The 60,746-nt window shown below is 39.4% G+C and overlaps 2 protein-coding genes across 4 annotated transcripts; both read right to left on the reverse strand.

The window, feature by feature from the left end:
* Positions 1–2,784: 2,784 nt before the first annotated feature.
* LOC118791224 (tumor necrosis factor ligand superfamily member 13B-like) lies at positions 2,785–5,665 on the reverse strand. The gene is made up of 5 exons (XM_036548520.1): positions 5,435–5,665; positions 4,915–5,005; positions 4,434–4,546; positions 4,140–4,290; positions 2,785–2,900 (listed from the first exon to the last, which is right to left on the reverse strand). The coding sequence occupies exons 1-5, from the start codon at positions 5,663–5,665 to the stop codon at positions 2,785–2,787; spliced, it is 702 nt and encodes a 233-aa protein (XP_036404413.1).
* A 1,081-nt stretch (positions 5,666–6,746) lies between these two features.
* On the reverse strand, positions 6,747–59,695 carry LOC118791388 (ectodysplasin-A-like). Of its 3 annotated transcripts, none has more exons than XM_036548736.1 (8): positions 59,254–59,695; positions 24,688–24,784; positions 11,940–11,972; positions 11,548–11,733; positions 11,154–11,188; positions 9,897–9,948; positions 8,401–8,522; positions 6,747–8,159 (listed from the first exon to the last, which is right to left on the reverse strand). In XM_036548736.1, the coding sequence occupies exons 1-8, from the start codon at positions 59,554–59,556 to the stop codon at positions 7,899–7,901; spliced, it is 1,089 nt and encodes a 362-aa protein (XP_036404629.1). In that variant the 5' UTR covers positions 59,557–59,695; the 3' UTR covers positions 6,747–7,898. The 3 variants fall into 3 exon arrangements, with proteins under 3 accessions (XP_036404629.1, XP_036404628.1, XP_036404627.1); XM_036548735.1 differs by having other exon boundaries at positions 8,407–8,531; XM_036548734.1 differs by having other exon boundaries at positions 8,401–8,531.
* Between the last annotated feature and the right edge of the window lie 1,051 nt (positions 59,696–60,746).

Consider the following 60,746-nt stretch of genomic DNA (forward strand, 5'->3'; position numbering starts at 1 on the left):
CCTTTTGTGAGCTCTTCATAGCTAAAAGGGCTCTATACCAAGAATACCAAGAAATGAATTCAGTATTGAATAATAAAGCAACTGCTCCATCCCAGAGTTTGGAAGTTTTGGTTGCCATGCCAAAACAAGCACAAAACCATAAAAACCCCTAAGTCTGGATTTGTAATAATTCACGTGCTTATTTTAGCTTTATTTCACTAAAATTGTGACAGTTATTTAGCACTGTTTACCGTTAACACTGCCTTCTGTGCTTAAACTATATACAATACCCACTGAATATCAGCAATGTAATATGTCATTCTTATAAGTATGCATGTATGTAACCCTTAAAGCCACCATTTCAGTGAAAGAGTGTTTAAAGCAGGCAAAAAAGGAAATTCAGACAAGAACACTACAGCCCTTTACCTTTGCTTGGACGAGGCTGGATACATTACATGTACTTTGTGTTGGATGCATTTGTTAGGTTAACGTTAGCCAACCATGTAACTTCTTACCTGCATAGCTAACCAGTAAGATACTGTTACAAAATACCTAAGGCACACATTTTATATGTAGTATGAGCAAAAGGATCACACCAGCTAGCCACTGCCATAATAGTGTATATATTGGTGTATAACAACTGTTGTTAGCTTTATAGTTTAGTGCTGGTGTTGGTAGCTGAAAACTACTATATATGTATATACATTTATTGGGAAAAATCCTCCCTTCAGAACAAACCAGACTTGACAGAAAATTTTGTTTGTGTCTGTGTTGAAACAGCTAAGAAAATATGAGTTCAATTGAGTTCAACTTTGAGGTCTGGATTACTCTTTCCTCAATGGTAGGTGAACCTACAAAAAACTTGACATATCGTACATCGTATTGAGTAATATGTCATACCACCTATTTATAGTTTATGTCCTCAACAGGGACATGTTTTTCTCTGAATCAACAACCTTTCTGACCACATCCTTAAACGCAAAAACAACAACTTCCACAAAGACTGTTCCTGGATATGAAACTGACACACTTCTGTTCTTGAAAGGCCTTAAATAACCAACATCTCATACCTATTTGTTGAAACACATCCAGTCTCTCATCAGCTTTCCAACATTAATATCAACATATTCGTTTGCTTTATTACATATGGCTTACCTCTTTGCAAGTTAGCTACATTTGAAAGTCATGAGCCTATTATAATATTGAATGAAAATACTTCAGGACCCTCTTGGCTAGCATTGGGAAGTAAAGCTGGATATATATCCAACCATTCCAACCTTGATGTATTAGATTCTACCTGCAAGAAAAAGCAGCTGCTTTCCTGATTTCCAAATGCATATAATTATGTTAACAGTACGATTAACCTACAAGGGATAATATGAGAACTAGGGCTACAATAATGCTTTACATGAAATGTCTGCCAATACCAAATGGAGAAACACTTGTTCAGATAGGGAACTTACTGGGTTACTAGGAGCTGGTAAGCAGAGATGGGTTCAGTTGCTTTTCAATACTGGCAGTTCAAGAAATCAACTGAAATTCAGTTCATTATTTGAAATATCTCCACAGAAAATGATGGGTGGTTTTCAATTAATTTCAGTTTATTCCCTGAATCAAAATGGAATTGCCTCCAACTCTGCTAGTAAGAGTTATCACTGTCAACTGAGTGACTCTGCTGCGAGTCATCTAATGCAAAGTATTGGATGTCTCCAAATGATTACATATGGCTGTCTATTTAAACTTGCTTATCTGGTCATGAAATGCATTTTTATGCATGAAATGCATAAAATACCCATAGTGACTGACTGGCAGCAAGGTGAGTTTCCTTATGGATGCAGGACATTCTGAAGCATGGATTCAAGTACAAGACAAAATGCTACAATGTTATTTTCATGTTTCATTAAAAAAATAATAAAAATAAAATACAGAATATGCGTTTTTCAAACTCTCAACTTCTGATGGAACAAAAACAGTGCCCTAAAAATACACTCCACATTTTTAATGTTTAGGAGATGCTGTCACAATAGGGCCACGGGTCTACATTTGGAGCAGAATTTCCAAACAATCCCATGGTCTCCAGTAAATATTTGTTTTTCTCCTCCACCGCAGCTGTCTGTTGATAGAAGTGAGGATATTTTCATACACAAAGTCTGCATGACACAAACTATATTTCATAGACATACACAAACATGTTCATCTTTTAAATCATCTTTACTTATACGTTGGATTCGAAAAACACGTCATGTCTTTTCTCAAAATGCTTTTTTCAAAAATCCCTCAATTTCCCTATAACTCTAAATTTTAAACCATTCTCAAACATAATTTACATAAAATGTTACAGATGAAGACACTAGCTGGAAAAATAGCCATTACTCACTCTGAAACACACAGCATTGACTGGGCTTGGATGGGGCCCATGGTACTGCACTGTGTAATAGCCTACCTTACTTTTGTTGCATGGTCAGACTCAAGCTAGGAATAAAATTCCCAGAAACATGCAGGCCTTTATTTTTATCATTTCGAATGATCTTGCTATCAAAATAGAGTAGAGGGTAAGAAGCTGTGTAGTACCCTCGAGCACTCAACCTGGATTGCTTCACCAAATATCCACCTTTACGAACAGATAGTATACGAGTTAAGGCCTTAGATGAATAAATAATAATTTACAGACATATTGTATTTACACAGACATCAAGAAATGCCTAAAGAAACTTTGCACTGGAGATCAACGGAACCCTTATTAGGTGTGACTCGCAGGACAGGACGCAGGACGATGAGATACGCATCCTCCTCTTCTTGCTGTGCTCAATGGAGCTGTATAATTCCAAAGAAGGTGGAGTCTGCGTCCATGGCGACCTGAGCCTGGGGGCGGTCTGGGATCACCAGCTCCAGCTCATCGTCCTGTTCTAGCTTCACGATGCCTTGCAGATGACAGAAACAGGTTTGAGTACACTGCAAGCACACACACATACAACAAAGGGGATAGGAGCAAATGTGATATACCATATAACAAAGTCTGTAAATATGCCATCTCTGTGAATAACAAAGTCTTAATACACAATTTACTCTTGTCATTGTCTAATGGCTATGCATTAGACAATGACAATGACAAGGCAAATACTTTCTGTATACCAAATTTGTCAGTGTGGTCAGGTGGCTATATAAACGATCTTCTTATCATGATCTGTACATACCACCTCTGTCTGCTAAGAGGAAACCATTTCACAGCTTTCCTGCCTGGGTGAAGAGAAGATTTATAGCTCTTTGCTTAACACTGAAAAATCTGTCTGTTGTTGAAACTGGTTTGCAATTTGCTTAAAAGACACGATGTTAAGGGCTGTTCCAATCTGAAGCTACTGTGATTATGTTGCCCCAAATCAGACAATATAAGCCCATGACTAAGATGAAACCAGTGGTTATTTTGTGTAAGGGAGCACAGAAACAACATTGGAGAAACCACCTCAAACATCCCATAAACAATAAATTACCAGCTTCCCAACCATGGATTGGCAGTGCTGCTCTTTATTGACTTTCTGCACTGCTACATAGTGCCACAGAAAATCCAAAGGATGATGAGATTATCCATTCCCAGAAATGACAGAAAAGGAAGAAAAAAAATAATACATAAAAATAAAAAGCCTGTAGATGTGAATTTAAGCACTGATGAAGAGGGGTTTCCAAGACTAAAAATAACAATACAGTTACATTCCCATTTGGGCTCATTTTAATGTAAAGCATTCTCAAATGTTGCAAATACAATTCATTTCTGCTCTCAAGTAGCCTACAGCCCAGGTTTGATATCTACTGTGTCATCTGCCAACAAAAAATGAGAGCCCAAAGGAGCAGAATGAATTGGCTTTGACCGGATGATAGGGACAAACTACCTCATGCTATGCGAGACACATACTGTAGCCATTCACTGCAATGGGTGAGGCAAGCATTGCCCAATTAACAAAGATTTCAATCTATGTTCCAAAATTAAGATTCCTGGATCTGTTTGTTGAAATTGTGCAACACATTAAGATCCCTTACTGAGGGCTTAGGAGTAAATGCTGAAATTTACCTGTTTTAACAGTTTATCTGGTGTGATACTCAGACTTTGTGAAACCTTAGAGGTTACAGGGTCAGAGGTCATGGGGACTGAGTAGGGAAGGGCTCACCTGCAGTGTAGCAGGAGTTCACACAGTTGTTCTGGGGCATTTCCTGCAGGCAGCGCAGCAAATCAGTGAATCTCTGCTCTGTCCCAGACACGTTGGACTTGCGTCTCCGGATCAAGTGGCCCATAATTACCCCAGAGTTGTGGAATAAAACCTGGTGTGCATTTTAATAAAAAAAAGGCTGGTAACAAGACAGCAGTGAGGTACCTGGTCATACATACTCGTGAAGTGTATTGAGCTAGTTTCATGTACAAAGATTTTTAATTATAATGCAAGTGCAAACAGCAGTTCTGGTACCTGCCCGAATACCACATAATAGCTGTCTTCTTGTATAATTATTTTGTTGTCATTTGATGATACGGCTGCCCCGTGCTGAATGGCAACAGTCCAAGGAATAGTTGTCACATTGCCTGTTTGCAAAGTCAAGGAAATACATACGCGTCAGAATGAAAGTGAACAAGTCATGCATGGTTAAGTTTACATATTTATCTTGGTCATATTTTGCAGCAGGAAGGAATGAAGTACAATGAGAAACAACAACAGAGCAGACATTGTTTAGGGATCCCCTTATTTGTGCCTTCCACCATCTAGTGGTAAAACTGTGGTACTGTATTCACCTCAGAGAGCCTACTGATTAGCCAGTAAAATTTAACTACGCCAGTGTTAGTATGTCTGCTTAATTGCAGCCAAACATCTATTTATTTCAATTGTTGTTCCGCACCAACACTGCCTGGCATGGCTTCTCAGTAAAATATTAGTCAAAGTAGCATACACTTACCTCTCAAGACTGGATTTTCATTGGCTGTGGCAGCCAACTGCAGAAATGACTGCTGCACTGTTAACAGAAGGATGTGGCAGCAAATATCAGCCTTATGTGTTTTAAGTATTGTAAATATTTTTTGGCAAGCACACCATGGTAGGCTATGCAGTCATGTGATCATGTAAGAAATGTCACTGTGAGCGTAGATACAAGTGTCACATGTTCACTGACTCCGACTTTGAGGTCAGTGACCCATAATCTCCTAAGAACCTGAGAAACTGGCACTTACCCATGTGGCGACTTTGCTCTCGCTTCGTTCTCGAGAAGGAAGTCTTCAGAGGATTTTTATGACCTTTCTCGGTTTTCACATGATTCAGCGTAGAGGAAGAACTTGACCTTAATTTCTAAATGAAAACATTGACATACAAAAATGACTTTCCAGTGCACACCACCACCCTTACATAAGGGAGCAAAATGAAATAAAAGTATGACTGTAGAGAACAGAAGCTACAGTTAGTAAGATACCTTACTGACATACCTCCCATATCTCAGAAACGTGTCCGTTTTTGTAATCCGTTGACGTTGATTGGCTCAAGTGAAGCAAAATTTCCCCTTTCAGTTTTTCCAGATCATCTCGTAACACACTGATTTCATACATCAGTATGAGGCTAAGGCAAAAAGCCACAAATGTCACTAAACTTGAAAAACTATAAGAGCTAATAATTTGGCTCCTGGAGAAGGAATTCTTTGTAGAAATCCACCCAGACATGCTCAATCAAATTAGAGTTAGACATACAGATGCCATTTACAGGACTGACTTGCCATTACATGGTTTACAGGAAACCACAGTATGCATGTTCAATTTTATAAATAGAAATGAAAATGAGGAAGTTATCTTAGGGTGACTTCACAACAGCCTCTGTAGCATTTGCACATATGACTGAACTTTTGATGTGTTAAGGGTACAGCTAAGCTTGCAATGCCATCCCAAGTAGGAAATGATTTGGCATGTTCAAAAAGGAGAGATTTCTCCCAGTTTAAACTCACATTAATGAATGGTCAGATCACTTACAGAACAATTTTAAGGTCTCGGTTTAACTGCACAAAAGTCAGTCAAACTGCAGCCACAACATTTTTTTTTTTACTTTTTCCTATAAAAGAACTGAAGCAAAGATGTTTCTAATTCTGTTTCAAATTCACAGACCCTTACAATTTGGCTGGTTATGTGTGACGCAGCAACACCAGGAAGGGACACAGTTGCCATCTACTGACTAAATATAGAACAGCTTTTCGACTGATGCATTTCCTGGGAACAATTTCATTTTCAACAAAATCTTTAAAAACAAACATGTAACTCTATTCAACACTCGTTTTATTTTAGTAATATCTTGTCACAAGTGTGCATACAGAATCAAATATTCCCTGCTTTTTTCTTCAGACTGCACTGGCTATTGGCCAAATCTCTGAAAAGCAAATGGAGGATGTCATGCATTAGGCCTCATCTGTCAAATAAATTTAATCTGTCCTTCATTTTATGTAATGAACCGAAAACATCTATTATTCATTTCTTACACACAACTCAGTTCAGCAGATAGAGAAACTAATGAAAAAACAAATACATTTAACCCTTAAATTGGCAAACAAAAGGTACATGGCTGAAAAAGGCTTTAATTGCATGAATAGAGAAATAGTCAATTTACAAAAAAACGTACATTCTATGTTATATACATATGTACAACCACAATACAGTATACAAATGTACAGTATATTCCACAAAGGATAATAAAAGAAATTTCTATCGTGATTTACTACACAATTCAAATGAACTCAAAGGAGTTAGAAAACTTTGTAAAAGTAAAAAAATAAACTATGCTTATTATTCTTACATCATTGTATTCCTTTATTGTTCCTTTCAAACTGAAATTTGGAATTTGTTCTGCATGTGAACCCAGGGGAAACCTCATTATTACAAACTATATCACAAGGCTCACCATTTATGAGACTGACAAACATACTTGTGAATACTGCTGGGCAATCTGGAAGCCATTTTTAAAAATCACTTCAACAAGTGATATACATGTATTGACTATACCATACATATTGTCATAAACATCAGATACAAATTATATACGTGTTTTTGAAAAATAAAATGCGTATCATTCACAACAGGCAGCAAAAAATGACATTTCTTCAGTGATGAACAAATATACATCTAAAATGCCTACAACCAAAGGAACACTATAATCTGTCAAAAATGGGCTAACATCGAGTGTTACACAAGCCTTATGAATTCAAACACTATCCATTCTCCTTCAGTACTGGATTGACTCGATTAGTATTGATTCATGCATCCATGACATCGTAGAGCCAGTTAAAGGAACAGGATCAAATCAAGAAATGTCTGACATCGATATCCTCTCAACCATACTTAGATGATGGGTCAAGCTACTGCTTGCAGTCTTGGTCAGTTTGCAGTGGGTCTAAAACTGAGATTCTGTATGGAACAGATACCAGGTGAGATTTGTGGTACTGTTACCTTATAAACGAGACATTAAATTCAATAGACCCTTTTCTCCCAAACACTCTTTTCATTTAGTCTGTTACAATCTAGCTTTAAAACATGAGAGTCAGCCTTTTCTTCATAATAAAACATTCCACAGAAGTGCCCCCAACAGTTCAAAACTTCTGGTTGGTGGCTCTGGTCACACCATACACAAACAAAATTGCAGTACAGGACAGTTTCATAAATCTTGCATCTGCAATAAAACATCTTGATTCTGGGATGGAAACGACTTGAAAACCATGCCTAAATTCTACAGTATGGACCAATAATCCCCACCCACATAAGGAAGAAGAAACCCTAGGACCACATACTGTCATGAAGTAAATGGAGGATATTCAGGAGGCAGGGCGATAGTGCGAATGGGTCACAGGAGAGGCTAAGAGGGGAAGGAAGTAGCGCGAGCGTGACTCAGGAGTGGGGGCAACAGCGTGGATGGGATTTAGGAGTGGCCAGGAAGCGGGGCGTCGCCTAGCCGTATACTCCCCAGGAAGGTGGTGTGGTTGGTCATGCTGATGGAGGTGTCCTCATACACCATCTTGATGGAGATCCTCTGGTGGGCGCGGAGCAGGCACACGGCGCCGGTGTAGCAGGTATTGAACTTGCGCTGGCCTGTCTCAATGCTGCGCGTGCAGCGTAGAAAGGGCGTTTTGTCCACCATCACCTCGTAGCTGGCGATGTCAGTGAAGTTGAGGTAGTAAACCTGGCGACACAGGACAGACAGACAAAAAGACAGGGCAGAAAAAGACACATTATATTGTATTCTCATGTAGAAATGAGTAGGGGGATATGTAAGCATTAAAATATCTACATAAACATTCAGTGAGAATGCATTACTACTGGCAAAGCCGGCCTAGGCTGCTGCTCTCAAACACAGCCCGTCAGGGTTTGTGGTGACGGGCATACGACTGAGGAAGAGGAGTTAGGCCCAAGACCGTACTCACTTCTACCTGACTATAGATGAAGTAGGTGCCGTCCACCAGCACCTCCAGCTCCCCCGAGCGCGAGTGCATCTTGAACACCTTGTGGTGTACGGAAATCATTTTCCAGTTTTTGAGGACGCCTTCTGAAAGATCTCAGCGAGAGAAAAGAGCAGTTTCTCAACATGGGTCAAGGCAAGTTTGGCTGAGCTTGGTCGCAGCAGTTAAAGGTTTGATTTTTACATTCTTTTTTCCTAATAAACATCTGTGTGCACTTGCTTCTAAGCAATGGCATTAACAACATGTCAACACAGAATAAAAGCAAAATACCATTTCTCCTTATTATCACAAATAAAACATGCTGTATGCAACACACAGGGGAAACAAGTAATACCTTCCCTTCTCAAATTTAAAGTGCACTGCAGCTAAAATAAAGCTAGAGAATTAACACTTTACTAAACAATATTTTGTATTCCCTTTGTTGTAAACTTTGTTGAACATCAGACTAAGATTGATTCATAAGATTATGTTGTGAAACATGAGGATGACCGACACATTAAAATTACAACACTTTAATGTCAAACACACAATATCGCTGTTATTGATGAGGCAAAAAATGGTTTACTGATAAAATACAACTGCAACCATCTAATTATTTGGCTGCCTAACATGTAATGGCTAGCTTTCTGAATGAAATGCAGTTATGTTCTATGAGCTACACAACTCCATTTTGCGAAGCCGATAAAAATGCAATTCCATCACATGGCATTACTTGACACATACATACATGACAAACACAATATTTCCTTAACACATCTGCTTATCTAGATTGAATTTTACATGTTATCCATTTCCACAGTTTTCATCTATAGCAATTGCTATCAAGAGAGGCCACATTCTGAACTTGTTTGGCCATTCTGAGCAAGGGAGGCCACAAGTAAGTCCTCTTCAACCTTGGTTACTTTGACGATGGTAAACGTTTAAAACAACAGTGGATATTATACCTCTGCATGAATTTAAACTTTTTTATGGTAATGTTTAGCATTGTTTACGGTAGTGAAAGAACCCTCCTCTTCTGTTGTGTGCTATCAAGGATGACATGGTGCCTGACCAATCAGATCATGATCAAAGGATTATGAATAGTATGTAATATCAAATTAAAATAAAATTACACTAGAATTTCAATACAACAAAGGGATTATATATATTTTGCATGCCAAGGATACATGCACACATGCAAAATGATGGCTTACAGTCTGAGGTCTAGTGGGCAAGATTTAAAAAAAAAAAAAAAAAAAAAAAAAAAACTTTGTTTCTATTATAACATTAACTAAACTGTTTTCCTTTTAAGTGTAGTTCTTTGTTCCATTTCTATACCTCTGAACCTGTAGGACCACACACAATATGCATTTGAAAATGCTTAGCGTCATATTAATACTGTTAATCCTGGTTCACATAACCCTATTTCCATTTATTTGGGCACACAGATGGTAAAAACATTTCTATAATTCAAGACCTACCTTCCTTGACTTGTATAGTTGTTTCTTGGCCTTGCAAATGAGCCATGGCAGGCTGCAAAAAACAGAACAATCAAAAAGAAGTGAACAATGGCATTCGATGCATATGATTACAATGCTTGTCAATGAATACACAAAGATGGAAAACTCCAAAAGCACTCACACCCTCTAACTTTGAGGTACAATTAAAAAAATACAGTCTACACGTGTCACACAGAATCAAAGCCAATCAAACTTTAATGCCTCAAAGGCAGACTACCACTGCAAGATTCACTCCACAAACACCTTATGTCCTATTCTAAATGACAAGGAGGCAACAACATAGCATCTGAATGCCAGCTCAATTCACATTTAGGGTTTTGCCACTAAGATCCCTTTTACTCTGCCCTGGGAACATGGGTTTGTCCTGGAATTTCCTAGGTTTGCCTTTGGTATAACTGGGTCTTTCCATGTTATTGTACCCTGGAACACTATCTGACTCAGGAGCTGGGTCCGATATGGAAACCATGCAGATATTGCAGACTCCTTTTTCTCAGTCTCTCACAATTCCATTCAAATGAGTAAGCCAACACTTCCTAAACTAGGGGAGGCAAGATTGCGGGGAACTGGAATCAGATTAGCATCATCATATTATCCAACATAGAGAATAAAATTAAAAAAAAATGTCTGAACAGTGTCTGTTGAAAAACATTCAGACTACTGCATTTTCTACATGTCACTGTTGTACTGTATGTCATTTCAGTGCTGTATCTTGAAGGCAACTGTCATAATACCTCAACATTCCATAAACCCTGAGAGCGTGAAATTTTAATCTATCAAGATAGCTAGCTCTCAGTCTAGCAAAGCAAGTTAGCGTGGATAACTTTGTCAACAAGGAGAACACGATGTTTAAAAGGGAGGAGGAAGGTCTGCATATGTAATCTTCAAATGTAAGATCCCTGAATAAGGGGGGGAACTGCATATGTAAAGTCGTCCCTAACAAAACTTGGAAAACGTTATCTTGAATGTTTTGTTATCTTGACATTTCACTTATTTGCTGGCAAAGTATACAATTTGAGAGAGGCACAGAGCTAAAGTGAACAGCAGCATCTTTCCTGATCTACTCTCTGGCAAATCTGGGATTGGGGTGGTCCTGTGTAAATGAGGGGAACCCAGGAAATTACTTGGTTCACAGCTTGGTATAAAAGGGCTATAGTCAGGGGGAAAAAAGCATTCAAATCCTGGGCTAAAGCAAGTGAAAGTGAAATCATTGTAACTTACCTGGAGTTCTCTCAGTTTGGCTTTATCAAGGACACCTAAAAAAGTGAAAAATAGATGTCAGTATTCTGGTTACATGCAGTACTGCTGAAGCAGTAACACAAGTGATAGGAGAGTGAGGCCTAATGAATCCTGTGGAGCTCCCACATGGCTAGTGTGAACCAATCAATAGAGTTTGGTCTCAAAAGCAAAACTGTAAGACTGATGCAAATCAGTGGGCCATGCTGAAAATGTCTGCAACACGGAAAATGGACATTTATCATGTGTCTGTCTAAAACATATGAGAAAACACATATAACTGTACTGTTACTGGTTTAAGTTCTTAACTTCTGTCACCAAAATCTGGTTTCTTTTCCAGCATACTACCAGCACAGAAGCTGAAGTAATGGAGGGTTACCTGCTGGTCCTTGGGGTCCAGGGGGGCCCTGAGGCCCTGGAGGACCAGGGGGCCCAGGCGGCCCTGTGGGCCCCATCGCATTGCTGCCTGGTATACCAGGTATTCCAGGTATACCAGGGGGGCCTTGTGGCCCTGGGGGCCCTGGAGGTCCTGGAGGGCCAGGTGAACCAGGATGTCCTTTTCTGGCTGAGAACCACAGATGAAAGTAGAAACAGTACTTGAAACATTACCACTGTGCCATCTGAATAACATATTAAAAGATAAATCATACTGTAATTAGCAATTATTTAATGGACTGATTGTTCAGATAGAGGTTTTACTGACATCAACCCATTCCCTCAGGAAGTTTTAGATATCTAGACTGTTATTAAGCACAGGAATCTGAATGTTACCTTTCTTCTTCTCTTTCCTTTTTCCATTTGACTCTAGGGAGGGAAAAAAAAAGACTTAACGACACAGACTTCTGACACATTGATCCTTCTGTTAAATGTGAACGGAGCTCCGACAGCAAGCTTCTATTGTTAAACCCTCATTGGGATGCCACTGATGGCCACTGGAACCCATGTATTTCCATTTAATTTTCATTGTTCTGTTCTTCACCTTTAGCAAATTTGTAATGCAACACAAAGTTAATCAGCAAGAAAAGAAATATTCCAGATTAGATGATACATAGATCTGAACTTGACATTAATCTGGAGTCAAACACAGAGCCTTCAACATACAATACTGTGCAAAAATGGGGAAAATGTATCTGCTTGTATTTTTACAGAACTTCCACTAGAGGTGCAAGAAACCTACAACTTATTTCGATTTCACTGATTTCCTGATAGAAAATCAGATAAGACTTTCAATCAGTCATCAATTTTGCGAATGTAAGAGTCACTCTGAGTGATGGCATTGGAACACTCTCTATGAAACCCTATGGTGCAGAGCAAAGTCCCAGTACTGGCCAGTCTCTGGCCAATTCATAGGCTTTTCATCAAGCTGCTTGTTTGTTCAATAAATGCCTCCATTTTTGCTTTTTTAATTAGCTGTTTTGTTATTCTGATTTCTCTGAAGGCCTTCTCACGCAATATCTTGCCATTCTTTCAAAACAGCGCAGATCAAAAATAGAGGGACTACATTACAATCTAAGAGTCGAGGTTCACGTTTGTATTGATTCCAGATGACTAATTCCCATTTGGCTTGATGTGTTCTTTGAAGTGAAATTCTGACCACACTGTTTGGCTTACCTTTGGCTGGAACAGTAAACTGTTCTAGAATAAGAACAATGACAAAAAATAAGGTTGTACTCAGTGAACTAAAAGATTGTGCCTTGCACAGAGTATGTGATTTATAATGTACATGAGAAAATAATTCCTCACTGGCCTACTGCTGGAACACAATGATAATTTACCCACTTTTGGAAAATCCCATCTGGTTTTCTATTGTCTTCATTGTCTCTCAATGCATACATTATGTTACATTTTATGAGTTTGTTGCTGTTTTGGTTTATTTGGAAAGGGGATATCTGGAGGATTTTTGTAAAATTATAGTGACCATTTAACTTCATTATAACCAATCACAACCAATTTAAGAATATAAGAAAAATATTTAAAATTAAAAAATGTTAATTGTTCATTTACGTTCAATTTGATAAATCTCTTTCGCCACCACAATTAATGTTTTGAGAATTCATATACCAGATTCTAAACTGTGCCTATAAAGACACAGCACAATACACAGTAGAGGACCTCTTTGCCCTGAATATTATATAATTATTAGTGCTACAGTAGCCCCATGTAAATAGTGAATAAATTTCATATATGGCTGACATGATATGGGTTACATGTTATAAACATTTTGCATTTAAGCAATGCTATAAACAATCACTGCTACTATGACAATATGGGCTGTATAAAGTGTGTTGAGGAATAACAGCCTGGAGGTCAGTAACGCCATTTCTTGTCCCAGCATGCAGCTGTAATCTCTTGATTGGCATGGCACACCGTGACAATCGCTCTACACATTCTGTACATGTCTTCAGACACGTTGAAACAGCTAATGAAAACATATTTTTTTGTTTTTCTCAGAAAACAACATTGATCAATGGTGTTTTTTTAAGTATGGGTATTTTTATCGTTTCAACAATATTTACATTTCAGATGGAATATTCAAATCTTCCAGCCTCTTCCTGTGCCAAATCAGATTGCAGCAACTGGTGATCTGTTTTTCCTCTTTAAAAACATAATCCCATTTTCTTTCTGGGTCTCTAAACACCATTGCCAAACTTTGCTTCCCTCCCATATAATACCTTTTTAATTCCGTGACAAAGCATATCACATATAACTAACAGTAGAGTAAGTGTATATTTGTGAACCCCCACAATGTTCAATTTGTACACAATAATGTATAGCTGTAATCCCTAATATAGTTGAGAGCATATAAACAAGGCTTCAACAAGAACACAAGTAATCTGTCATTTAAAGAACAGAGTGACAAGGTCCTTTATTTTTTTTTACAGTAGCAGTGTGTCCCATGACAGCACACTGTATGCTTGGGTGCCCTCATTAAATCTATTATTTCCTTTTGTCCATTTACATGTGAGTAAGAGCACAGGCTGGAGTCAACAACAATGTTACTGTACCCAGTGCTCAGTTTCCTTTCCCCAATGAATATTTGTCTTATCATACTAATTTGTCTTGTCAAACTAATCCTTTATCATTTCAGCAATCAAAATGCAAAACAATCAAAGTAAACACAATCCCATTTAACTCAAGATTTGCATATAAACTAAGTCAACATGGCTTTCCAGTAACCTTAAACAGCTCTGCATCCTGTACCTAAAAAAGTTTAAATACCATAAAAGTCAGTACTGTGAGTCATTTAAAAATGATCCGTGCTTTATTTGACTCAGAAATGGTGTTCTTTACAATCAACTAACGAGTCGATCGTGCCACAGGTATTCTATTGACTAAACAGATCTCTGCCGTTACTGCAGATGGAAGTGTTCTGACTGACTCTTCATGAATGTTCATGAAGTTAAGGGGTGTGGCCAAAAGCAGAACATCACACCACTCTGGACAGCAGGGGAACTGCCTGTTCCCAACTCAAACCCCCTAGACATGTACGCACGGCAGGCAGAAAGAATGCAGAGCTGACAGTCTTCTGGCTAAAGGTATCTGATCACGCTGATCATGTCCTCGCAATGATAAACACTTCAATTTCACAAGACATTTCTATAATTCGACGGTCTCATTCAGAGCACTGGACATTCTTTTACTTCCACTAATGAAAATGGTGTCATACCTTAATTACTGAGAAGGTGCTAGCTGTGTGTGTTCACACTGATAGCAAGGGTCTCCATGCCCCATGGTCATTGTATATGAACTTAAAGACAGTCCCTACCACAATTTATAAATCAGTTTGTTCTTGTTATGGAGTATCTGTGACACATGCACGTGATCTCTGGAAATTTAGAGGGTGAAAAAGGGGTGATAAATACCACACTATGTTAAAACGGCTTGACACCCCTTGACCAGCTGATTTCTCAACAAATCGCACTTCTATCTGCAAATAGAATGAATTAAAAAAAAAAAAACGAAAAACAAATGTGGAAGAACTGGTTAATGAATGGAACAAATTAGCATCAAAGACAACTTTAAAATTGAAAACACATTTTCACAACGCGTACTACAAAAACACATCTGTTGTAAAAAAGCTTGCAAGGCAAATTGCATATTTATGAAGGCAAAGTGCAACTGACATGAAAGAGAAATTACATTCTGGCAAATTCTTCAGTAACAAGTTCTTTGTCTGATAGTGTGGGGGTCTCTTTTTCAAAGTCATGAAGCAGAACTATGCTAGCGATTTCCATAAAACTTTGACAAGAGGTGATGAGACACAAAAATATTTATTTATTCTGACCAATCTCCCAAGAGTGTACAGAGGTGAAAGCAAGCATCTGTAATTTACTGAAAAAGAGTCTGCTTCATCGATTGATAAAATGAACACTGTTTAAGTTATGTCTAAATTAACTGATGAAAAATCCCTTTGTTTTATGACAACAGCAAATTTGACATTAACGTGACATTCCTTAAAATACTGTAAAAGAATGAACAGCTACAGCAAACTGTCCGATGAGGAATTGGGGTAGCATACCTCAAACATTAATTCAGTACTTTAATCAGTGCCTAATGCTCTAATTTAAAGACCACGTATGAGCGGTCTGTCTCAGTTTCACTGCCTCTAAGCCCATCTTGGCTCAATTACAATCAGCACTGCTTTGGTGAAAATATTCCCAGCAGGTGTCCATGTTGCTGGAATGGCATATTTATTTCTGCAAGTGTTCTCATTCCCAGAATTCATTTGTTTGATGAGAAGCTCACGTAACTTTGGAGCATTACACATGGCAGGCGGTATTTGAAAAAGGAACCCCTTCAGCAATCAATCCAGCTCCTCTGGTTGTGCTTTGTAAGAGGACTTTGAACATGAGTTTACCGCAACTCATCGTAACAGAACACTTTGATGTTTCCATCTTTCCTTTATTTTCTAGAGGCCATCCTCCCATTTACAGTGTATATACAGCTTGCACAGAGGAGGCAGCAAGACTGAGCATTACTACTCATATTTGCTGTGCCAGTGTACCAGCTTTCACAACTCTCCTGCACTTGATCAAAAACACAATTCAATACGTTATGGGCCACTGACACCAATGAGCCAATGACATGGTAATAAACAGGCAACAACTTACCGTCCATAACCTAGTAACTCATGTTTTATTTCCCTGCATTCATTTAACATGGGTACACCATGCACAGGTGCCCATGCAGTTCTACCACAGTGTGTGGAAGATATGAGGAAAAACAGCAACAGTCTAGCTGCTAGTCCAATGTAAAGCCACAATTATTGTAGCATTAGAACTAATATGTTTAAAACCACTGGAAAAGTGTTTACAACTAATACAGCTGGAGAGTGAGTTTGCCACACAGTTTAAAAGTGCATTGTATTATTGAAGGCTTAATAGAAGTGACTCTGGGGACAATTACAAGCAATGAGTGTTTTTTTTTTTTTTGCTTCCTCTGTGGTTTTGTTCCACTGATCTAAAATTTTGCCATTGTGTAGCAGCACTGCAGAGTGTTTAAAGAGCTGATTTTGAAACCAGATGGTTGTAGGTTCAACAACCCACGTGCAGCAGTGCTGTCACAAATTGGCTCAAAACTGTTTCTGCAAATTCCCAGCATAATGAATGGATGCCATCGAAAAAATATATTATGGCCTATGTAAATCATCTTGTATACAGGTCTCATCAAAGAAAAACACTTCTATCACAGAAGACAATGGAACCTGCAAGAATTTACCTGATGCTTCAAATTGGTACAACAGTGTGCAAAGGAACAGACAGAGCGAGGAATCCTCTCGCCAATTCATTCACAACTAGAGGCAGTAGAGGGGCAGCAGTGTAGCATAGTGTTAAAGGAGCAGGGCTGGTAACCAAAAAGTTGCTTGTTTGATTCCCCGCTGCTGTACCCTTGGGAGAGATGCTTAACTCACAATTCACTCAGTAAATATACGTACAGCTGTAAATATATAAATGGATAGTATGTGAAACTGTAACTTATGTACATCACTCAAGACAGAGAATCTGCTAAATGGCAATAATGTAATGGAATGTAATGAGAGGCTGTTACAGAACAGCCTCAAACAAGTCCTGTGACAGAGCATGGCTTGGACAGAATTAAACAGGTTTAAACCAGGTTGTGGGCTTTTCTCAAGGAACTACAGCATGAGACCGACTCTTGAACCCTGTCTTCCTTATCCCTGATCACTTACATGGATGATGCCATAAAAAATAAAATGAATATAAAAAAGGAAAGATAACCTATAATCTCTTCATATCAAAGAGATCTTCACCAGGCTGGGGAAAGGCAAGAACTCAGTTTTCTGTAGTTTTATTTTTTTTCCATATCCAACATGACTGAGCTTATGTTTCAACCACGTGTGAAAGTTGAAGGGTGTAATCCATCCCTGTGACTCTACAGAAAAAGCTCCTCTTGGTTTAAAATAGCCACATTTATTAAAGAAAAAAAGGCAGAACATCCAGCACGATGCAGGTGGGAAGGCCTGTAAGAGGCATTCCACAGCTCTGAGATCTCTGCGCTTTCTGGACCCATTTCAAATGGGACCAGCTCTTAATTTAGAGCCAACAAAAATGACATGAAAGGGGGGTAAAAAGAAAGAAAATAAAACATGAAACGCAGCATCTATTTTAAGCTTTCATTAGCTACTAAGATATGTGCAGCCCAAGGAATGAAAAAATAAAGCAACTTGGTCCAGTCATTTCCTAATTTGGTAAGATTTTTTACAGGGGAACCACGCGGTCAATATGAATGATGTTGGCGGCTGTTCAAAGGACATGATACGGATATTCAGCTTAAATAATAATAAAAAAAATACTAAGAATAACAACCCGCTTCTTCAAGCCAACAGGTCAATCAAACTTCTCTGGCCCTGACTGTTCTCCAATATGAGAAAAATGACCATGCCCAACAAGCTTTTTTTTTTTCTTTCTTATGTGGCAGTTCTGGACCTTGTGAGAAGGTCAAGGAAACAGCCAACTTTTAGACAAATTAGACAAATTCTATTTACAGGATCAGCCAAACCTCAAAGGCAGAGAGGTAGAGGTCTGCTTTTATGGTACCGAGTAACAGACAGACCTAAAAGCTATTCATGATTACAAAGCCACAACAGAAACAATTAAGTGAATCAGCTAAAGTGTGCCCCTCCACCTCCGCCTTTCCCTCTAAAAAGAGCAATAAAGTCCTATATTCAATCTAACCACAAAGTGCTTTGTCCTTAGCTGTAATGAATTTGAACAAATGGTACTCTTTTCATCTCGCACATCATAAATTCAGAGATTCCAAAATCTACCTTAACTTGCTTAACTTGTTTCAGTTCATTACTCAAAGCTGAAAACTGCATTATGGGTAGATAAAATCTGGGGCACAAATTTGGCTAGATAATAATGTCAAATTTAGGATTTTGACTATGGTGGATAAGCAAGCTTTGAAGTTTCGATCCATACGTCAATATTGGTGACAGATGGTAACTCAGAGGTCTGAAGGCATGTTATGAATTCAGTGATGCGAATATTTTAGGGCCCTGCACACAGCCTGTTACAAGAGTGCCTGAGGGAGCAGTTTGTGTTACAGCACGCCCCAGACTCCTCCCTGTAAAAATACTTACAACACTGACCTCTTAATCCCTCTCTTTGTCTGACAAGATGGTGAAAATTACAACCATTTTGTACCTTTCAATAAAGATTAGAGCCCAGACCTCCTTCAATAAGTTTTGTTACAAGAGGGAATTAGCTCCAGTCCAAGGAGTTCTCCTGGGCCTTTTAAAACTGGGGTGCTTTAAAGATCAAAATAGATTAGGTGTCCCTATGCCAGTTTGCCACAGGTGCCTTCTTTGTGGGTGTGCACTTGGCAAAACTCAAGGAGCAAAACTGGCTAATATGCTAACAGTCTACCACACTGAATCCCTCTTTCAAATCAGTATAACAAGAACCATTTCACACACTAGTATTGGGCACCCACTATGCATGAGGACTGTTGTTCCAACTGAGCCAAAGTAATTAGCTTTGATTGAGCTGTTAAGTGAATACTGATCTGAATTTTGACACAGTGGGGGTACAGGCTATTCATCTTAGTCCGGCTCCTATAACTGCATTTTAGCATTCCTGTCCTTGCACCAGTATCTGTAAGGCTACAGGCTCTTGCCTACTGGTGAACTTTGTGATTGCTTAAAAATTTGGCTCATTTTATGTTGTCGCCTTCTACATTAACCTATAAATGGCTCGAAATAAGCACACCTGCATAACGACCAAATATAAATGTAATGTAAACTGATTCAGGAAAATTTCAGAAACAGTTTCAAGACATCAAAAGTTCATTTTAATTATTCAAGTTATATAAGATAACCACTTTTCTGCTATAATAACACAAGTACCACCTGACTTTAGGGCAAAGCCGGCCAACACGTAATGCCCAATATGTGTAAACTGATGCCTATGCATGAGTAACAGTGTCTTACTATGGACACTGTGGTTACGTGTGAGTGGTTCTTCATTTGTAAGTGAACTGCTTTCCTTTTTTCAGACAAATCTGATGTTTATTGAAATTGGGTAATGACTGTCAAGCTTTATAAAATATCAGGAACAAAATTCAATATAATCAGTTTTAAATTGATTTGAAACAGAAATCTAAAATATGTTTTATAACAATAAACCGCTGCATAAGATTAGCATCTGAATTCTGAAAACTGCTGTATCTTTTTTTTTTGTCTTCAGTCCACACCAGTTTCTTCATAATGTTTCATGTTTCTGCGCATGGCTGTCACAGTTATTACATGTGTGATGCCAAAGGATAAAATAACGCTCTCATCTAATCCACTACTACGTGCTGATACACTGGAACCGATCCTATGTCTGTGTAGAGGCATGAATGCTAACTGAAGACACCACTGTAAAGCCCTCTGCATTCTGAATTATGCTCTTAAGCTCACAACTTCGTTAAGGCTTTATGCATATTTATTTGCGGTGATGTTCCAGTTTTCATAATCCTGTGTGTTGATGCAGAGAAACTTTTAATCTCTCTGTTGTAGTTGCCTGAAGCCCATTCATGTGGTGGTGGCTTACTTTCTCCCTTTCTTTTTTCCGCCAAAGACAAGGCTGGCATTTCGATCTGGCAAGCACAAGCCCTGGTGCATTTTCCTTGAGCCAGGACTTCTTTAACATATTCAGACACCGCACCTCTTTCACAATCTTTTGTGTTTGTGATCTGTGACAGGATTGTTTTCCCCTTGCCATCCATCAGAAATGCAGAGAAATGAAATGTGCAGCTGGTTATCACGAGGAAAGAATTCTGGTTCCAGCATTACAGCTGGAGAATTCAGTTCTGAGGAATCAGATTAATTCTCCAAAGAAGACATAAATGCAATAAGACAGTCACATCAACACTCTCCAGTGTCAATGCGGTGTGCTGTGTAAGTTGTGTCCCCTTGCGTCTTAATACTGCCATCTGGTATATTTAAACAAATGAAATGACATAGATCTATTGAATATTATACATGGTGGACGACACTGGTGTACACAGAATGGTTTATGTCTGAAAACTTGCAGGTTTCTGCCATTGTGTCATTAAGACTCGCTCACAAATACACCACTGGGGTTAGCCTACTAAAATTTTACGAGTAGCTTTGGTGTGAACCATCTATCTCTACCTGTCTGCAGTGACAGGAGTCCCTTTGCCTGCAGTTGAGGAAATGCAAAATGTCTCTCCTGTGGAGGGTACATTTATGCAGTTTTAAGCAGAAAGGAACCAATGTGGACTGAACATAATACGCGTTAATGGTTTTTTGTCAAGTCTTTTTTACCAATTATTTATTGAGCTATTTATCTATATAACAACTTGTTTTCAGAATTGCATGTCTACTGGTCGGATACTGTAAATGTGTGTTTAGGTTAACTAAGGTAATTGGCCCAAATTATGCTGGTAAGCATCTGTATAAATGGATACTATACATCCAAACACATAAACCACGAAAATACCCTGGATAAGGCATCTATCAGTAGATATCAAACTGATGCACGTAGAAATTAAGGGAAGAAAAGGTACTTTGAGATATAAGCATTGTCAAACTCTAAATTAAAACATAGGTGAAGCAAAAATTAGAATGAACTGTATTTATATAGCATCGTTCATCCCTTTAAAGAATGTCAGAGAGCTTTAGAGTGAAGGGGGTGACTCACCTCATCCATCAGTACAGTGTACCACCCACCTGGGTGATGAACGGCACACAGAATGCTCATCACTCATTCTTGGAGTGGCAAGGATTTACTTTTCCAGACAAACGGAGGTGATGATTACATGGTCATATTGACACTGGGGGAACAACCCACCTCTTTGTGATAAGTGATGACAGCAAGCAGTCAGAATCTCACTGTACGCCTCCTTTCGAGGAATGGTCAGTAATAGTCGCCATTTGTCGTTGTCGGTTTGAAAGTAAATTTCTGAATGTAATGAGAACACCTCCCAGAAATAGATTTTGTTTGTGAATGTGAAATTATTATTTCAGCAATTATATTACATTACATTATTGGCATTTAGCAGACAGTCTTATCAAGAACGACATACATAGGTTACAACTTTTTACATGTTATCCATTTATACAGCTGGATATTTACTGAGGCAATTCTGGGTTAAGTACCTTGCCCGAGATCTACCGTGTCCTGGTCCTTACCACTATCCTACACTCCCATGTGGTATACTGCAAGCAATGCTTAAAACAGAAAATTTATCCGTTAAATTTTAGGGATGTAACGATACCAAAAACTCATGGTACGATAATACCACAAAAAAAGTCCACAATACGATATTTATCATGATAGTAATAAATGAAGAAAAATGATGACTTGAAAAAAAATGTCCTTTATTAAATAATAAATCAGCATTTTTTAATCATAGCATTATGCATTTTAAGCATTTTAATCAGCTTATGTTTGATGTATTTCCTGTATTGTAGCTGACCGTCAACTGGCAGCATTTGCAAATTGTTTTGAGTTTGTCAGTTTCCTTTTCACCCTTGTCATTTCTTGAAATGGGAAAACTGAAATGCTGCCACACATCAGCTCTAAAAGTCGACGATGGAGCATCCGCAATCTCAATTTCAAACTTTTCATTTCGCCGTTTGTGGCCACGTTCACTTACTAACTTCATCCGCCATTTTCTCATTGGGTCTTCTCTGGATAGTAGAATGCCGCTATACTAGCGAAATAACCATGTACTATCCTGGTAGATTATGTCACAGTTCCATGATAGCATAGACACATTTTTTATAGCGATATTGCAAAATGAGATATATCGTTACATCCATATTAAATGTGGTTGTTTGCTTGGTCGTTGTCCCTGTGGCAAAATGGACGCATATTGTTTGTATTGACCTCATGAAAATACAAATCACACAGATAGGATTAAAGTGTAATTCACTGAGGCATATCTTTTGTGGATGCCAGTAGCATGTAGAAACAGATGTTTCATAGCAGAAATCCTCCAAGGCCCCCCACTTTCCAGCTCTGTCTCACTCCAAGCCTGCTCCGTATTTATTCGTAATCAAATGTGCAGCGAGAGACCTGGTCACTCTCCAACCTCACGCCAATCACTTATCCACCAGCTCCGCTTTTTTAAATTGAATTAAAAGCGAGGGAGTGATGGCTGAACAGTGGAAGCTAGTAGGAGTCAACTGCGGGGCTGCTGCAGTACTTAAACTCTTTAAGACTACTGGCAAGAGCAAACCAGCCGCCTAATTGTGACACCATAGCAAATCCAGCCATGTCCCGTAACAGCAAGGACAGGAGGCTGCGGTCAGAAGTCCACATACTTGAATCCCACCTGTGGTACTGCCATTGTACCCTTGAACAAGGCAATTCATTTAAAGTGCTACACTAAACAGCTACCTTTACACAAATAACACACACAACTGCAAGCCATCTAATCCACCCTGGATAAGAGTAGTTTCTAAGCAAAAACTTAATATAATGTATGTCAGGTCCTTCCAGGACAAGGTACCGTCATTACACTTCCAAACACAGGGTGATTCCATTATAGTGTGCGCATGCATGCAAGGGCCGCTCAGGTTTCAAAACGAATACCACATCAAAAAGGAAAGTTTGTTGATTCGCATCTAACCAAGAGAATGGGTGACGACAGCAAAAAAGAGAAAAAAAAAGAGAAAAATGTAATTACCCTGATTTGTTCTTGTCTGATTTATGTACAAGATGATTCACTGGCAAAGGACTTCTTTTTTCTATATTAAAGGTTGTTTGGTATGCTTTCATGCTTTGTATCTAAACATTTGTTCATCATTCCCATCTTATACGGGTGAGGGAGAAGGCAAGGGGACCACGAGGGTTTACAGGTAGGGTGTGTGTCTGTCTGGCTGCCTGCACAAGTATGCGCATGTGCATGACCTCATGGCATCTTACTAACTCCAAGCAAGTGACAGACTGATATCACCAACTCCATGTTACTTGGAAGACTTGGACACTGTGGAAATCAACTCCACCAACTAAAAACAAGAAGGAGAAAAAAAAATCCACTTTCTTTGCAAGGCTTTTCACTCTCCAGACACTGCCCTCATTTTATTTATTCTTCACAAATTGTGCAGTATTAGTACTTCATTAGTTTAAAGCAGGAAAGAACTTTCACAGATCATCTACACTAATGACTTCATAAATCACTAAATGAGGAAAAAAAAACTAACCAAAAAACCAACCAAAAAAAAAAATAAATAAACAAACACCTACAGGCCATTGGCTTGAACTGCCATACTTGCCAATATCATGTACTATCACGTACACAGAGCCTCTCATGTATTACTAATTACATGTATAAGACGAAAAGATCACAAACCTCTACAGTTCTCTAAGCTTTGGCTGAACCACAAATGACAGCAGTTACAGATCCACAGACCATAGGAGAAACACGACCAAACTAAGCAGACCAGCAGGGGTAACACTGTACACGAGAAGGGGAGGGCCCTTGTCTCTAGAGACAGAAGGTTCCCTGATCAGCTTGAAAAAAGTTAAGAAGGATGCCAGGCTGCCCTTGAGGGGCATGAGTCATCACCTTCCCGAAAGCAGACAACATAGAACAACTCCCTCTCTCCCCCCCACACTGTTACCATGAGCCAGAGCAGACTTTCCTCTTGATCCCAGAGCCATAGAACACCAAGTGGCTCACGCACCCAATTTGACTGGGCACCTGTTTAAAGTGTACATAAATGATGATCACACATGGATGTATTAAACTGTGTCCCACTAACAGAGTGAAACTGAATGTGGTAGTCCAATGTGCTTCATTGGCCTGGGAAGCCTGAGGAATGGAAATGGACCCTGCATGCCTTTCATTCCACAAGCTGTGACTCAGATCTCAGTATTCTAAAAGACTTTATGTGCTTTTACTGTGTGGGACCTTCCAATGTACGTGACTTTGCCAAATTTATTTTGTTATTCAGTCTTTTTTATTAAAAAACCGGTTTGAACAGATTAGAGTTTAATGTCTCATGTTTGGGGAAAATGTCAAAAATCAAAAGGAGACATACCTGATTCAGGCCTTTTGCCCTGACTTCTTTTAGCTCGATGAATAACCCTGTGGTCTTCTTCAGTGGGGCTGTCTTCGTTCATCAGAAGTAGTCTCTCCTATTGAGGGACACATGTACAGATGTTATTTTAAAATCCAAAGGAACAGACATATTAAGATAGATATTGCAAAAGGAAGAGGGACAGATTTAATGACAGACCAACAAATACAGACTTAATTATTCCACAAAGAGATTCTAGTTAAATAAATCTGTTAGTTAAAAAGTTACTTTAATAGACACTAAAAATTCCTTTTCAAAAGTATTGCTATCCTTCTGTTACCAGTGAAGGATACTAGAAACAGAAGACCACAGATATACAAAAATATAAGTACAAACAAATTTGAATTTGAGTTAGACATAATAAGACCAACCCCAGTCTAAATGTAGACAACAATGAAATGTAAGATGCCAAGAATAAAACTGTCGTATCAAAGCCCCCAGAATGAAACCAAGTGACTCATTTCCATTATGAGGTGTAGTTTCCAACATTTGGCTGACTTATGAAAGCAACACCTGTGTCAGAGAGCCCTGTGACCTCTCCCTTTCTGTTCTTCTGAACGTTGATTAAACAAAGACAATTTGTACCCAATATCCCAGCCAGATAAAAAAAAAGCTGTGAGGACCAAGAGCCAACAGACACATACTGAGGGACAAGTTCCTCTTTTGTCTGCGTCACCGCTGCTGAAACAGATCCTGTAACCCAAGTCCATTTTGTCTCCTTTTTCCTGTTTGAGACGCTCACCTGGGTGCTATGGCTTTGAATTTCGGAAAAAAAGTGGGACATTTATTGTTGCTGAAGCAGGAGACCTAGTTTCAGCCTACTTCAAATAGAGCATGAGACAGCGATCATCCAGCTTCTAGGTTCTCATGTAGCCTGTCGAGGTCCTGACCTCTCCTCCAGCAAAAGAAGGTTATATAAACAGCGCAGTTCCATAGAGAACTCCTGGACAGTAGGAATTACACTCATGAGCCTTTTCTTGTTTGGGTTTCCTGGCAGCCTGAACTCCCTTCCCTTCAAAGAACCTGCTGAAACGAGCTGAACCGTTTTTTTACGGTTCATGGACACTATAATTTTAATAGTTCATTGAGAAGAAGCATCCAGAGGGATACACATCTATTCCCATTCAAGGTTCAGTTTTATTGTTAGCTTTAGCCTTGTCTCTGTGTAGCATAAAATTAGCAGTGTTTCATGTTGAGAATCTGGGGTTTGAAAACTGACCTTGGTCAGAAAAAAAGTTCTGGTTCTTTGAAATAACATGACTTACAGCACAACCTCTTATGCACAATGCAACAGAAAACTTGGGGCATCAAATACAGATCATTTGCAGTTCTATTTGTTCTGTAGCAATGGCCCAATGCCCATCAGGCCTTGCTAAGCCTCACAGTTTGCCTTGTTTAGCAGCTTTACATCCAGCTTTACTATTATTCTGATTTGGCTTAATTAAATATGACTAATTGTACATAATCTGTCCACAATGCCAGATGTCATTCACCCTCATCCAGGACAAATTACATATCAGACATCTTCACATTTTATAAAGCCGAATAGTCTTACTCATACAAGTGTAAACACCTCACCCCAAACACCTAAACCTTCTTCCCTGTCCAGAGTCTCAACCTCTCAATCATATGAAAAGATAAAGCCTACAGCAAAACGCCTCACATGTTTAATCACCCCAAGGTAGAATCACTGCATCTTTGTGGCTGTGAATATGGACATATCCACAAGCACCTCCTGTGAAAAATCATATAATCTGATATACAGTGCAGTAGGGAAGATATTGTGTTTCATGTTATCTTATCCTACATGTCTTAACATTTTAAATGCACTGTAAGTACAAGGAATTGATCTCATTCATTGACTTTTCATCCCTTACGGTTGTGTCCAGGGTACAGACTTCCTCTCTGTATTCTCCAGCATTAAATAGTCCTGACGTGCAGTAATACTGCACGATTGCTTGTGATGACTGGAAAATTGGAATGGAAAAAAAAATAAAGCTGATGTACTTCCAGCCATTAGTAATGCAAAATACCACCCCTTCACTCCTGCCAAGTAATTCACTGCAATGGTAACCCTATTGATTTACAGCAGACCTGCATTCCTCGTGGATGATATTACACTCCAGCATCGGTCTGATTATACAGTCCCAAGGTGAGTCTGATCCACAGGTATGAATGTGTCAGCATTTACACTGCTGTGCCCAGCTGCCCCCGCCTTCTGTCTCTCCCTACCTGTCTGTCACTCGCTCCCTCTCACTCACTCCATCTGTCTCTCTCTCTCTCTCTTTCTCTCTCTCTCTCTCTCTCACACTCACTTTTCATCTCTGTTCTTTGCACTCCCTCACTCCCTGTCTGTCAGTATGCACCCGTTTCTCTATCTTTCTTGATCAAGTGTAATCAAAAAGTAATAATTTTCCTGGTATGACAAATTAAAACAGTTGAAAAAGTGTTTACAGAACACAAAATTAACAGAACGGTATGAAACAGAAAATACATTCCCCAAGCACACGAACACAAATATTTAAAGTTGTTTCATTATGATTCAAATACAGCATTCCCCTATTTTCTCAGCTAAGTTCTCTATATTTGTGAGAGTAACAAGTGGTTACGCACCATCCCTCAGACTGTAGTTAACATTCTGATGCTAGTGTAGCAGTTTGGCAGCTGCATCCCACCAATAGGAAGCATATTTTATTTTCATTTATGACAAGGACTATGATACTTGAGAACAATTTTAAATTTTGGGGAAACATTCTTCCTTTGTTGGTTGACATGTTTTGTCAATTTTTGCAATTTACTGGCATGGTGCTGTCTGCAGTCATTCCCACAGGAAGCCAAAGTTTTCTTTGTCTTTCTGTAAAGACAAAGGTGAAGCCATTCACTCACTACAGAGTTCCAAACTGTCTCTGGCTGCAATGTCAGCACAAGAACTGTGCGTCGGGAGCTTCATGAAATGGGTTTCCATGGCAGAGCAGCTGCACACAAGCCCAGCATCACTATGCGCAATGCCAAGTGACAGCTGGAGTGGTGTTCTTTTCCCAAATCCCACCTTTCACTATCAATGCACAAACTCCACATCTGAGTGAAGACCAAATATTTTACTGTAACATGACTCACCTATTTCATGTAAGTATTTGAAAGCATGTTTATTAGCAAAGAATGTAGAAAATTGCTGGATTACATTCTAACACACGATCCAAATCATTATCTTCCCTGAAAGTGTGAGTGAATTCAACTCTCTTTGAAGGGAGCCATTATTTACAGAGAGAGATAAGTGGAGTTATAATGGAACAAACAAGCAGAATAAGGGAACAAACAAGGGGGATTTGTTTATTTGAACAGTCAAGAGCGAAAATTATGGACACAAAATTATTCAAAAAGCACGTCACCGGTCAACACCTGCGGGATATTATGAAATGGGCAGGACAACAGAGGAAGGCAGGACCTTCAGCTTACTGTTTACAGGAGGCTTTTGAAGTCCTGGCAGGCCCACAGAGGCAAAGAAGGACGAAAGTCCAGCTGACAGGAGAGCCGTTCCAAATGCACAAGTATGCCCATCACCTGCTCAGAGGGGCTGGCTAGTCAGGCTGTTTTAAGGCATTCCATTTGCATTAAAATAAACCATTAATGTAACAGAGCAAGAGATGTTTGCATGCTCAGCTGAATAAAAGCATTACTCCTCTGTAAAACTAAACCTGTTTGAGTATTTTGTGCTCCAGGGCTTGGACAATGAAAGTGCTCTTCAGTAATGTATCACAGCTGGCTAAAAGGCTGCCTTTACACAGCAAATCTATGTTTTACTGTGGAACTGTGGGATACATGTGCATAGTTTTGTGTGTGTGTGTGTGTGTGTGTGTGCACGCGCATCTCATGGTGTTACATCAGAAAAACAGCAGTGCTATAATATGGCATTAAATTGACTAGGTCCATGATCACCCACTTAAATGTCTTGCCTATCCCATGCTCCACATCAAAACTCCCACTTAAAGAAAAAGAACAGTAACATGTCAATCAGTGCACATTATCTAAACACCCATCAAAAGTAAACAGTAATATGCACAACTTGATATTAGAGTCTACTTTGCCAGCAGCTAAAAAAGAAAAAAAATCTTGTTGAACAAGATCACTGGATTAAGAATAAAGTGATTCCTGCTCAGATCTTGAAGATATTGGCTTTCATGTTAAGTGCACTATGAATTCAGTTTAGAGGAACATATACCCTGTAAGAAAATATCTGCTTCCAATGGTGATACCTATACTGACTCACTTTATTTATTTATATAAACTTTCTATGTCAAGAGCTGGTAATGATTTTCAATTTTTTTCAGCCTGTAATGTACAGCTCTACATGTATATGTTAAAGTGATGATCTATAACCGGAGCAAATGTAATCTTTTCTTGTGAGTTGTCTGTGTTCCAAAAAGGAGGCACAGAATAAGGGCTATACCAGAAGACAAGTGCTTACGTGAAGTGGAAATCTTAATACAGAGACACTACATTTTATCAAAAGCACAGCATGCACCATTGACATTTTCTGAAAGATGGAAATTAATGTCAACTTCACTCCAGTATTCAGAATAGCACTGGTCCAAATATGAAGTCCTATGAGCTGCTGCAGCTCTGAGAAGAGGATAAAAATACACTCCTTTTTATATATATTTTTTTAATTTACCACTTTAAATGAAATGAATAAACATCTACATGGTGGCTCATCAAACCACCACACTGCCATCCTATCCTGAAAGCCCTTTTCTGTTCAACCTAATGAAAGTGATTCTACTGCCACTTAATTCTATGTAGGACATTTACTGTAGCCATCACTGTAGATGTAATTTCCTGAACTTTACATTGTGTTACATATAATTCATGTTAGAAAGTAAAGAATGCTTTGCAGTTCATCAAATGAACAGACGCAAGCTTAAACACAACTACTGTACAGCTTCAAGCTTACAACCATGGCCCATAGTTCAACCAGTCCCACCATTATTTTTATTCATCCTGTTTCCATTCAACAACAAGGTGAAGGAAAAGGCAAATTAAGCCTGATCAAAGCAAGACATATACCAGTCTAAACCTAACCACACGAATAAACCCAAGCTTTCATATAAATCCAAATGCTATGTGACAATGTGTAGTTGCATAGTGATTATACTGAATTTGTTCATGGTATTGTGTAAATACATTATATTAAATACACTATTTACCTATAAGTGTAAACATGGTAATATGGTGTTACAGTGAAGGAACCAGTCAGTAACTAGGGTTGCAGGTGCAGTTAGTCAGAGCACTGCAGTTATTCCCTTAATCAAGGTGCTACTGAATGTAAATGTCTTTCTGTACAAATGGAAAATTTGTAAACATATGACACATGCAAGTTGCCCTAGAGTCTCTGCCAAACAAATAATAACTATTCCACTAATATTACAAATAATCATAAATCTTCATTTGCCTTTATTTTGCAGTCACGAAATGAAGACAAGTAAAATCCTCTCATCTTAAAATTTCTTATGCGCTAACGATCCTTGTGTTTACACTTTCATTGTGATCACAATCCCTACAGTTCTCGTCAAGCTTCTGCTAAAATAATCTTTCATCCCTACTACGTTCAGGTAACAACATCCTGCATTACTAAGGTGGAAATCCTTTTGAGAAAAACAGCTTTTGTATTTTTGTCAGCTATTGTCCGAAGCTTTCTAAAGCTACAGATGTGCTATAAAAAGCTTTAAATCCCAAACAGCTGCAAAATGAAGACATTTCCAATACCAAAACATTACAACTGCTGACACGGGAGTTGAGACAAGAACTAAATCTATAATCTTCACAATGGCATTTGAAACATTATGACATAATACACCGAGTGTCAGGCAAGGCTTTGTCTCCATCCTTGCATTCAACACCTGGAAACGTCTTCGGAATATTACAAACATGCAGTAACAAAAAAGTTCACTGCTTTGGTTTTCACAGATCTGGTGAGAGCATTTTGCGAGAAAGCCATTTGGCTGGGTGCTTTGCCTTACTTAAGGTGAATATCTGTCATGGATTGCACTACATCAGTGAAATATGACTGCTGAATACTGCCATGCGATAGGAGACAATGCGTGTCTGAAGGCCATCCAGCTCTCGTAAACTTATATCAATGACAATTTTTTTTTTCCCACAGCACAAGGTGATGTCAGAAATGTGTGTTTCAACCACAAGGAAAGGACACAGGGACAGATGTTGAAAGGGCAGAATATATGCCAAGTGAAAAAACAGTGAGATTTCACAAACCCAAAATGGTTGGAGCTACCATATGCCACCGGTGACTCACTAATTTGAGATTTCAAGTAATTGATGCATTTCTGTGGAGGGCAAGGTCCTCCATTTGATTCATGCAAGTTAGCAATTGTGGGAGAGCACATTCTAGCACCACCCACTGCATGGTGCATGAAGCCTCAATCTCCCATGACAGACAGCATCTGGGCCTTCCCTTGGTAGTCCCCTGGGGAGAGAGGGAGTACTTCCCCTCTCTCTCGTTTTACAGTGAACAGCAAAAATTACCGGGAGGAGCTGCTTCTGACCTGCCAAACAAAAACCTAATCAGACGGGCGCTGAAGGGCCCGGTGAGACGCCTTGTCTAGACTGTGCAATATGATTCTGGGTGAGGGCCGGAGCACTTGTGTGCGAGTGTATGCAACAGCTTCCAAAGCGTTTTAAATTGCACCTCTGAGAACAGGACATTATTTCACCCACCAGGATGTTCTCGGAATGAACTCAGGTGTGGGCTTTTCACGCTCCGGCACTGGGGCAGGCCTTTGAGAGGATGTTGGAATTGCCCCTGGACGTCCGTCGAGAATGAAAGCCATACCTGTGAAACGCAGCCTGGCCCAGACAGAAATCTCCAGAGTCGAAGAGACAATGAAGGTCAATTTAGCCGACTTCCTCCATCTGGCTCTCCTTACGCGCGAGCGGCCTGCTCTTGTGAGGTTATTTACACACGAGACAGGCCTCCGCAGGGCACTGATGTGAAACAGACAGCGAATCTTAGCGATTACTGCAAATGGCTCCAAAACATCGACGTGTGCGCGAGTTGTCACTGAAGAGTACCTCAGCGTCTCTGCATTCCCGATTCTAGCACTCGGCTCTGCCTGGCTTTCAGAGACACATTTCCTTCAGTCAATCATTGCTGTCAATCAGTGCCTGAGTCTGTCTGCGTGCGCCTCTCAGCCAAGCGTGCTGTCGAATCACTGGAGGCCGGCCTACAACCAGGGGGCGAGGAACAGACTTGAGCAATTCGGCAGTATTACACAGGAAGACCACCCAGCGTCTTCACCTTAACAAGCTTCACTCTGTGAGACACGGAGAGTGAAAAATATCTTCCCTCACTTTATAAACAGCATGTGCCTCTATGGAGGATCAGAGTGAGTGATTGCATGAAATGCAAACAATAAAAGGGTAGAAAAACCGCCTCATGTTTCCTACATCTGGGAGAAGTCCATTCAAATGACAGTCCTCATTCTTACTTTACCTTCAGTCCTGCACAAACATAAATATAGCATTTCCAGCACTTCAGATTGGAAAAGGTGGGGAAAAAAGCAAAGCCATGAGATGCATATCATTGCCAGGGGCTACTGTTTCAGTTGTGTGTGCTTGTGTGCTTTGTGCCGTGTACATGACAATGCGAACAATCCTTCAGCTTTTTAATGTTGGTTTATCAAAATTGCCTGATGAAAAGATTACTTACTTGATGCAAAAAACTCAACACAACATCTATAATCCGTGGCAAACAAGGCCCAAACAGAGATTGGACAGAGTGTAAAAGCTACTGGTTCTGCAGGGCTGAGGAGAATGCTCTCCTTCTTATCCTCTTACGGCTCTGTTGTTTCAAATGAAGCAAGGGAAGTGCAGGCATAATAGGGGCTGTAAAGAATTATATATAGAAAAAAAAGTCTCTTTATTATCATTTGTTTGTAATTATTTAGTTAATACAGTTTTTAATATTTAAAATAACCAATATGGATGTTAATGTTTTCAATACTCATTCAACATTAGATATTGTACTACTACTAAGGCTTATTTTTTCATCTACTGCCAAACCAAAATCCTTCTATTATAGGTTTCAATCAAAAAATTCCAGACGTCTGACAAAAAGGCTATCCAAGGATTTTAGCTCTCTGATGTTAGTCAAAGGAGGCAGGTTACCATCCATTAACAAACACATGTGTATTCTCATACCAAGCACGCCAACATCAGCTTTTCTTTCAATGAATCATAACTTTAATGATTCCCTCTGGTTTTTAACCAACCATTCTGAAACTGCTCTACAATACAATCCACAACCCAATACAGGTATGCATGATTTACGTAAACAGGGATACAGTATTGATATAGATGTAGTGATGATCATGTAGACGTTTACCCAAATGTACACAATGGAAATATCTTCTGCATTCACTTTCAACCTATCTTCTGTGGGAACTTCCTAAGGGCTCCTGCTATATGTTGTCATGCGCCCAACAGGAGTCATTTAGGCAAAGCAATGCTTAAGTCTTTGAAGCTAAATTGTGAGTAATACTGGGAAGACCTCAGACATTATGGTCAATATGGGATTCCCGCTCAAATAAGATTTATATTTCAATGATATTTTAAGGAAAACTAAAATTTTCAAAGATTATTATGATTGATGAAGTAGTACGGTTCAGAATATGCTACTGTGAAGACGGAATTGCGTGGGAAACTTTCAAAATATTTTATGTCTGTGCAAACACACATTTGTATAATCTCTGCAGCAAATACAAGTTAACAAAGGCTTCTGGCAGGGGTTTAAAGTACCAACCAAAGAGCTAGCCATCTTATCAATATCAGTACAGTGACATTGCTAGACTTGATAGCAGATGACACCAGCTTCATGAGTTCGTAAGAAAGATAGACAAATTTGATAAATTTTGATAACTGTACAATAAAACCGCTAATTAACTTTTTAACATTTGGGTAATCTTCCATGACAGTGGGATCTTTGATATTACAGTAATTCAAGACATTCAACACATTTTCATGCACTGTTTAGTGGTATACCAAAAGGTATATGAGTACTGGAGAGTCCAAATCAAATCATAACTGTGTGGTTTCATAATATTTTCAACTTTCCAGGAATCATGATTCATTCAGAATAATTCAAAAGCTTCATTTTTGTTTAACAATCAGTATAGGAGTATAGGATATTTTACAGTTCACTGCAGTAAAATATTCGCACAATATCCATATCAAACAGCCTCAGCTGTATTCCTGAAATAATCTTGTCTTTTTGTCACAGCTAACATTGCAACTTGATTTTTGCATTGTGAGACGATTAAGCCTGAGAATACGGTCTCTCCCTGTTTGCTTCAGATAGGAATCTTGATGTGTAAAATGTGTTGCAATCTGCACAGCTACCCAATCTCCCTCTCTGAAAGCTGAAACCGAACTGGGAGCAGTTGTGCAAGCCTTTTGGCAAAAGAAAAAATTAAACAACGCTGCAGTATTTTTCACATCAAACTTCTGGCTCCAGCTCCTTGGAGACGCGCTATAATCACATACACGAATCTGAGGTTTCCACAGCTTTGATGAACAGACATTGATACCAAGACAAAGCAATTCCATACAGTCAACATCACATCTGTTTGGCTTGAGGACAGGTGTTTTCAAACACAGTCATGTGATCCAGGAGTCAGCTTCAAATCTGGCAAAGAGTCTCAATGACTTTTTTGCGAACTGCAAAAATATCCCAGTGGGTTCTTACTTAGCATAAACTCTTGTCTTCAATTCAATGATGCCTGACTACAAAAGGGTCCCACTGCTCCAACATATTATAAAAAAAGTCCATGATGGGGACTCAGAAATAAATAATATTTCAGAAATAAACTCTCATGCTTTGCCACTTTCAAGACTGTACTGGGAGGGAGTGGAGCAATAAAAATAAAAATTGAACCTACAAAGCATTGAGGATTTATAAACGTTTACACTGATTTGACAGCCCAGTGGAGTTCCAGCCATCTCTGACAGTTGACCACAGGTCAAAACATTGTGGATTGATGACACAATGGCAGTGCAGAGGAGAGGTGATTTTCCAGTATTTCAATGTTCATGTGTCCTGAACATGACGAACATCAATGTCAGTTTGACTAAAGGGAAACAAATACGGGAAGAAACCTAACGCCACATACCAGGGATAGCTGTTATTGCACTAAAAGTAGCTATGCGATATATCGCAACGGCTATATCGCACAACCCTACATGCAGGTAACCTCAATTAACAATTGACTTCCACAACACCACTTTGTGATCAGAATTGTACCTCCAAGAGATATAAGTGATATATGGTATATACCTGGGTAAGACTTGAAAAAGTGGCAGCAATGAGCAAACTGTCTTTATCTACTACAGACATGTTACAGACTCTGACACCTACTCCCAAGGCTTTTCATACAACTTCTATGCTAACAACACTTAACTTTTCCTGACTTTTCCACACAGGTCCTTGTGTGCATTTCAGCTTGCCTGAAGGTCATTTCCAAGTCGATGGTGGACCGCCACCTAAAGCTTAACATGGCTAAGACTGAGAGGCTTTACAGCCCCTCCAGATCCCCCCTGTTTCAAGACCTCTCCCTCAGCCTCGACGCTACAAGCTGCTTCACTGATAGCATTCCTACTGTCAGAAGCCTTGGGTTAATGCTTGACAACCAATGGATCTTCTCTTCTGAGGTTGCAGTGGTGAGTCAGGCATGCAGACTCTTTTTGTACAACATCCAAATGATCCACCACTACCTCACTGTGTAATCTACACAGATCCTAGTTCAGGCCCTGGTCCCCACATGCCTGGACTACTTGTATTCCTGTCTGTGCCATCAAACCCCTGTAGATAATCCAGAATGCACTTGCACAATTTGTCTACACCCTCCTTAAATGTAGTCAACTCACACTCTGCCTGACCTCACTTCACTGGCTTCCTGTCACCACACGTATCAAGTACAACACCTTGGTGCTGGCATAAAGGACGGTGAATGGGACAACTCCCTCCATTAGTCTTCAAACTGTATGTACCAGCTAGATCACTACGCTCTGCAACCTTGGGGCACTGACTGTCCCTTCCTGACGGGGTCACTACTCTCAGCCACTTTGCCTCTGTGTACTGGTTCCCAAGTGGTGGAATGAACTTCCTGCAGGGGTCAGGACAGAAGAATCACTGGCCATCTTCCAATGCAAACTGGAGACCTCTTCAGGCTGTATCTCAGTTGCAGCTCAGTCTCCACCTCTTAACGCCTGCTACTTGTATTATGTGATGCTTATTTTACATGCAGTATCACAATGTATTATGGATACTGTGACCTACTGACTGTGTAATGCATGGCAATTTTTGTACTTAGCTTCCTTTAGTTTTCGAGGCTGTCTAGTTTCAGGTTAGCACAAGTTAACTTGTGGTAATGCTTGAATGGGGTTGTGCTCACACTCACTGGTCTGGGACTGTTGTTAGCCTGGTCTGACACTGTTGATCATTTAATCTGAATGGATATACTTCCATTTTCTTCTGCTGGAAGTTGCTCTGGATTTCTTCTGTTAAATGAATGTAATGTAATGTCTGGCAGTGCCAATCTTCTGTCTTAGCCACCAGCTATTAATGTTACTACCATACTGTACCAAAGTCTTCACTTATTCTACTTGATATAAAATGGTTGCTTAAGTTGAGTTCAATCTCAGGCATGAAAACTGAAAAGGGGAAAAGTCAGAAAGGAACAATTTGTATTAATGTGAAACTTGGAAACCTCTTCATGTAGTAAATGTATCTTCGATGTAATGCAAATAAACAACATCCGTTTACTTTTAAAAACAAGTACATCTGAATTGTTTTTTGTAAATTAAAGTAAAGTTTTAACCGTTAACTTAGAGTTTTATCACCACATGCTTTTAACTGAAAAATATCTGCATTGTGTTTCACAGAAAGGTGGTGCCCTTAGGGTAGAAACCAGAGGTGTGGCAAAAGTGCCTGAACTGATTTGAATACTTCCACTCTGATAATAAAGAACTAATAAAGAAACTCCTGTAACACTACTCCCGTACTTCACAGGTTCAGACACCCACTGTCACAACAACACAAAATAAATTCCAGAATCGCTAACAGTTCAGTCCCAGCAGGTTCACATTTAGAAATGGAAGAATTAAAAAAAAGAAAGACTTCCAGAAGTGTAGACATGATTTGTCTTTTATTTTTGTCCAAAGTACTCAATTTCTCTGGCACCTTTTAATAATGGTAAGATTCCTGCTCCATTTCTGGCAAGGCAGAGAGGTCTGGATGTCAGCTCAAAGCACCTTAAGCCACGAGAGCTTATGTGCTGCTTAAAACTTCCTAAGACAAAATACCCCCTAAAAAAAGTGCTGAAAACACGCTATTCTCCAATAAAGGGCTTGGAGAGTTGAACTGGGATATGAAAAATAAATAAATAAATAAATAAATAAATACAATAATACATAATCACAGAGCACCACGCCAAAACACCAGAGAGCTTTAAAGGGTGATCAAATGCTGATGTTGACATCCTTAAGGTACAAAATTAATCCTTCTCAAACATGAAACAGGATGCGAGAACAAACTTCGGAGGTTAAACCAGGTCAGAGCGCTGTGTATGGCCACCACCTGCGTGAACCGATACAGCCCAAAGTACGGTCACAGTGACCACATCTGGATCTGTTCACACACTCAAGACTGAGGGGTCTGATTCAACACAAACATGAAAGTAAAAAATGAAGAGATAAATTAAAATGATCACTAAGGAATTTCAAGCCATAACAATATTAGTGCAACTCGCACAAACCTATTCATTCTTTTTTCCAGTCTGAAAAAGTATATATTAGGACAGTGCATTAAAACAAGCCTAAATACTACCTTAATGTTATTATTAAACTATTATTAAATCAATTTAAGTCTTTGACTCAGTCTTTGACTCCTTGGTGTTTGACTTTGGCTTTTTTGAAGTTTTTTCATCAGCTTCATCAGCTAGCTAATTATAAGCATTAAGGTCAATTACATAACCAATAAGAACTACAGTCAATAGAAAACCTGGGTTGCCCTGTCCGCAAAATTTAAGCATTGCGCTCACGGCAACATGGCAAATCTACAAGATCCCTGCTATCCCGGCCCAATTCAAATGAAAATATTTGCTTCCGTACTGTATTTTTTCATCTGTACAAATAATCCCTTTAACAGTTTTTGAATATGTGAGGGTTAAACCAAAGAGTAACATTAGCTGGCACAACGCTGTAACATTACTCTTAAATAATAATAATACTAATAATACTACTACTAATAATAATAATGATATTGGATACTTGAAATTATCAAGGCATTATCAATCTGAACTACTGGATAAAAAAAACCTTTGATTTCACCACAAAATATTTTATGTAGTTATGCAGTCACAGCTGCAAGGGGTGTGGTTCCCTTTATCTGCAACAGAGCTGCACTAAAAAAGTGCTTGAGTGAAATAATCCCAAGAATATGTCTCTGCTTGGTTTGATTAAAGTGAATTCTGAAGGTCAAAAACTGCCATTTGTCAAATGAACCATAATCAATCATGCCAAGTGTGAAAAATACCTTGTTGCAAACCCCTTCTTACAGGTCATTTGAATATTTCTGGAGTTTGGACTTTTTTTTTTTTTTTACATTTTTCAACAATTAAAATTGAAAAAATTGAATCTGAATTAAAAAAAAAAAAAACTTTCAATACTTACATTTGTCCACTCAGATGGAAAATCTCTTCTTCAAACAGGGCTAAAGTCAAAATTACTAAAACAGCTGCATGTGTCACAGGTTGGAAATGGAGCACTGCACTTCTTGAGTGACTACAGGTCCAGAGAAAATTACTCTGGTAGTTGTGGTTAGGATCTCTCGTAGAGCACTTGAATTAACATGTCAGAGGGTTCCAAGAGAATGCAAGGTTTTACTTTCAGGATTAATCATGTCAGTCAACCAGGCAACATGGTGATCAAACATGGGGTTTCTACTGCCTGCCATTGGCTCGCTTGCCCCCAGTTTTCATCACTCTTCTCACCACGTCTGAATGGCCAACAGCGTTTCAAAGTCGGGGGAAATGTCCCAGTTTTCAACAGCACTCCACACCTGACAACCACCTGTTACAAAAAGCCTGAAATAATTTTAACAGCGCACGTTACTTTCCCCTTAAGGTTGTTTTTTGTGTCCGTTCGCACAAACTGCATTTGTTTGGGATAAAAGTGCTACGGTTCCACAAATGGGGTATGCATAATATATTAAGTTTTGAGTGGACGCCAACTAGAAAACACTTACAATGTGTCTTTTCCATTTTAAATGCATCTCAGCTTGGGGAAAAAAGAAGGGTCAAAGGAGGGTCTACTCACAGATAGTGTCTGAAGAACGAGATGACTCCTCCTGAATTTGATGATTTGATGCTGTGTGGAACTGTACATATATATATGTTAATACCGGGTGTGTAGGGTAATGGGATCACTATGGGAGGGGGTGAGGCAAGCATGGGACATAAAGGAATATCATTATATTGCTCTGTATGTATAATGTTTGCAAAACTGGCAAAATATTAAAGTGGTAGTCCTTGCAAAATGTATACTGCCATTATACTGACTGGCAATATGGTGTAAATGATAAAAAAGAAGGATTAAGCTGTACATCCTCAGAGTAAGAGACTATTCAATTTGCGTGTGTTTTAAAAAAAAAAAAAATAAAAAAGAATAAAGCAAGGAAGCTGCCTGCAGTCTGACCTTGGCCTTTAGTTGACACTGTGCCTGCTGCCAAAGTACTGGTCCTGTTCCTTGTTCATTCTTATTTCAGACCCTGAGAGTGAAATGTTTTGCATCCATTGTGTTTATGTCCCTGAAAACTTCCTCGTAAACAGACATAATGTGCAACTGGCCGGTGCTAACACATCAAGCCAAGTATAATTTTTTTTTAAGAGTTCAATGCCTGGTTATACTTCTGGCATCTGCGCATCAAGGTTTTAAAAAAAAAAAAAAAAACACGTGCCATTTAGGGTGACAGAGGGGTCAGGAAGGAGGGCAGCTCAACTACACAGTGTACTTTACAGATCAAGTTAAGAGAATTTTGTGCTCCTGCTGTTTGTGACTGCCGCAGTCCAGTGTTCAAAATCATAAAAGAAGAGAGGCACTGGAAAACCCACACTGCTTCTCAGCAACAGCAGATCAGCAGAGGCTCTGTGCAGAGAAATCGGGTTGCTGCAAAAGCTGCATTATGAGATATATGTGTATTGTTTTTATGACTAAAGGATCTGCCACACACATCCTCCGTATTCTCTGCCGCGTATGAAGTCTCACTATCCATCCACAAGCTGAAACTGGTTAGCGCCCTTTTCCCCTGGGTGGCGAGCAATGTGTCCTACCACTACGAGGACAGGATTCCTCTTTAATAGAGCGAGCTGTGATGGAAAGACCAGGTTTGTGTGCAAGGCTACAGATGTTCCTGGAATCGGCAGCATGGCTCAGGTGGCGGACAGCTGTGTCCAATGGCTGTGGCTGTTGGCGCTGGGCTTGCATGACAACAAGTCTCTGGGTGACACTCAAAGACTTTCTCTATCCCATTCTCAGTTCTCTCCACATGGCACACTTCAAACACAAGACCCCAGTCACAAATTATCTTGGGATTCTAGCATTACGGAAAGGACCAGCGGTCCACTCATTCAAACCTGCTAAATCCTGGTGCTCTGAAACAGCTCCCAGCCAATGCTGCAAAGCTGGAGATTACTCGTTTTGAGCTGCTGCTGCTTCCAAGGAAAAGGAGACGAGACATCCTTCCCCCGTCAAAGTCTGGAAGAATTAGCTACCTGCTCAAGGATGCCAAAGACTTTCAGAGTGCTCGTTCAAGGCAAAATTCATTAAAGGCCTTCAAAGGCAGTGCGTCTCCAGGTTCACAGACGGGCACGGTCCATCTGAGCCCATGTGCTCCTGTTTCTCAAACTCTGTAAACTGCGGTATCCGTAATCACGATTGTTTAACGCCGACATCTGTGCGAAACGGCACTCGCAGGGAAAAACGCTCACAGCTGCTCAAGAGTTTTCACCTCATCGGGAATCGCCATCTGGTCCAAATTCCATCCCCATTCGACAGTTTTTCCTCAAAACAACATGGGAAAAAACAGGTTGAAGTATACAAAGGGATGAGAAAATGTCAATCCCTTCAAGGGATTCAAACATTGCAGTCATTATTCGTGCAAAAGGAGCAGTTACCCGGTGACAGATATACAGTCAATTACATTCACAATGAATGATTTTTGTGTGTGTGTGTGTGTGTGTGTGTGTGTGTGTGTGTGTGTGTGATTTCATGTGAGTGAGAAAGAGTGAAACAGATTCCATAAAATGACAAAGGTATGCAAAATAATACACTCATGTCTTGATATAACAAAGCTAATGACCCTATGCCTACCTGCCAAATGGGCAAAAAAAGACATGATGTCCAACAATTTGATATGACAGTGGGGCACTGTACAACTACAAGCCTGATCATGGTTCTATGATGAACATATGGTCATATTGTCTGATGAAACCCAGGATTTTAAACAATTTGTTCATGGTACAATTTGTCTTAAAATATCCCTTCTACTGTAATGTACCCCCTTTGTTAATCATGGGGTCTTTTTTTTTCAAATTAGGCTCATTTCTCTACCCATTTGCAGAAAAGCAAAACAACAATTTACGTGAACAAATGATAACATATGATAGAAAATCTGTACTCATTTCAAAATATATACTGACATATCAGAATTTCTATCAGGAAGACAACTAACAACCCATTTTGACACAGAGCCCCAACATTAGAGGAACAATGTGCAAATACAAATAAATGACAAATGAAACAAACGTGGCCTGGGTTAGGGAAATAACATACATCCAGCCCTTTTTCTAAGGTGGGCAGTTCCCTCACTATTAGAGACCTGAGGCTAAATGCAAAAAGTGAAACCCAGCATCGTTGGCCAACCACTAAAGATTGCACTTCTGTGCGCTGTTTTTTTCCCTCCTCTGTTAGGACTACATTTCCCTCCTGAGAGCCTAAATAATGTCATCATCTGTAATATATAACAGTTAGATTAGTTTAATTTATAACCAAGATTTCAGCTTCTACTAAAATGTCGCCAAATCATTCAATGGATTCTTTCAAAGCTTTACAGGCAATTTATTGCTACGTAAAACATTTTAGGAGCCAAAGCTACAAACACATCCTCAAATGGTAATTCAGTTCAATGTCATTATCTAAAGAACAAAGTGTTTTCATAAATAATCTGCAAGCCTTGCTTTCATGGCCATATCACGTTTTCTATTATTTATTGTTTTCATTCTTCTTATTTCAATCAAATACAAAATAATAAAATCAAAAACCAACCATATGTCTTGCACAAATTTCCTTTTTTTTTTTTTATTACATTTATAAGGAAGAGGCAAATCATCAGGCCAGCACATCTTTCCTCAGAGCACATCAATCAAAGACATCTGCGTTACATGAGAGTAAGGAAAGCATATTTATTTTAAGATACATTTTCAAATGACAAAACTGATGTCTTCTAAAACATTCACTTAATCATATGGTGGAGGTAATAACAGAACACACTGGACCCAACTAAAATGTTTCCCGATTCTGGTGCTGATGTACTCCAGTGTATGCACGATTTGGCTCCGCATCGTTCTCAACCGATCAGTGATTCAATTAATGCATGGTTTTAGGCACCTTGATTAAGTTGATTAATGCTAAATTGTAATGATTTCATTACAAGAGCAAAATATTAGAAAAAACTATTTTAGAGACACATGATCAGCTGGAACACACCATTAAAAATACATTTCTTTATTCAAGAGTATAAAACTCAGAGATATGAAATTACAACCCATAACACATTCACCGGCACAGTGAAACACAGTTAATCGAGAGCTTGTTAGGAACGCAACTGAGCAAGGCTCCTCCAGAACCAAGGCTGGAAAAGGTAGCCTAGAAGTTAGGGAACTGGACTGTCTGTATGTTCAAATGCAAGGGGTTGCTGTTCTACCTTTGAGCAAGGTCTAAACTGCTTCAGAAAATACGGATGTGTATTAATGGCTAGTATGTACAGTTAGCCAAAAGGGGCACATAAATCAGTGAAAATCAAGCATGGGGTGAGATCAATGATACACATTGTATGGTGCATTCTGCAATTTCTACATACTCAATAAACAGGTGTGCAAATGCAATGCACACCATTTGTGAATACTTGTCATATGCATGATTACACATAGCTATCCTGAAAAACAAAGACCAGCAATGACTTGGACCAGTCCACTCGAGAGTATTCAGTTGTGTGATGGGTTTTTCTTTTACCAGTCGTGTCACATTTGGAAAGTGTCACAGAAAGCAGCCAGCATGCATCTGGATACCCCCCAGTAAGGACCCCCGCTTCCAGGCCGGGTTGTGGTTGTGCATGGGCAGATCTTATCTCCCTGTGGTGGGAAAGGGGCAGACAGTGTGGCTTTGGAGAGCGTGCCTCATATGTCATCTCGGTAGCGAAAGCCACAGATTTGAAAACTTGGAATGTTCGTGGCTGGCTAGTGAATTCCCCCTCTTTACCAGAAACAGGATTCAATTGTGATGTACAATGGCACTCACGCATGCAGTGAGTTTGGTAGGATATATGCTTTTTCTTTTACAGAGAAAACTAATACAATGTGATAAAAAATAAACATTTGCACCCATTAGCTGACAAACTGTTATATATCTGCCAGCTGTTAATGTTTCAAGCATCTTTTTGTGGCACACACAAGCCATGCCCCAGGCAGCAAAATTCTTAAATATAAAAGGCAGTTTGAAGGTTACACACAAATGCATGATTTCAGCTCTTTCCATTGAAACTGTGAACAAGAGAAAGCTACATCAACTTCGGGTATTCAGAATCACAGAGCCGCAGCAAATAACTGTGTTAGAGATGACTGCTCAGTGGTTCCTGGGTACTGGGTACCGAGTACTTTTCCCCCGAAGCACTTAATTTTTCTGAAATCAGCAAGCTCTGAAAGAGGAAGACTCCTGAAATCAAACCAATGCATCCTGAACCCACCACCAATGCATCGTGAACTCATCTTCAACTCTGCATGGCCAAGCTCTTTGCAGTACGCCTCGTTATGAATCCACAACCAGCTCTGGAAGCAAGTCCCTCGACAATGAACCTTAGAGACCGAAATGCCCAACGCGAAGTTGGAAGCTGTTGGATAAGACAACTATCTCAGTGAATGCAAAAACAACCAGATCTCTTCATCATTCCTGTGTCGATGTCATTTGTACCTGGCAAGGACACCAGAAGACCTAGCTGCGGGTAATATGTAGTGTTTCTTTTGCGAATGAGTGCGGCCCAACACAAAGTTGGAGGGTGTCAGCGAAGACAGCTACTACGGGTGTGAAGACAACCGGATCTCTTTGACATTCCCACATCAACGATGTGTGTCTGGCAAGGAAAGTCAGGATAAGTGGACGTCCAGTGACGGACCTGGATGCCGCATGAGCTCCCCAACGATGGTCGGGCATCGGATCTCTTGATCTTGTACAAGATGTGATTAGGCATATCCGCGACTCGTACAATGATAGTTTTTCCCTGTTACAATAACCATTACGAGACTGGTTAGACTGATTTACTCGCGATTAATTCATCAATTCATTTTCTATTCAGTTTGTCTGTGTTGTGTTAGTAAACTTGTTTTATTAATTAAACCGTCGTCGTGTCTGAATTTTGTAATGACACACCAGGCTCTAATTGGCATAAAAGGCCTTATTTTATTAATTATTATGTTCGTTGAGGAAAGTTAACTATCCTCGCCAAATGGCCAGTGCCTCTGTGGGGATAGCCATGTCCCCGTGTGAGGAAGACTAACACCCCCTACAGGTCCTTCTCCATGAAGTATACAGACTGTACATTCTTAACCTTACTTAATCTTAATTGACCTTACTTGATCCTTCACCTTATTTGATCTTCTTGACCTTTAGTCAGGTTGAAACTTAACAGTGGTAAAGAGTTGTACTGAAAACAGAACTACAGGGTAGTATTTGGATGGAAGTCCCATACACAGCTAAAGATGCCCCTTATGCTACATGTTTCATAGTTTTAGTCATATTCAGATATTGTACTTGACACAGCCTCAAGGTAATGCATCCAAGATGTATCCCTTGATCAGTAGGTTGTTAAAAAACTTTTATACACTGCACTTTTACATCTTACACAAACACATGGCATATGAGAACAAGTTTATAGAGGGATTTCTATTCAAGGTTTTGGCTTAGCATTTTGTAGATGTGCATTATCATTTGTGGTAAACATTCATATTCATGTTTAGAAATGTCAAATAAAATCCTGTTTCAGTGTTTGGGAGTTAGTGCAGGCCATTTATTTCCACCCCACATTAAGTAAGTCACGTAAGAACACATACACAAAAATTCCATTATTCTTTATGATTGTCTTGTTTTCCTACAGTTTACATTCACTCAGACTATACAGATGGTCTGCTGAAGCACATGCTCCAGTTCAGTGACCTTGTAGTTTAGAGGAGGACGGGGGTAAATTGCACCCCTCACCCAGCCCAAGGACACAGAAATGGAAGGGCCTGTCCTAATTCTTCTAAATTATTACATCATCGTCCTGTCATGGCAGACACAGCTCATCGCTGGAGACCCCAGGAACTGTTCTTTTGAATTTCCTCTACATGCTGACACCAAAGACTACTTCCCAAGTCTCACAATGAAATCTTACATCTTTCCTTGACCTGGTAACATGACCTAATAATCTAACACTTATAATAGTATTATATTTATATATATTATATTGTAGGTGCATTTGCCCAATATTGAGTTATTGGGAGTTGATGGTGTATAGTTGTGTAATGAAATCATACACTGAATAAGCATTTGGTAAGCTTTCATAACATAAAACTTGAAGGTTACAGGAAGATTTCAGAATTCCAGTCAGACTACTCTAATGAACAAGTGAATAACTCCAAATCATTCGTAAGATTTGGGCTGAAGAGAATCAAATGTACATGCCACACACAAGTTATATGTTAACCTGAAGTAAAGAGGAAGGAGTTACAAACAGAATTCTATAATTTCAATCCAAGACATTATGTTCCCATTCTGAAGCAAGTCCAAATTCTCTCTCTCGGCATATTTCCCACCACACTTCCTACAGAACATTTCAGCTCTCCACTCACAGCGTTTGTTTTGGAGTTGACAGAGTAGCCCCGTTGCCACAGTGCCAAATCTCCCCTAAGCAACTTCCTTTTCGTTCAGCTGTTCCTCAACGAGATTTATATGGAGTGCCAGCGATCTCCGTGCAGCAAGCTGTTTATAGACATTTAATCAATTATTTTTTTGTTGACATTGGCTTTCCCTTGGTCTTCACAAGTGCCAAGCTAATACCTTCTAATTCCTGCCTCTCCACATCAAAGTCTTGATTTTGTGTTTGTCTGGGTTTGTCCTTGGCAACCTGGTTAAGTTAGCATGGTGGAACATGAGAAGGGCGAAAAAGAGCAGTGGATCAACATGAGCTCTATAACAACATGCAACATGCAGCATGGCGCTTAGAGCACCAGAATCTGACCCAAATGGTCATGGGCTCAATTCAGTTTTGATGTTGTTGTATGTTTCAGTAAGAAACTTTACTTTAACAGGCCCAGAAATATTGTCAGTATGCAAATGAGCTTCTTGTGTATAAAGTAAAATTGTAAAGTAAGTATTGCAAGTTGCCCTGGATAAGTGCATATCCTAAGCAAATAAACCAACAGATAAAATGAGAAAATACATAAGATAAATAAAATAATATTTTAAAAATCACATAGTTGTTTATAATTATTATTGTTACACGGCTTGACTCGTTGTTCTGTGTCCCTGTCTCCCTGATTTGTACATCTGAATACTGTAGCCAGCCAACTGCTGTGGATGAAACATTTGCAATGGGCCACTGAGGGGCTAGTCTGTCATTTCCCAGGGACCGGCACTGATATGAAGATGGCCTTTGCTCAAGGGACAGCCCCTGCACATAGGAATCAATGCCTGAGAATCATTGATTCTGGGAATCAGTGGTTGAGAAGTACTGCTTTAGAGAGATGAAACAAGTCAGATCCAGAAGGTACAGCACAGAACAACAGGGTAGATGAAAGAAAATGTGATCACCAACATATAGCTCACATAAGGTTTTTTCCACATATGACAAACATTTTTCCCACCATGTGTCAAGATGCTCTGTTACCGATGTCAAACACTGCATATTCAACAGAGAGACAGCGATCTTTCAGCCATCCTCACCATAGCCAAAAAACACCATACAGCTGCTTCCAGTCAGCAAGGCACAACAGTGGCTGTCACATTCCACAAGACAATTCTGGCTCATTAAAACTGAGAAATTTATGAACACATTTTTTTACAACTTGGAGACAAACAAAAAGAAAGATCAACAGATGAGAAATGTATTTATGGATGGGATTTGGAAAAAGTGTGTCTGTGTACCGCAACAAATGACACCTCATAGATACTGACTGACAGTATTATATCAAAACAATGGCAAGTTCTTGCAACACACAATCATCTCCTTGGATTCACCCACAAACCATATCAGCAGAACTATGAACGCTATGCACCTTAATCTTTCCTTTGCTCTGACGCCAGCTATAAAGCAAACATGGACAGAATTTAAACATATTTCATCCCATATAAAACGTAAGAGGTACACTGGCAGAAAGCAAAGAGAGCAAAATGAGATGAATACAGATGTCACACCATATTTTGTTATTTTATAAAGTTAACATGTTAACAGTGTTGACTGATACAGCTACTTGTATTAGTTATGCACTATGAAGGGAATGGCAGTACAGGGCATGATGTAATGGATCTCCATTTTTGAGCCAATAGAAAGAGAGGATGCTGGCAAAAAGTCAATAGAGAGAGGGGAAGCTTGGCATGCATGGAGTACCTAGGGAGAGATGACTGACCGGTTGCCAACAGTTAAGAACAAAAAGGAGATGCAGGAGAGGACACTGCAGTGTTCTTCTTCCTAGTCTCCAAAAATGTATTTTGGGGGCATTATACATAAAAAGTGGAAATCATTATCATCATTTTATTATAATTTGATCAAGGAGATAAGTGAAATGCATGTTGAAATATCAAGGCCTATTTGTGACTATCTCTCTGTGAACACAACACCTGAAATGGATGTGGATGGACGTGATGATTGTTAGCTCTCTACATTTCAGACAAGGAATAACACACATTTTAGGGCTACTTTGTAATATAGATGAGCTACTGGGTCAGTCTCACAGAAAGAAACTGCCCCATTTGAAACAAGGGCAGGGCAGTCAGCAAATGCAAATGCATTATAGGTGGGAAAAGTTGGCAACTGACAGTGGGGGCAGAGACTGAAAATATTTACAATTTAGTACAAATTCAAATTCTAATGGAACTTTATTGGCATGGCAAATAAAACTGTGTTGCCAAGGCATAATATGTTGCAAACACTGAAAAAACAATGACACTGACAATAATTGTAGACTTACATTCTAAATAATTGACAAGCTAATCTTTTTTTCAGTTAACTATCAAGTAGGCCTGATGTTAACATCAAGAAAACTCTTCCAGCTCTACAGCTGGCATCAGATTGACTTGAAAAATGATGTGCAGACAGATCAAAAGACTGTATCTTTGCACTGCCTGCTCTTAACATATACAAATCGGTTACAAACGCCAATGACTATGCTCTGCTGCACCTGTTACTATATATAATCTTGTTTGTTTCAGATTTTGCAACACACTTTGTTGGTCTTCCAACATCTTTGTCCCAGAGTTATTACTGCTATTTTTGCTCCACTTTTCTCTTTTGTCCTGTGCCTAAGACAATTTAAAACATTGTTTTTCTTTGAATAACCACTTTTAAATAGACAAAGATGTGAATGTATAACGTTAACGGCTGTTAATGACTTTGCCTTTGTATCCCATTTTATTTTTATGAAAGGGTTAATCATATATTTTCCTAATTATATCACCCTTTAAAACATGGATGCTTGGGGCTCCCGAGTGGTTCAGTCGGTAAAAAGTACTCGTTCTGAGTGTAGACTGAGCGCTACAGCCCGGGTTCAACCCCCGACCATGTCACTAGCCGACAGTGACCGGGAGCACACAGGTGGAACTCATTGGCTTTGTTCCGCTGGGGATAGGGGTGGGTGCGTCGGCAGGGGCTTCAGTCCCATTAGCAACAGCGACCCCTGCTGGTCGATTGGGCACCCGTGGTCCCTGTGCCAAAGCTGCATATAAAATGTCTTCCCCCGACTGATCTCTGTGTTAGCTTGTGGAGCACAGTGCGAAAAGAAGCAGTGGCTGACATCACATGTCTCGGAGGAGGGCACGTGCTTGTCCATGCTCTCCCGGATTGACAGTGGGGGTTGTGCAATGGGACCAATCATAGATGATGACAAATTGGACATTCCAGAATTCAGGGAATCGGCCATTCCAAATTGGAGAGAAAATGGAAAATTAAAAAAAAAAAAAACATGGATCCTTAAATGCTGTGGACTGTAATCACACTGAACTGGGACTTGCATGCTTTGTGAGTTTTGCCACCAAATGCCCACTCTACAGTACCAAAGACAACACCACTTTGGAAATGAGCAGATCGTCGAGACGGGTCAACTTGGCCTCGATGCTGATTGGATATCAGCCCCTCCGGCACGAGCAGGCTTAAGGACCTAACTCCAGCGGCCTTCTACACTTGCACAGTCAGGCAGCTGAACTGCCACATCTTGCTTTGAGTGGCACGTGGCCAAATACCGTTTGTTCATCCAAATCCCCATGCTGAGTTTTCTATTTGAACCTTCAGACCACGGATTCAGAACACCTGCCAGTAATTTGGGTTAATATGTTTTTCCACCTGCTACCTCAAGTCTCTCCCCCCCCTCCACCCACCCCCACCACCACCACCACCACCACCACCACTCTCTCAGTTCTCTCAACAGCTCAACAAGACCCTCCCTCTGGCAAACACTCTGTATGTTGTGGCTTTAAACAATCCCAATTTGGGACAAGCAGAAACCCACATGAAACACATTGTTCTAAATGACGGTCCCACATCTGCTGTGCAGCAAAGTCAAGGGCTGGCTCTGGCTATCGCTCCATTCGTCAATGCCTTCATCTCCCCCCACCACTCTCTGACTATTTTACATCAGAGCTGCTGGAAAGATACCATTTATCTCCCTAGAATTGTTACTTATCATCACATGAGCTTGAATATTGGTGAAAGTACTGCAGGAGGTAATACTATTGTTCTGTCAGAATGCAATAACCCTGAGAAGACAGATAACAGTTTACTCCACATATTGTGCACATCTACATGAGATGCCCTGCAACTTGATTAGATATGTTATTAATGTTGTATCATATCTAATCCATCTTGATGTATCTAATGCGCTTTCTAAAAATTAATTACGAACAAAAATGAAAAAAGAGAATAATGGCATTTCATCATTGATTTTCTAATCTTCAAACAGCAGAAGATGAAAGGAATTTAATATAAATTTTATTTAAACTTACATGAGTAAATCAAAGGAATGGAACAGAAGTTATAAGAAAATAGCATTTTTATTGCATATGCCATCCATATGTAGATGATGTACTAAATTTCTTCAGTTACTGGAATATACATCTAATTTAATTTCCGGTGACATATTAGAATCAAGACTATATTCAGCATCAGTAAAAATTAACATTCATCTACAGACTGAAAGGGGGCTTCAATCTATATCTACACCTCAAGCTTTTAAATCTTTTTTATTCTTTGAGCCACTTATTTCAGCAGAAGTTACTTCTTATTGTCACAATATTTTCTGTTAATTTCAATTACTGCTATATTTTTGGTACATAAAATTCATACTTGTTATTCTTGCGTCATCCTTTCTTATTCAAAGTTAGGGACAAAGTTTTAAAAACTTTAGATTTAGATACAGAAGCATCATAGTGGTTTGACTGAGTCACTGCATTTGATAAATCTTATGGTCCTGGCAGTCTGATGGCATTTGCGTCTGCATACTGAATTCCCAGTTCTCCTCACAAAATGACAAGAGCAAAAGCACTTGCTTGACCACGGAAAACATGCATGTCGAGAAGCATCTAAAATCACCTCAGATGGCTTATGTTAATTGTTGAAACCACTCAATCAGTCAAGTATCAAACTGATGCTAAATACCCAGATCAACTTTAACCTTTACTACGAAAAACGCGACAGCAATACTATTGAAGGAAATGGAATCCTTGACAACAGTCTAGCAGCTCTAGTTGCACTATACTGGTACAATGACAACTAAACCAAGTGCACAAGTGATTCGTGAAAATCACAAGCAAGTGAAATGAAAGTGAACCTGACATACATTATGAGAGGGCTACTGCAGAACCAGGGGATTCAGCGCTGTCCCTCCATGTGAGTTTTAAAAGGGAGAAACCTAATGTCCATCATCAACTCAACATGCAGCAATGATTTTGGAGCCATACTGCATCACCCACTAGGGACTGAGGGTGCCCAGGTTTGCAAAGCTACCACAGACCAGGCTATACAAAACAAAGTTATAAACACATAGTCACAAAGCAAAATGGAAGGTAAAATTGTATCCCATGTTGAAATTGCATATTGTTGTATACAATACCAAGTTCACTGAGTTACGCAGTGTAAGTGAGGCCATGCATTGCTTTGATATTGATGTAATGATATTTGGCACATGTGTGGACTTTACTGGTCTTTTGAAACATTAGTTTTACTGCCATTACTCACAGGGCCAAGCAAAGGTGTTCATTATGGATTCTCAGACTAGGTATCAAATATTGTGCCTACAGACACAAGAAGTCCCCTACTACAAACAAGAGCACATGTTAACCTGAGGGTATAATAGCTATGAGATTATAACTACAGGATACCAATAAATATTCTTGTACATGACTACACACATTTACAAACATTTACAAACATTCTGCATAGAAAAGGAATGAGGGATTGGGGTGGGGGAGAGCAGAACTCTAAACATACAGCTAATTAGATTCTTTAGAGGTTTTAATCTTAATCCTGGAAGACGCGGAGAATCGGAATGCGTCTGGCCTTTCATTGTCCCGGGGGTATTACATCATTCCTGGTTTTTGGTTTTTTGTTTGGGGGTGTTTCATTACCAGATCTGAGGGGGTTGCGTGACAGAAATCCGAAATGTCATTTTGTCTCGCTGCTGTCAAGACAACACGTGTGAGGTCGGAGCTCTTGTTCAGACATATTTGTAACATGATAAGCGACTCTGCAATGCACAAGACAACGGATGGTAAATAGGATGAGTATTGTCATTTCCGTGGACATAGCTGTACAATATTAATCTAAATCATATCTGAACTGCTCCAATAGTGAAAAAGAATGAATGTCTGGAAATAAAAACGTAAACTGTGAATGCAAAAGATAAAACAGTCCATATCACCGCTAAACTGAGTTTCTATTCATTTCATATACTAACAGCTCTTAAAAACTGAACCTGCCAACCTGTTTTCGGGCTACATTATCCCGAAGTAATCCCAAAAACAGGCGCTCATGAGTTGGTACCAATCAACACAACGTTTAAACAGATTAATCCAGTTATTGCTTTAGATTTCAGCAGCTCAAATATTCTGGTTATAAAACATTTGCTTAAAATTTGGAACCTGAGCGCTGCTCAATGTATTCATTGAAAGGTGCTCTGTTGCAAGAACAGGGCTCCAGCCATACTGAAGCAAATTGCTTTTGATTCAATGAAAGTGACAGTTGGAATAAACTGAAAAAGAGCCAGGGCATAATTTCACTGCAGCACATTGAAACACATTTCACTGGTGTAAGTATAGGAAATAATTCAAAACCAGCAACAGACTATACTGTACATTTTGGTTTAGCTACTTCCTCAGAAAAAAATTACAAAAATACCCATGTAAAGGTTTCTCTCCTTTTCCTGCTATTACAGAGCATGAGTGGTCTGGCCCCTCTGAGGACGTATCAATCTGTCTGGAAACGGTCATGTCGCCCGCATTCAGTCTTCTGCAATCAAATGTACAAATTCTGACTGACTTCTTTCTTGTCACTGACACTCCAGCCACATTCATGCTGCATGAATATTTTTCGATTACTCAAACATTATGAAACACATTCAAATGAGTAAAGCTGCACATAGATACCTCTCTCAAACAGCCTGGCAGCAAGCACCCCACAGACCGAACCAAGCGTGAAAGCACAAGAAACACACCCAACAAGCCCTCTAAGTCAACATGCGATTAATTCAGCTGAAGGTGTAGTAGTGCCTGAAGACTAATTTCGCACAAAAACCCCAAACATGCCAGCTCTAACCACATTAATGGCGCAATTCATGTCCCTTTCATTTTAGTGATGGTGTGTTATGTGACTAACTAGTGCTGTTGATGAAATCTTAGTGGTTTCCACTCAATACATGCCATCAAAGTACATAACCAACATATATTCGCTCTGACATTTAATTGACTATGACAAACAAACAACATTTTGATAGGTTTGTGGCTGCATACTGACTTGACTGATGTCCACTCATAACATTTCAAAAGTACTGGCATTTTGAAGTGTTTAATCTTTGTTGTCACTGTTACTCTGTTGTGACAAATGCTGTCACAGACCCAAGCAAAAAATCCTGTATGGTAGCCAATGCAACAATTCTCTGTAATTTGTTCCTGCATCTTCAACAACATGCACATAAAATACTTTGGTCTCCCTTAAAAGGACAAAGCGACAAGAGTTTCACAAGGATTCTTTTGACCGCAATTAAAAGGAAAGTTCCACAAATATGTCTGGGCTTACCGGCATAAAATAACTTCTGATGAAAAATAAATTATTGAACTAATGTAACTGAATGGCCTGAAAATGCAAGTGCAAAAAACAAATGATGCCTTTGGGACTTCTAGATTATGGAGCAATAGAGACCACATTTCTGTCTGCACGAAAGTGTGCTTGTAGAATGAACCCATGGTAAAAAACAGCTTTTCCTTATGAACACTTCAGATTCAATACTGTTTATTCATGGCTGGAGATAATTAGGCCCTTAAACCAATAACAGCCATTGACATTAAAGAACTGTGTCTAACTCAAACTTTAATAATAATAAAAAAACAGCCAGTATGACACACTTAAAAGGTGCCAAAACAAGCTTTTATCAAAGACTAAGAATGAATTTTACCAGGTCTTAACTTGCACAGGACATTTCATTACACTAGCTAATTAAAGAATTGTGATGTTTTAGAAGCACCCAACTGGAAATGCCACATTTGCAGAATGAAGAGAGAAAAGACTGTTCTAATGTTGTAAAAGAAATGTAATCTTACGAACCCTGTTTGATCTGACAATTCTTAATGTGTTCTATTTCAATCAATCCATAAGGAAGTCTGTTACTTAAATGTAAGTCTAATATTATCAATTACCACAATAAAATTATTTTTTGAACCGCAAACAGGACAACGGCAAAAATTATATTAATGACTCATGCTGCACATGTGATACTTATTTATACATTCATATAAATGATGAATATAATTCTATTCATCCTAGTCAGATTTCACAAGTTAAATTGTGGTAGGGCTTGAATGATGTTATGCTCATACTCACTGGTCTGGGAGCGTTGTTAGCCTGGTCTGACACTGTTGTTCGTTCAGCTTGCATGGATACACTTGTGTTCTTTTTTTGCTGGAAGTCGCTCTTTATAAGAGTGTCTGCTAAATGCATGTAATATAATGTAGCATTTGGAAGTCACTCGGATAGAGCATCTGCAAAATGACAATGTAATGTAATGTAATGTAATGAACATACTATCCAATGGACAAAGCTGACCCACCTGCACAGTCTGAGAGTAAGATTAATAACAATCACACAGCCAACTTTTGTATTATTTTAATTTACAATTCTGGAAATAATTACAAATTCATTCTTTTCACCCGCTACAGTTTCATGCACATAACCACAGATGAAGAATCTTGAACAGGACAGTTGGCACAGACAGCAGAATGGCAGTGTTAGTCCTTAGTGTGCATGAAGTGGTTTGGTGAATGAGCGTGCATGAAGTGGTTTGGTGACTGAGCAACTTCTGTAAGTAGGCAGGGACAGCCCCATATAAGGTCTAAGAAAACAAGTAAATTTTTTTAATCTTCCTGACATTGCTGTGCCAGTGGAAGCCCGTCAGAGAATGGGCACACACGCAGCACAAACTTGTAAAAACTGCAAGCTAATTATTGAACAGGTCTGGCACAGCTGGCATCAAAAAGAGAATTTCTACAGATGAGGCTCACGGGGACAAAGACATGTGAGATCTTAAGAAAGGTCTCAGTCAGAATCTGTTTTTAAGGTGGAGAAACACTTCCAGAGTGTGTGTCACTAAATATCAGAAGAGATACAGATTTTTTTTTTCTACGTAATCAAACGTGAGGTCTGTCCTAATCATAGTGCATTCGCAAATTTATTTTTCTTAATGTTTTCTAAAAGATACTTTGCAGTGCAGCTCATCAATTTTATTACCCCGTTGTACAATCACTGCTCTAATGTCTCCAAGTTTTTTGGATGTCACTGGAGGAATAACTAATAGCCAAAATATGAAATTGTTAGGGTTTCATTTTAACCTCATCATAATATGGCACGTTTTAATGACTGAATCCCTTACCCCGTAAAACATTTGTTTCAGAAATAAGCCACTGAGGTGCATACCATGGTACACACTACCTATAATGGAGCATATTCAAACAATCCATCAGAGCGTACAGAACCAGGACCATGCTGTTTCTGACCTTCACCTGAAAAAGCACCTGTTCTGGAACATTCATGGAACTGCAGCAGTACGAGTGCACTACTGCTTCTCACCTGTATTTTTGTTTCAGCACCTGCCACCCAGATAGAATGTGTGTGTCTCATTTAAACACAACTACAGCTCTCTGCAAGTTTCCTTCATATAGAATCCTACAATAATGTACATGTTAGGCTAATTCACACAAATACTTAAACCTTAGGGTCGAGACTTCCGTGAGTTGTGGTATATCTTCAATGCACAACGTACAAACTGAGAAGAGTCTTTAAACAAAACAACAACAACAACAAAAATCAGTAACTAAACTTATTTCTTCCCCATCATTTAAAAACCTCTTGTCTCCTTGGCCACAACACAGCTTCTATTTATCAGTTAGGGAAGTGGGATGTTTGTGAAGAGATGTCAAAAATTCAATCCCCCAGAACGATATTTGTAAATAAACAAGTGTTCAGATAAGGAATGCAGCCACAGCTATGCCTGACATGGGGATGTTATGCACGCGGAAAGTATGGTTACACTTGGTCAAGCCTGAAGAAAAATAACACACTTGAAGGCCTTTCACAAAGAACACTTCCAGTTGCATGACACGAACAGGGAGTTGATTCCACACCAGTGAATGTACTCAGCCACCATCCACCCAGTCATATTCTGTTACTGGTTCCTTAGCATTACATATGTAGGTTATGAGCCCTTTTGCCAAGTAGTACTTATTTTCTTTTACCCTTCAACTTATTCTGTAATTGACTCAGTCAACCTTTGTCATATGCAACATAAATTATAAATTAAATTGCCATTTAGCAGACACTTATCCACAGCAACTTACGTAGGTTACAGTTTTTTTTATGTTACCCATTTATACAGCTGGATATTTACTGAGGCAATTCTGGGTGAAGTACCTTGCCCAAGGTTACAACAACAGTGCCCCAGCGGGGAATCAAATCGGCAACCTTTCAGTTACAAGTCCTGCTCCTTACCACTATGCTACACTGCCGCCAATGAACCAATCAGTGTCAGGAAAAAACTATGCGCAATTAATTCAATGTTGGAACGTGGATGCTTTACTGCAACAAAAACAGACACATTTACACTGTGGGAACTCACCATTCAGGGCTGCATTCTCTGAAAAGCACCACTTCTGGCATGTAAGGATAGACATTTGGACCTAAATGAGCTCTGACTGTGCTGAGGCTTTCAGAGTGCACACAGCTCAAAGGCTTTTATGAACCCCTATACATTCCTGTGCTATCCTCATTTTAATACAGTTCAGTAATTGCTCCACGCACAATGGAGTCATTAAGGTAATTTCCTGTAAAAGACTGCATTCCTAAACAGGGCTCAGGTTTTGATATAATTGCCAAGGTGAGGGGCAGAACTGGCCCTTCAAGCAGCTACAACTGTGCAAGTCAGAGGATTCACACAGAGATCTGGATGCCTGCCACAGAGCCAAGGGAGGTCAGGGCTGAAAAAATGGCTTATTTACCTCCTTCACGCTGCCAGTTTTCTCTCAATCTCATTTGGACTGTCTGGCCTTTTGAAGTGGGTAACATTTTTACTCCCAGCACAGAACCTGAAACCAAACTACCAATTTCCACAAAACCCACTAGGTTTTAATAAGCTCTATCCACTAGTTTTAGGGTGTTTTTTTCTTCATCCTACCTTTATTGTGTTTCACTTGACAGAAAAACTCTGTACGTGGCCTATAAAAATATTTCTAAATTAGTCACTGACAGCATTCTTGTAGAAATTATGTTAAGGGCCCTGCAAGGCTTTCTGCAGCTGTTAAGAAGGTCAAAGGCCAACCTGTAGAAATTATGGCCTTTCCATCAACAGCACAGAAATGAGCTGCTGAACCTTCTGTGTCTAATCTGATTACTACATCAATGAAAGGGAAGTGTTTTTTCCTCACATTTTATATTTTGTTTGTCCTTATTAGTTGGCATGTAATATGTGGCCTCCTCTAATATTAGTGTATACCTGATGTTATCCTACACATTACAAGGATGTAAAGATTCCAGAGCATCAATCTCATCCCCATCCTAAAACACATGTGATTGTAATGTTCCAGAACAGTAAAATGTTCGAGGATCTGCTGGAACCTCATTACTGGAGCTCCTCAGGTTCCATCAGGAAGCTGATTGTGATTGTTACATAATGTAGTAAAGTCCTATGGTAAATTGTCTACTGACCTTGTAATTTTTAGTTTTGAAAGCATGTGTATTTACCACCTCAAACATGACCACATGAGACGGAACCTTGTGATAGGTCACATCAGGATGACTGGTCTGATATTAGTCATCTTCGTACATAGACATCAACTACATCATACTTGCTTTCACAGAAATAATGTAAAGGTTGTGCTGATTGGCATGAGGACCTTTTACAGCTGCAGACTGCTCTGTTTAAAGGCTGGGTAGAGGATAAATTATACATTCAGTTAGAACAGGTATTGCAATCAACTTATTGTAATGCTAGGTCCTGCAGTTAGCCAATTCACCTTTCAGTTGAAAACATGACCTACCTTTCTAATAAATTTCTGAGACTTTTGCATATAAAATATAAAAGGGACACACCATAACACTGATTTTTGAACCATAGCAAGTACAGTCCTGCTAATTTTCTGAATTCTTTACATTTGTCAATTTTTCTGTGACTTGAAAGGGCTGATGGGTGGAACCAAGTCATCAATCATCATCCCCACCCCACCACACACACACTTAATCCAAGATATCAGCCACTCTCAACCAAACCAAATCCCTCCTTAGCCTAAAGGCAGGCTCCGTAGAGGGGCATATTCCATGCATTATGTGACTCATTCATAACCACATCAAGTGCTTGACACGATTTTCACTGATTCAACATTAGCTAGTTCTTCACTGAATGATTGATGGCTGTCTGTTTCACTCCTACATAAAGTAGGACAATTTGCAAATGAGGATGTTCGCAGGACGGACCTTGCCGTTTCATGCGCTTGGCACACCTACACCAGAGATTAAAACGATTATAGGAGCTAACTAGCTACTCTACACTGAAACGTGCAACGCTTCTTTCGCACACGGCAGATGGGTCGGATGGTTTATCACCCTAGAACACAGGATGGCCCCATTCAGGGCTGCGATGCGAGCCCTTCCTCTTTGCAAAACTGATAAACCGAGAACCCACGCATCAAATGTTCGGAAGTCAGATAGCTAACATTAGCTATTTAGCTCGTTTAAAGAAGGCGAAAACTAAAGAGTAAACAGTAAAGTTCTTGGTGAATGCTCTCGAAATGCAGCGCAGTGCATTCGTCTGCACCACACGAAGCACGTGCAAACAGTTCTTATCCCACTAGGTTATCCAACTTTAAAGCAGAGCTGTTTGAATTTGAATTAACGTGCTAAACCTGTTAGTGATTCTAATGTGCATAGCAATGCTGGCTAACTTTAGGTGTTTAATAGCTAGAGATATCCGTGTAGTGACTGAAGTGTCCTGTAAACAAGTCAGAATTTTATTTGTAACTTTAGCTAGCTAGACTAGGTGGACAAAGTAAGCAAAATGCATTTCGTATTAGGTAACTAACCATTACAATGCATAAGACAAGTACCTAATGTGGTTTAGCTAACAAAATTATCTAGAAAATTTCACAGATTTAACACAGATAAACTAGCTAGCTACATAGCTAGGCGATTACCTCTTGGTCCATTGCAAGGTAGCTGGTGTCCACAGGCTGGAGTTCGTGTGAGTACAGTTCATGTAGACCGGATGAACCCACCGTGGGCAATTCATCTCTGTTTTTCAGCGATATTTCGCGTTTGATTTCAGATCGGAGGTCCAGATAGCAGAAGAGCGTAATCAAATGCAAAGAGAGGGACAACACGAAGAATCCGAGGAAGACTTTGCAGTTGTTGCACTGTTTCCTGCACATGCAGGTTGAAGGAAGTTGAGTTTTCAGTGCTCTCTCTGAAAACTTTTCTGTCAGTCCTTTAAATGCCATTTTTATAAAACAGTATCGGGTGTTGCTATTGTAGCATGCTCAGATCGTTTCTAGGGTCTGATCTATAACTGATCAGTAATATTTATGCACAAACCCCCATTCACAGCACAACCTCGATTTCCACCTGGATCAGAATGAAAATATTGGCTCCCAATCCCAAACCGCGGCAACCACCACAAGAAAACCGGTTTTAAGTCCCGCCCTCATCGTCTCTGATTGGATAACATGTTAAGTTCCTCTCAATCAAGCCCTCCAGTCCTGTCGACCTTCTTGTCCATCACAGGCAGAGTAAAGAGATAGAAATAAAATACCATTTTATCCATGTGCATATATCTACATCTATTATATTGTGATTATTATGAGTAGTACTACTTATTGTTTCCTATGTTGCATTGTTACCCAGAGTTTATATTTTGCAGCGAAATATTACTAAACTTTTGGTGCGAGCAAGGAGGCTTTGAAATGAGTAAATGTAAAAAGAGAGAACCGGGTCCCCCTAAGACATTTTGTACTGTCATGTGCAAAAGAATAGTTTTATTTTTCAAGTAATTGAAATTATAATTTGAAATGCATTTATATAAGGCTGAGTAACAGGTATATGCGTACTGTATAAAATCTGCTCAGCATATAATTAATGCTTAGTTATGCATAAAATGCCACGTGAAATAAATATATCTATATATACATACATATAAGCATACATTTTATCTACATTCTTCAGGAAACAAATAATTGATCTGGGTGCTACAGGTTTAAAAAGCTGCCTAGTGTGTGTGTGTGTGTGTGTGTTGAGTGGGTGGAAGTGAAGGGTGTCCCTGGTGTGTGCCTGTGTGCTAGTATTCTCACTTACAAAGTAAGTGACCCATATTTAGTCCTCCACCATCACCTCCTAGGGAGCTATTATCACTTATTAAGTCTCGAATATCTATACCCCCTCAGTCAGTGTAAGGCACATATGCAAAATTACAGAGATGGAGGTAGACATTGAATGGAAAACACCCAGGCTCTGCATTGCTGCAGTTGTATGTGTATGATTGGCACACTCATTGCTGGTGTTTATAGCATACAGATACTGTCCACTAACTCTGTTGCAAGAAACATTTATTTGATTTCACTCCTATTTTAATTGACATATTAACTGACTGAGACCCTGCACAAGTTCCCTGAGAACTGGACTAAATATCTGAGAC

The sequence above is a fragment of the Megalops cyprinoides genome, chromosome 16 (genome assembly GCF_013368585.1).
Source record: "Megalops cyprinoides isolate fMegCyp1 chromosome 16, fMegCyp1.pri, whole genome shotgun sequence".
NCBI classification, from domain to species: Eukaryota; Metazoa; Chordata; class Actinopteri; order Elopiformes; family Megalopidae; genus Megalops; species Megalops cyprinoides.

Coding starts and splice junctions, on each gene's coding strand:
- LOC118791224 (XM_036548520.1), bottom strand. CDS start 5,665: ATGTCTGGGTGGATTTCTACAAAGAATTCCTTCTCCAGGAGCCAAATT. Junction 4,547..4,914: donor TGAAAATCCAGTCTTGAGAG/GTAAGTGTATGC, acceptor CTTTGCAAACAG/GCAATGTGACAACTATTCCT. Junction 4,291..4,433: donor ATTATGTGGTATTCGGGCAG/GTACCAGAACTG, acceptor AATGCACACCAG/GTTTTATTCCACAACTCTGG.
- LOC118791388 (XM_036548734.1), bottom strand. CDS start 59,556: ATGGCATTTAAAGGACTGACAGAAAAGTTTTCAGAGAGAGCACTGAAA. Junction 8,532..9,896: donor AACTATACAAGTCAAGGAAG/GTAGGTCTTGAA, acceptor TCTCTCGCTGAG/ATCTTTCAGAAGGCGTCCTC. Junction 8,160..8,400: donor TCATCTATAGTCAGGTAGAA/GTGAGTACGGTC, acceptor CTGTGTCGCCAG/GTTTACTACCTCAACTTCAC.